The sequence below is a fragment of the Rhipicephalus microplus genome, chromosome X, assembly GCF_043290135.1.
Source record: "Rhipicephalus microplus isolate Deutch F79 chromosome X, USDA_Rmic, whole genome shotgun sequence".
Taxonomy (NCBI): domain Eukaryota; kingdom Metazoa; phylum Arthropoda; class Arachnida; order Ixodida; family Ixodidae; genus Rhipicephalus; species Rhipicephalus microplus.
Window position 1 is genome coordinate 447,473,180 of NC_134710.1, and position 72,089 is coordinate 447,545,268.

Here is a 72,089-nt window from a genome sequence, read left to right on the forward strand (position 1 = left end):
AGCAACATCTGGATTTTTAGAAGATTGCTAGTATGGATACATGCAATTATAACGTACATAAATTAGATGCAGGAGATATAGTTGTATATTGAAGGACATTTTAGTTTAACATGCAGATTGTTTTGATAAACGTATTACTTTTACACAGATTCCGAACACATTGAAGAAAAATCCAACCTATATACTAAACTTTGAACACGTTTTTGCTGTGCATACCTAACATATAGATCTAATATTTCTGTACATCTGGTAATAACATTCCTAGTTAGCATACAAAACATTAGTTTTTGATCATTTCATTTTGCATAATTTCACGAAATTTATTAGTACTCAACCAGATATCTTTGTAATGACGTTGGAGCATTAATGTGTCTTCTTGCGCTGGCTCTACCTGCAGCGTAAGATCCCTCTCTTTTGCAGGTGATGCTGAAGGCACAGAGTCTTCGTGGGACCCCAAATACGCGTGCCGTGAGCTAGAATTTGTCAAAGAGACGGAGCATGCAGCGTCTTGAAAGGTGGCCTGCTGTAACACAGTCTGAATTTCGTTTAGTCTTTGCCTTGTAGTGTAGGGAAGGTCACTGACCACACCTCCAGGATCGAGATGACGTTTATGAGGCTTCATATCACACAACTGCTTGGAAACGCAACGTTGTTCACCAGCACACTTTGCACAACACCACACGCGAATAGTAAGTCAACACACGCTACAGCTCTAAGCTGCAGCTTTGCTTGGCTGTTTCGCGCAAGGTTACGGTAGCAATGACATATTTTGACATATGCACTCCCATGCACAAAGGTGGCATTTTATTTATGCTGGCTGGTGATTTTCAATATATTACACGTATAAACAACCCAGAACAACAATATGTACTTTTAGTTCGATGAGGCATAATTTAATAAAGTGCGTCATTTGAAGGGGTGACCACGTGCTCACGTAATGCATCATTCACCTTTTGCTCAAAATTATAATCTTTATTTGTTGGTGGTGGACTTCTTCTTCTTCATATTATTATTATTATTACTATTATTATTATAATTCCCTTCAAGTGATTTTCCGGTAGAAGGTGATGTTAAACGTAAGTTTTAACGGATATCTTCGCATAACGCTACCCCATAAGCACCTGTATTCTTGAAATATCTTAGCGAAGTGTCGAGGTAGCTTCGCAAAGCAGCTGACAAGTTCGACAGAAAGGAGTTAAGGTATTTGAGCAGCCGTACTTTTATTACCCTGTGTTGTGGCTAAAGTACACTTGAAAAAACTGACGTGTTTGCGAAATGTTGCAAAAAAATATAAAACACATCAGCAGGCGTTCCGCAACGGTACGTGTTTGAGAGCTACAAAGCTGCACTACGTTGGATCACAGTTCCACGCTAGGCATCGTCATTTTTATAGCTTAAATATAAATTCTGAACAGTTCTTAGATTGATTCTTTTTTACTTTTAACGTAATTAACGCCATACTTGTACATACCTTTCTCTGTAGAATGAAGAGAAAAGCTAGAAAATAAAAAAACAGCTGAAGGGTGCTAATTCCTAAAATACTGCAGATACGAATTCCAATGACGATGATGATGACGATGATGATGAGCGTAAGCCCCGCACAAGCAAAAACATGATCATAAGGAAGTATGCAACTATCCTGACATCTACTTTTCATACAGATGAATAGGCATTGCCTTGTGAACTGGCTTTACCTACAGTTTTCTTATTTTATTCTGGGAATTACAAAAGCGCTAAATTGCGAAAGTTTGTCTCAATCAGAGGCGTACTGCAAAATCCTGGCCATGAATGTGTCATATGTGCAAAAAAAAATGCAAAGGGGATTCTTATAACCAATCAAGCGGCCGAAGCCCTGCAAATGTCCTCTGTACAATTTTCTCTTGATAATGTTTTAATTGAAATTTTCAGAGCCCAAAGAAACGATTCTGGAACAGTGATGTGTTGTCGTCAGATGACCATTAATCGTAAGTGGCACGTTCAGAGCTCCAGAGAGAGGTTAAAGAGAAAAAAATGTTTAAGAAAAGAGCCGAGAGGCTTGAAGAACAAATTGGTATTTTGCAGCAGCAGCTGCAGTCGTTGGAGCGTTGCTTTGAGGGCGAAATTTTTCGAGGTAAAAAAAAAACAGTTCCAGCCTTAACATTATCAATTATACCGTCAAAAATATGTAAAATGCACATTCGACATGAAATATATTGTGTACTTTTTAAACTAACACACTTACAGTGTAATAAATATCAGCTCTGCCCTAAGTATAACAATATAACTGGCTTATATTATTGGAGCAGAAGCCATTCAGATTTGTGGCCGTAGCATGAAAGATTACTTTTTTTTATTTTTTAAGTGCAAAGCCTAAAATTATCACTGCTTAATTATCAATTATGCGCCTTGATTGATTGATTGATATGTGGGGTTTAACGTCCCAAAACCACCATATGATTATGAGAGACGCCGTAGAGGAGGGCTCCGGAAATTTCGACCACCTGGGCTTCTTTAACGTGCACCCAAATCTGAGCACAGGGGCCTACAACATTTCCGACTCCATCGGAAATGCAGCCGCCGCAGCCGGGATTTGAACCCACAACCTGCGGGTCAGCAGCCGAGTACCTTAGCCACTAGACCACCGCGGCGGGGCTCAATCATGCGCCTTAACAATGACTTGTTTTTAGGAGGAGTTGTGCGTCACTTCCAATTCTATTTATAAACTTTCTTCTTCTAGCAGAATGAATGTGGGCAACACAAGTCCGAGAAGCAAACCATGTCAAGATTGGTGAGTTGTTTCAAGTACTTTCAAGTTTCTAGGTTCCAAAGCAGGTGCGGGAATACTGTTCAACAATTGAAAACCACTTCAATTCAGAAAACTCGACTTTTGTCAAAAAAGTTATTTACATAAAATGTGGTATGTAACAGGAAACGTTTTTGCATTTCGCATTTATTTGTGGCCGAAGCAATTTTTTTCAATATTCGGCAAGTTTAAATTAAACTACCTTACTGCAGAAGTCCTCTCACCAAGAGCAGAAGCGCCGGTGGCAGCCACTGAAATGATAACTGGCAAAAAAGGTGAGTGCATGCTCCAAGCTCTCTCATAGGAAGCTGAAAACGCACCAAATTAGTTTTCAACTAGTTATTCGTATCAATATGTGCTTTGTCACAAAGGGCAATCTGAATCGCTGTTCGTTTCGTAACATTGGAAAGTTTCACACCCTATAATTTCACAGGAGCTGTAATGTAACCGTTTGGCAAAACTATATAAATATCTTTTTTACAGGAATTAAGTGGCATTCCTTTTGTTATGTTGAGGCAGTGTGAACGCCCATTGATAGTAGAAATAAATACGGTGCTTTTGAATCTTGCAGGGAGACTGTATAAATCAGTGTGGTTACATGGATGCTTGCATGTGCACAAATATACGTTTAAGGGCACGGTCATTAAGTTAGCCACCACGGCTTGTCAAGAGTCTGCATTTCTACTTGTTGCTGTAGAGACCATGAAGACTAGTTTTAAGAACTAAACGTGGTGACACTGAAGCAGTAAAGCCATCTATAATGCTGTTGTTGATTGCTCCATCAGAAAGTAACAATGCTTTTCAGAAGTAGGTTTAAAATTACTATTTTTACTTCATTCTGTGCCAGTGTCAAATTGTAATTTTGAAGTTTCAAGCGGCATGATGACTGTCAGAATAACGTTCCATCATTTTAGTTTGCATCGATAGCCCATGACACAATTTGAACGATTGTTGAGTATTTTGCAGCTGGGCCAAGTGATTATAATCAGTAAGAGAAACTCTGCACTGTGGCGTCCCAACTCGACTCAGTGCAGTTTCAGGCATTCAAACTTTCTGTGAGTGTGAACGTTACCAACTGAAAAATTCTGCTTTTATTCAATTAGTATACCCTTTTACATTACAGACGATCCTATTGACGATGGCACAGAGGTCGACAAAAATTATTGCATAACAGGTATACTTCTCCTCGTATTTCTGAAGCGATGAGTTTTCAAACATGAAAATTTACTATTTACTTATGGTTCCTGTAGGTAGCTCTATTGGGCCAGATTGAATTTGCAAGTGCATAGAGGTTTATCAGTGCAGCAAAAATTGTATATACAAGTATGTTATCCTATGTGGCAGCTTAGCTGTAATGCAAATTGCAGTGTTTTCACACATGTTGTAGTATCCCCATTTTACATTGAATTGATCGTATTGGTATAGGTAGGGTAAGTAAGTTTACATCCTCTTAGTATAGGTATGATAAGTCAGTTTACAAAACTTCTTGACCTTCATAAAGTGAATGTAAAAGCTTAAATTTGCAGTGTTTTGCGAAAAATGTGCCATGGCGATGCAGCCTGCTTTGCCTTCCCGTTTGTGTATACAGTACACGCTATACTGTAATTTGAAAAGAGAAACTGATGACGCACAGACTTTGGCAAGCTTTTTAGAAATTCTGGCAATTTGAGTGATATAGTATTTGACCCCGTTGTCGTAGAAGTAGCATTGTGTAGGCTATAATATCATGAGTGGGGTCATCTAATTTAAAAGGCACGATTTAGAAACTTGCTACCGTTCGTTTTTTGTGATCTCATCTCACTTGTTCTACGATGATTTTAGATTTATGTTTAGCACTTGCAATTATGTCACATTTACAAATAAATGATCTTGATGCCAAGCTTCTCTCACATTACCTTTGCACACATTGAGAGACCCTATAGTGACAGTAATTGAAATCTGCTTTCTTTCTTATCTAGTGCCTGACGCATACTTTCACACCTCCCTGATGCATCAGTGAGTAACCTAGACATTAACCTTACATTACTGTTAGTGTAAGGTTGTAAAAAATTTAGCAAGTTCGTTTTTCAACCGCCCATAAACGTATTGGTAACAGTCATACTGAAGTAATAATATATGTACTACCTTAATGAAACAGCCCATGAGCCTTAGGGATGGGACGTGTACGTCAGTAGTTGCCCTTTTACTTATAATGAAAGTGATTACTTAGTAACTCAATTAGAATGACTTGATACGTACTTTGTACATTCGAGTGATTTTCCTATATAAATCTTTCTGTCTTTTTTCAGGCAATAAGAGTGCTCTGTATCAAACTTCATTTTCTACAGTTTGAAAATGTGTTCCTCTTATTCTTGGCATTACTTAGTTTCATGACTGTGTGTGTTCTTTTTTATGGTTCTTTTATTGTAGTTTAACCTCTCAAAGGGCTCATCATAACTGCCAGCCAGGCGGCAAAGGTGCTGAATAACAAAACGGCTACCTTGGTGTGCAAGAACACCGCCCGGATCATCTGGGGCATGGAGCTTCTGGCAGGAAGAAGCGTGTGTGGTGTATCTGCAACAAAGGCCAGAGCCACTGGGCACTTACCAATGCAACCCCTCACACCAACAAAGGTGAACATTTTAGCAGGTATTGGAGTTGAAGAGATACATTTATTATATAAATGCTTAGATTTGGCTTTGTTTACCTGCAAAATGGACTATGTTCTTCACTTGTTTTACAGCCACAGTCCACAATTTGAGCACAATGAAAGGAGAAGACGTCACCTACACGATCTCCATCATCACGAAGGTGCTCTGGAAAAAAAATTCAAGATGCTCACAAATCTGCAAAGCGACTTGCTGCATAGAACAAGAAGACATTGTGCATAAATTTTTCTCTTGAAAATGTGAATAAACTTCTTAACTGGCTGATTTGTCATTCTTACGCATCAGCTGTGCATGCATGGCTGCTAGTGGGCACCTTGTATGGCGCAGCTGCCAGCAATTCTTCTAGTTTGAGTGTACCTTGTACCAGTTCAGACTGGTCCTACTTGAAACTGGGACTAGTGCCAGTTTCAACTGGGAAGTTGGTTCCAGTCTCTGCGGGAACGAACTCGGAATTCTACCATAAACCAGTTCAACGGGCACCAACTGGGACCACCTGATGTGTTTTCACCCGGGCAGAAATACACTTCTGGCAATGCTTGTGCTTCCGCTTACTTCAGGCATCAGATTAGGTAATGGTTAAAATGTTTCAAAGCTAAAGTGCAGAAATTTCAAGCATCGCAACACCGCTGCTTCGAGAGCGGCCTTACCCAGCGCCCCGTCCCAGCGAGAGTTAGGACCAAGTTATATATAGAGTGGTAGCGAAGGCTTCATAGAAGCCCATACCTTCAGAAAATGGTGGCTGATCATCTGGTCATGGGGCTTAGCGTCATCTCTGTAAGAAGAAAACACTTCTGGTGGAACAGATAATAAAGCGGATGTGACGCAATGGCTGGTAAACCAGTGACGTCATTTTGTGTGCACTAGCGCGAAATTTGATCCCAAATTACTTTTCATGGGCTCCTGGTTGCTAAGGGCTCGCGCTAAAGCGATCGTCGGCAAGTCATCCACGAGTGCACTTCAAGCCAACGCCAGATAATCTAACACAGACTCATGACTAAATAGTGATGTTTAGGTGTATTACCATTCACTTTGCCTCGGTTTTAGAAGAAAACCTATACTTCGAACTTTTATTCGCCGTTCATGGCATTTTCCATCAATGTATTAGGGCAACCGACCGCGTAGCAGCGTGCACACGTGATATCTGCAGCGTGGCTTATTTGTTTCCCACATTTGCAGCTTCTTTGGTATGCACACTGCTTGTTATCTTCGGTTTTACCAGGAATAAATGACGCCTAGTCTCGCCAAACTGATGACATTTTAGTTTTATTCAATGGTCATAATAACTCTAATCTATTACACTGCCAAAAATGGTCATAGAAACAAAAATCTGTGGACACTTCCTGCGGTATGTTTATCTTTTTTGCATACTACTTCAATAAATTACCGCTACGTAAGCGAATGAAGACATGCAATTTTGATCGTGATAGATATTTTGACGATACGCTCACTAATATTGCAAATAGAAGGTACTGCATGCTCAAGAAGCAAACTGGTCTGCAGGAATAATTATGGATGAAACTCCAGCAAGCAGTGAATTCTGAGTCATTGTCATTGTTTCTTTATCTAGAAGACATGGGTCACAAGGCATATGATGGTTACTAATGCATCCCTGCACAGAACATCGTTTCTGTAGCTGCCAACGAAAGAAGTCGGCGTTAAGTGTAATTCACATCGTTCCACTGCCCATTGGACACTTCACTGTAGACTTTCACCCACAATAAAATGCACCCAACAATTTTGTGCACAACAGAGAACACAAGAAAACGCATAACACCAAAACACATGAAGGGGTGTGTCTTCGCAGACGCATTTTACGAGCAGGGCTTGCCATGTATATCCATGTAGTGTAAGGGCTGCACTGAATAATATAACGCAGACAAAGGGCGCTAGAAAGAAGATTTTCTACAATGATGAAAACCATCATAAATTCGTTCTTCCTTACACCTACATATATTGTTGGAGAAAAGAAATCTTATTTGTAAATCCTATTGATTGTTCGAATTTGAATCCAACTTGTTTTTTTTTCACTATTAGTGTTTGTTCCCTTCATACACAGCCGCCCTTAAATCTCAGCTTCCATACCTTCCCATGCTGATATCGCTAGCAATAGATTCTGGACTGCTTTTCACCTGAGCATTCGCGACCTGTTTAAATGGACCTTGTTACGCCTATTGTGCCGGCCACATCGGTGTACATGTTACCGGCACTTCTTGCTTCAGCTACGCACAATTCTAAAGTGATAGAAAGACTGTAAAGTATCGTTCAGACATCAGTCAACCTAAACAAACTACTTTTTCTCGTGTGAGGTGCCCGCACAAATAGCGGTGACGATCGATGTGTCGTGCTTTCAGCAACGCAAGCTGTCACTGAAAGCTGCCGGGCGCAGTATAGCTGGTGCTTCTCTGACTCGTGTACGTACAAACACGTGATTTTCAGTTGGTAATACGGTACCCCCTAGGGAGCTAGCACGCTCGCATACTGTTTTAGCGGACTGCATTAGAATGTCCCCAGCGGTTTTTTTTTGTTGTAGGTATTGATATAAGTGACGTTATGGCCTTGCTGACATAACTTCGCTTGCGCGAGAAGTCTGCCGAAAATTCAATCCTGTGCGCACTTATGCATCAAACAAGTCATCATAAAACCTCTGTACATGTAGACCAGTAGCAAGAGCGAGAAACGGCTATTAAAGAAAAAAAATCGGCAGTAACAGCCAGCAATTTGTGGCTGCTCCTACAGTTCGATTGATATTTTTCAGAGTTAAGATGTGAATTCCTCAAAAAACTTTGTGCTCTTGCCAATATGCGCATTTTATTTGGTGCCTGCAGTCATTCGTTAGTGTCGAATAAAGACGCAATTGTTATTTTGAAAGAAATATCAAGTCTATGTTGACTGTGCGAGTTGTAAACATGAAGCAAAACGGCGTGTTTCTGGGACAGATAGTCACTTTACAGCTTGTCCAACGTGTTATAGCGTGGCGTAGTTCATTCTTTCGTCGGCACTCACACGCATCGGACGCAAGGATCATGTGCTCCGTAGGAGCGGGGTTTGCGGCACAGACTAGCCGCTGTAACAGGATGACCAAAGATCACGACAAAAGATACCAGATTATTTTGCCACCACTGCCCAAGAGACGCATCGCGCAAAACACTGTTTACACGTGGTGATGTGCGTGGCAGACCATATCATGTAGAAGATTTCCGTGACGCGCTTAGCCCTACAGGACTGCTGCCGGAGGTGTTGGCACTGGGGGTCTACGAGATATAACATGTCAGGGCTGTTACCATGAGCAACGAAGACACTACGAAACGCTCGCTGGACATGAAGAAGCTGAAAGTCAAGGGATGACGCTGCATCACTGTAGACCCTCAGGATCAGCAGGTGCGGCTGCGCCTTCATTGGCTGCTCTATGGCGTCAACGATGAAGACCTGCGGATGGTGTTGGCAGCTTTTCGAAAGGTCATACAAGTCACTCGAGAGCATTGACGCGTTCAAAGAGTCAAAAACAAGGGGTCAACCTCACGGTCTGTGCTTCTTTAGGGGTACTGACAAAAAAACTTTAACCTCATGTTTTTATGCTGCAATGTGTTGCTGGGGGCCTGTTAGTCATAGAACGACACATCGTTTGCTGCAGCACGCGACAGTAATTATTTACAGGCCCTTATTATTGATCAGTATCAGTTTTGGTTTGAGAGAGCTCCAAAAACTGGGTGCAACTGTCGCCACCTAGCGTGTGCAGCTTTTTACCACGTCAGCACACAAAACTGTGACACACTTCCGCATGGTGCGCATCAATAATTACATCCAAATAGGAAATGAAACTGCAATGTACTCAAATACAGAAATTTCTAGGCCTGTGCCACGGCCACGCACTCGCAACCAGCCACCGAGAAATATAGACTGCAGTAACAAACGCGGCGAAAAATGGCGGATATGACGTCATCATAACTTGTTTTATTGACTGCAGCGTGGTGAGGTCAGGGAAGTAGGGGGTCCCCTTCGATTGTGTCAATGGCACGATGGAGTTAAGGGCTGACGCAAATTTCAAAATTCTTTTAAAACACTTTCCCAGCTTTATGCGCTGTTGATATTTTGCAGATTATATACGAATGTTCCTGGGAATCAAACATATATGCTATCTCGGCCGTGAAATTTTGTGTCAGTGCCACTTTAAGCTCAAGAGTGGCGTGAAGGTTGAAGATCTTCCGCATTGAATCAGGGTGGCTGGTGGACTGACACTTGTGGTTGCACCTGGTTGGCCAATGCAGTGTGCGCTGCCAAAGTGCCGGCCATGTTAGAAAAGAGTGTAACGTACCCCGATGCTCGTTTTGTCGGCAGTTCGGCCACAGCGAAGATGAATGCATGCGTACGTACGCATTGATTGATATGTGGGGTTTAACGTCCCAAAACCACTATATGATTATGAGAGACGCCGTAGTGGAGGGCTCCGGAAATTTAGACCACCTGGGGTTCTTTGACGTGCACCCAAATCTGAGCTCACGGGCCTACAACATTTCCGCCTCCATCGGAAATGCAGCCGCCGCAGCCGGGATTCGAACCCGCGCCCTGCGGGTCAGCAGCCGAGTACCTTAGCCACTAGACCACCGCGGCGGGGCGCGTACGTACGCATAGGTTATTGGATCAGCTGAAGGTGAAGACACAGCAGAGTTGGTGATGGACGCGACCGAGGCTGAAGACGCGGCGAAATGGGAAGGTGACGTGGTGAACCCAGATGCCTCAGCATGTACAGCCACACGAACTGGTGGTGATAGACCAACGGCAAAAGCTGACAAGGCACCTGGGGAGGTTACTCAAGAGCCAGCTGGCCAAACCGAAGAAGGCAACACAAGCACCCCATCGAAGGAGCTCGAGCCGGTGGAATTGTCATAACAAATTTCAGGGTCGACCGAAAGTACCAGTAGTGGGACGCCGAGCAAAATACCCCAAGAGCCTTCTGCTGGACGGAGCGAGGTGTCCAGTGATGAGCATGAAGCTGGACCAAATGCGAAGGCGACTTCGTTCCGACGCAGTGGCACAAGGCTGCGTCCCTACCTGATGTCGGACAAATACAGGTCACCACTGTCCTCCAGTGGCACGGGTCCACTTGGAGGCTCCGAGGATGTCTAGGTCCGTGCTAGACGCAGAAAGTAAGCATTATGCCCCGGGCTAACTTCTTAACTGTGTAGACATGGCTTTTGTACAGAAACTTAGAGGGGCAACGCTAAATGTTCGAGGTCTGCTGCCAAGCGGAAACAGAGCCAAGTCCACAGGCTGCTCGTGGATCATGATCTGGATGTACTAGCTGTACAAGAAGCAAAAAAAAGATGGTGATGTAGAGACCCGGGGCATGGTGTTGAGGTTTACGGCGCGTTACTACACAATTGTGTGTCGAGAAATAAACACGTCTGCAGGCTGTGTCTTGTTCATTATTAAATTACCGAGTCTGGTAGTGCAAGATACTTTCTCTTGCTCGTCTGGTAGAGTGGTTTCCTGTGATTTTTTTTGTTTAATGAATGTCAGTGGCGTATTGTGAGTGTTTATGCACCAACCATTTGCAAGGAACGCTCACTTTTTTTTTTCAAAGATAAAAGAACACTTCACTTTGGAAAGAAAATTTGTATTACTTGCTGATTTTAACTGCGTCCTCAGCGGGCCAGATCAATCATACGGGTGTGCCATGTACATTAAAAGTAGTAGGACACTAGCACACATAATTGCTGAAATATAGTAAAAAGACGTGGCTGGCTGTATGGAGGAAACGCAGAAAGCGCGTTACACAGATTTTCAGGGGAATGACCATGCACGCCTTGATTGCATTTACGTGTCGCTTGAAATAATAGCCCACTATAAGACATATGCATTCTATCCAATACACTTCAGCGATTATTGTTTAGTTAAAAGTGACATGGGAGAGAAAACTAAAGGTTGAGCTTCTTATGAGAGCTGTGAAAAACTGATTTGATATGTGGATATGTGGAGAGTAACGTCCCAAAACCACCATATGATTAGGAGAGATGCCGTACCGGAGGGCTCCGGAAATTTCGACCACCTAGGGTTCTTTAACGTGCACCCAAATCTGAGTACATGGGCCTGAAACATTACCACCTGTGCTGTAGAAGATGAATTCCACTTTGATCACTGATGAATATTTCTTAGACCAGGTAATGAACTGCATCAATGAAATAAAAATGAATGACGAAGTTAAACTTGCAGAACAATGGGAAGAGTTGACGCAGCGAATGAAAATAAAAACTATTCATCAATTTTTGCACATTGACTTACGAAAGGAAAAAGAAAGAAATCGAACTCCGAATGACCTGAAAAGGACTAATTGGCTCGGAGTGCAAACAACTGAGGGACTATAATCTTTACATATGCAATATTGAACAGAAACTTGCACTGCATGACGAGAAACGCTACCGTGGTGCACTCGTTCATGCTAGGGCTAAGGCTTTAGCTGCTGGAGAGACGCCAATCAAAAGAGCGTTAGGGGTGGAAAAAACGAACGCTCAATGAAATCACCTGGAAAAATTAACAAGGATGGTCACCAAGTAACCCATACCGGCCGCTTTATGCGTATTTCTGAAGCATTTTGAAAAATATTTTGCGTGAAGACAGGTATACCTACAAATATTTAAAGCAGAATACTTGGGATGCATGCCTCCAGTGAGGGAGGAAGCAAAAAGCGCTTTGGAATGATCTATATATGCATCTGAAGTTTAACGGGCGATTGATAAGTTGAATCCCGCAAGTCTCCGGGTCCAGATGGTTTTTGTGCCAAGTGGTACAAGTGTTTCAAAAGGGAATTGTCTGCTATACTTGCAGGCGTTTTTAACGAGACATATGAGAAAAAGAAATTACCACTATCCTTTGGTGAATTACGTACCATTCTGGTTCCGAAGACAGATCATGTTGAAAAGCTCTGGCACGACACAGCGTACAGGCCAATCACGCTGACAAACGTAGACTACAAAATATTATTGAAAATTTGGCGGCTAGACTTCAGTAAGTAATAAAAAATATCGTTGGTCCACACCAAACGTGTGGAATCAAAGGTCGTTTCATAGTAACAAATGTTCATAAAATGCGGTCTGTGCTCGAGTGTGATCACGTTAGTCAAGCTCGTGTAGTCATACTCCAGCTGGATCTGGAGACAGCGTTTGATGGCGTGGCCCACGCTTTTTTGTTCGCAGTATTGGAGCACAATAATGTTCTTAAGATACACGTTAAAGAACCCCAGGTCATTCAAATTTCAGGAGCCCTCTACTACGGCGTCTCTCAATATCATATGGTGGTTTTCGGACGTTAAACTCCACATATAGATCAAGGTTGGTGAGATAAATATAGACGGCGTAGCCATGGCATATTGAGGTAGTACAAGACTAATAATCAACAAGACATTGAATCCCCTCCCCCCAATTATAATTGAGCACTCAATGCGTCAAGGTTGCCCTGTTAGTCCAGTGTTGTTTTGCATCTACAATGAAAGATTATGTCGGTCGATATTGCAGAACAACATCATTAGTGGTTTTAGAGTACCATCCTCAGAGGTCAAACTACTCGCATACGCTGATGATGTTGCGATTTGTAGTACTTCCTAGGAAGGTATAGAAAAATCAATCAGAGTTTCTAAATCTTTCGCTGAAGTTACAGGAAGCGACATAAACCGGGTTAAATGCCTCGTCTTTTGGCATGAATGTTCGCCTTCAACTAGAGAATATTTCGTAGCTTATAAATGTACAAAAACGCCAGTCGAGTACTGATGAATATTAGACGCAGCATACAAAGGAAATTAAAGAGAACGCGAAAAGATGGAATTAAACTCATCTGTTGATGTTTGCTAGGGCTACTGCGTGCAACTGGTTTTTTGTGTCTAGGCTATGTTATGTGACGCAAATGCTGCACTGTTTCCGGGTCAATGTTCTGAATTTACATCAGGTGTTTGCAATATTTATGTGGGGGCCTAACTGGGAAAGGTGCATTTGTACGAATTTGTTTGGGCGGGTGAAGTGAAGTGTGGAGGCATTAGACTAAGACATCTGCTCATCAAACAGTTATAAATTGGTTTTTCTTTTTACGCGAGACAACAGATCCTTACCTAATAACAGTGTTTCAAACAAGACTAAGTAGACTGTTGCCTGAGTTTGTTGTGAGCACTCATAATACTACAGACGCTATGCAAGAGCACATGATGGATGTCGTGGCTGGCTTGCGGTTTTTGCGTGTATGTTTTTCGACTGACTACCTGTGGTCTGTTGGAAAGAAAAAAACTGTACAAACATTTATGTGACACTATGCTCCCCATCCCACTGTACAGAGCGCTATATACAGCACAAAAAGGGTCAGAATGTACCTAAACGAGTTAAAAATGCTGACAGCTCCGAGTGCAGAAACGTTCTTTTTTAAATTACAGACTGGAACACTTCCTGTTAGAACGTTCCTAGAGGAGCGTGGGCGTTGTATGCCCTAGGGATCTCACTGTGTGTAAGAAAGGGGAAACCATTGACCACGTTTTCCTGCACTGTTGAGAAGGAGTTCTACGTATTACAAAGGACAAATAAAGAAGAGTTTCCGTTAGACCCTCAAAAAATCAGGCGTTGGGCAATAGAGAATGATGATAAATTACCTTTCGATTTTATCATAATGACTTGCACAGTCTATGGTGCTCTAAAACGGCGGAATTTCACTGTGACCCTGACAGGATACCGGAAAGAGAGTATTTTAAAGAAATTATCTCAAGGTTTCTCAAGGTAATAAGAACAGATGAATGTGTACTTTATGGTTAGAAAGAGTAGAAGCCCTACTGACCATGAAGAAATTCTAGGAAGTGATGTGCGATAGTAATTCTTGACGGCCGTGGTTAATTTTTAGTCTTCGTTGTGTATTGTAATATCTTTATATTACAACACCGTGTGTGAAGTTTAGCCTAAAATAAAGAAAAAAATGGCATGGCGTAGTTGGCAGAGTACTCGGTTGGCAAACGCAAGGTGGTGAGTTTGAATCCTGCCGGTAGATACTATTTTTTGTTATGTGAATGCGCGCTATATAACTTCTTTCACTTATATCATCATCATCAGCCTGTCTATGTCCACTGCAGTACAAACACCTCTCCATATGGAAAAAACCGAGTTGACTAGTGGAACATATGTTCCGCCAGTAAACTCGGTCGTGTGCTGGCTGTTGCCAATTATTACCAGCAAACTTCTTAATTTCATCTTCCCACCTAACCTTCTGTCTCCCCCTTATATATTTACTTATAATTGGCGAATAGACAACCCCGTTTTCACCATGTTAAGTCATATGTTCATAGAGTAACCAGTGACTCCCAGTAACATGCCACCCCAGCGTCCGAGTATCCAGCGCATTACTGGGCCTATAATCAGTAATGGCACAGGGCGCTGGGTTTTGAAAAAAGTTATCACATCGTTCATATATATATATATATATATATATATATATATATATATATATATATATATATATATTATTGGTGGCATTTAGGCCCCCCTTTTCAACCCCGTGAAGCAATTTCGCGCACAGTTATCAGCTCCTCCCAGCAAGCTGCCACCCCAGCGTCCCTGTACACAGCGCAATACTGGGCCCATATTCAGGCATGATATTGGATGCTGGTAACCAGTGGCGCTGGGTTTTGCAATAGAGATACCTTGGCATACAACTCACTACTGATCGCTCCTCTTTCGTCATCCCTGCGCAACGTTGCAGAAATGCAAGCTTGGAGTGCGCACTTTCTGGACTTGCTTCCGTGGGCGCGACGTCAGCATCATCCAGTCTACAAAAAGGACAGCGCGAGAACATCGGCTTTAGAGAGCACAGCATTTCGCTGACGAGCACGATGTCTGAAACACTTTTGCTGCTATTGCAAGTCGGTTGCAGCTCTACGTATCGTAGTGATAATAGATCCTTGTCAGTTCTACCATGCCTCCGTAAATGCCGTGCTATTTTGAACAATAGTTGGTCTTAATATTGCTGCGGATATCTGTTCACGTTGAGGAAAACCCTGACCCAAAAACTAGTGAAAATTTGCTGGAAATTCACAACAGAACGCTTTAGATAGCAAAATAGACGACATCGGGAAGGAAATTGCTCAAGGAAATGCTAAAACAGAAATAATTGCAAAGTGTGCTATCCATGCTTGATGACATAAAAGATAGAATAGATAAACTGGAGACCATCGTTCGAGAGGAAATTGACAATTTCACCAAGTATGAAAAAGGAGGCAGACAAAATAATCTTATTGTTTGGCCTCACTGAGACCGCGAATAAGTCTGCACAAGTCTTAAAGAGATGCGTTGTAAATGACATTTTTTTAGATTTCTTGGTGTAGAATTCACTACAGTGGAGATAATTTACCGGATCGGCAAAGTAAACCCGGATAAATAAAACCAGTGACCTTGAAACCTGTCTTACACTACAGCAAGTAGGGATATATATAATGATTGATACATATGTAGGGTTCAACGTCCCGAAACCACCATATATTTATGGGAGGCGCCGTAGTGAAGGGCTCCGGAAATTCTGACCACCTGGGGAGCAAGCACGGAAGAGGCCGTAAGAATTTGTCCTACTATTCCAATGAAAACACTTAAAATGGCTAAGGAATGGGTATTTCAGCAGCTATACCTAAATAAATACGAAAGGATCAAGTGGGCCCGATAATATACTAACTGTATTCCTCAGGCAACTTGCAGACTAGATGTCACATTATCAAACTACCATCTTTCAAAAATTTTATACAACGCACTTACTGCCACAAAATTGTTACACTGCATTCGTCATTCCAGTATAAAAGATCGTAAACTGGCAACAAACTACCGTCCGAAATCACAAACTTCCGTTGCTTGCAAAGTGTTTGCACACATAATAGCAAAATACATGTTTACATTTCTGAATCAGAGTGCTTTGCTGTACTCTTACTAACATGACTTCATGATGGCGCTATCAATCTTGACCCAGGTAATAGAAACAATTCGTGATTTTGTGGCTTTTATTGATATGAAACTACAGGTTTTGTGATTTGTGTGAATTTTTCAAAAGCATTTGTAAGGTACCCCATTCCATTTTTAATCACGTCATGCAGAAATAAAATGAACAGGTAATAAAATAGATTGAAGCATATTTAACATGTACGCAGGCAGTAAAACTGGATGGTTACTTATCACAACCCTTAGCTCTACTTTCGAGAGTGGCCCAAGGCTCTGTGTTGGGACCGCTAATGTTTCTGCTGTACATCAATGATATCAGTAGTGAGGCAGAAGTGGGTGTTCATGTTAAACTTTTCTCACATGACTGATCAATCTATGTCGCATTTACCAAACTAGACGACCAAGTGCAAATTCAGAACTCTTTGCAAAATTCAGATAACTGGTGTCGGAAATAAAAAATGACATTTAATTATCCTAAATATACATATACACACATCAGCAAAACAAAAAGAATCCATTCATTTTTGTACAAAATTGGTGAACACTTGTTGGTGAATAGGACCCAGTTCAAGTACCTTGGTGTAACAATTAGAAAAAAATTAACATGCAACGAGCATATAGATAACGTTTGCACGAAAGCCTAAAAATGTAAATCGATTGAGGAAGAACCTAGAAGATGCATCGCACGACGTAAAACATGTTGCATACGCAGCCATCATTTGGACATTACTAGGATATTCATCTGGGATTGGGAGTCCCCATCAAGTTTCTCTTATGAAGCTAGAAAGAATAGAGAGACTAGTGGTGCGCTTTATTTGTTCAACGTACCGAAGGAAGGAATCAGTCACATTCATCTTACGAAGATGCAACCTAGATCCTCTCGAACGACATAGAAATAAATATAGGCTAAAAAAATTGCTCCAAATAAATTACAGTCCCTTTGAAATGGATAAGCTGAAATATTTACACAATCCAGACAAAATAAATCTCCGAACTAACCTATACTGTGTCGTAAAACTATACTGAAAAAATACAGACACGTTTCGATATTTTTTTCCAGATGCCATCGAAATAGGGAACAAACTTCCAAACAATATTTTTGTTTTAAAAGAACTTACTGACTTAAAAAATTCAGCAGTAGCACATTTACGTGATTGGTAAATTTAGTTTTTTTTTCAGTGCTAAGTGATCGATGTAAGCGACTTTAGGTTCATAGCAAATATTTTTAAATATGGCAGTGAATTTTGAACTGTTCCTAATTGTTATTTTGAATGATGAATCAGCAATTAGATTAATACCAGTTTTCTTTGTGAGTTGTCAAAATATTGTACATTCTTTATGTATATCCTCTCTGTTATGACCTTCTGTGAAAGTTAACAGTATTACCATATAAATAAATACCTTAATATTAACACCCCCTACACTTTTGTTGGCATGATTGTTGGTTATTTCTCATTATACTCATACAAAATCAGCATTGCGGCGCTAAAGTCTGGCATTATTCTTTGTATCCTTGCTCTTCGCCGTAAAGTAGCTTTGCTTTCTGTATTTCATAAATTCGATCTCACATACCCGTCGCACATTTCTCATCATTCACCCTCATTTACATTCCAGTGGACTCATCAACACCAAAGTCGTTCACCTGTACGATGCTTGGACAACAGCTCATTCATCTTCCTTCTTCATGTACACGCCATATGATTAGAACGCTCTTCCCTGGCAGCACCGTGCACAACTCCAGCTAGATACTCTACAGAGATCTTGTGAAACATATGATATGATACACTGCCCCGCCACGGTGGTCTTGTGGCTAAGGTACTCGGCTGCTGACCCGCAAGTCGCGAGATCAAATCCCGGCTGTGGCGGCTGCATTTCCGATGGAGGCGGAAATGTTGTAGGCCCATGTACTCATATTTGGGTGCACGTTAAAGAACCCCAGGTGGTCAAAATTTCCGGAGCCCTCCACTACGGCGTCTCTCATAATCTAATGGTGGTTTTGGGACGTTAAACCCCACAAATCAATCAAAATCATCATATGATACACTAATTGCCAGCTCTAATATGAAACTGCAAGACATGGACCTTCAGGGTATTAGGAATAAATAAATAACAATATACAAAAATAAATGAAATACTACAAACCAGACTTTCTTCTTTTCCTGTTTGCATGCCTCGGATTCTCGGTAGATTTTTTTTTTTTTGTCGGGAAGGAGTCATGTGCTTTTGGCCTGACTGTATTTCTGTTGCCATCTCGTGTCATCCCACAAAGCCATCAATGTTTTGATCGCAGTTACTATGTCAAAAAAGCAGGAAACAGCGGAGACAATGCAAAAACTAGTAATAGGGTAGCCAACTTAAGTCAAGAACAGTAAATGCAGCCCCGAATAACTCCAGATGGGTGAAAACAATCATGGCGACGTTTTCATTCAAACGACTAAACGGAACTTTTTAATGGTGTATGTGGGTAGAAGCACAGGCCAAAAAATCATACTTGCTGAAATTAGGGCATAGGTTACTGACTTCATGGATTGTTTCATCCAGGATGACCAAGTTCACGCATCTTATGTGACGTTTCGCAAAATGACTTGATTACCAGCTTTGTAGTGACCATAAAAACAAGTACTAGATGAACATCTTATAAGTCCCAATTGTTGCAATTGAAAAATAAAATGTAGCCAATACGAAAAAAATTTTCGTGGCATGTGAAGTTCAAGCAGCTACCCTTATCAAGCCTACACTTACACATATCTGGCCAAGAGATAACACCCGTATATCAATCCTTCGTAGAAATACACACCATTGCATAATATTTGTTATTTTATCACTGGCACTGACTCTTTGGAACTGAATGACGTCGTCCTTACGCTTTTTATTATCATCTTAATCAGCTTGACTGCGCCCACGGCTGGGCAAGAGCATCTCCCATGTTCCGCAAAAAAAAAAAAAACGATCGTGTGCTTCCTGCGGCCACGTTTCACCCACAAGCTTCTTAACCTCATCTGCCCACCTAGCTTTCTGTCTTCCTTCGCGCATTGCCCCGCTCTCGAAATTCCGTGTATTACTTTCAATGACCAGAGTTTACTTCGTCTACGTGATCTATGTTCAAGTTTTTGCTTTTGATTATGACTAGGAAGTCATCAGCAGATGTTTGTTCTCTCACCTACTCTGCTTTCTTATTTTCTTTTAAGGTAACACCAATTTCCGTTTTCGCAGCTTGTTGCGTTGGCCTCAGTTTATCCTGAACCCCGTTTGTAAGCTTGCACGTTTCTGCTGCTTATATAGGCACTGGTACGATGCAGCTGCTATATACCTTCCTCTTAAGTTATGTTTGTAAATTATCAACAATAAGCTGGGAATGCCTGCCCGATGTCTTCCATTGCATTGATATTCTTTCAGTTATACAGGCCCTATAGTTCTGCTCAGCGGCAAATACATCTTCTCAGCAAAGCTATTTTTTAACCATTTCTAGTGCCTCGCCACCCACTAGAAAGCGCTGTTCTCTCCAGCAACTTTTGCATGTTACATCAGTTTTTTGGATACTAATGTTCAGACTTACTGTAGTGCTGTTCTTGATCAATTCAGCAGTTATGAGTGGTAGTGCGTTCTCCGAATCACTCATCAATATATTGTCATCAGCGATTCGAGGTGTCTAATATACTATCAATTAACTCGTACTCTTAACCCTTTTCAGTTCACGGCTCTGAAAGTAAAAGGTTTTAGGGGTCATTCTTTCCTTTCAAGATACCACTCAACTTTACTTCAGAAATCGTATTCACTTTAGTTGCTTCCGTTCTGGCATATTGCCACAAAGATGCGGATGCGGTGTGTAATTTCATTTACCAACTTAACTTTTACCACTCGGTTTTCAACGTCTATTTTACAATTATGTTAGTGAAGTGACAAATATAATATAAAATATCTATTATCTCTACACTAAGTGGGTACAGTTAGGTTGATGAAGCTGTTTGATTTGATCGCGTAGTGGCACATTCATGGCCCTATGTCTTTTACATAGGTTCTGCTCTTTTTAGTTTATTTTTTTTAATTGTTATGCATAGTTGAAGTTTTTACCGAACTATTCAAGAGGCGAAATCTTAGTGAATCACACATAGGGTGTGAGTTATGTGCTGTACTGGTGAGAAAGGAAACAATCTTGACTTTCCCGTCATAGTTTGTACCTAAAAGTGAAAAAAAAAGATCGCAAACAGTTCGCGAAATATCTGACTGGTAACGCCATTGAATTCAGAGTGCCATGGATGTGGAGTGCTTTTGATTCTACTCTACACTTTCGAATACAGTTTAAACTCAAATTCAGCAACGTATGATCTGACAAAACGGGGTCCCATGCAGCAGTATTTCTTTCCCCGAAGCTCTGCCACGTGATCAAAAGGTTTTCATAGAATTCTACAGCCTAAGTCTACTTTGGAGCTAGAATCACGTCTTACACGCCGCAATTGAGACCAAGTACACTACAACAGCAACGGTCATAACATCTTGGGTTAGGAATAATTTAGGTTAAATAGATGTAGGTTGAAATATGCCCAAAATATTCAAGTAAACGAGGCGGTCGTCATGCCGTTAAAAAAAAGTACCCAATAATGTAGTGAACCTATCAACCTTGTTGTCCGTCACAGTTGTCAAAAACAGACAACGAAGGCAAGGCTGCCTTCTATTTTAGCTTTAATGGTGACACTGATCCTACTGACGATCGTAGCCACGCAGTGTGTTGCTTTCACCGGCTTTCATTTTCAACACATTAGGCTCGGTACAAACTCAAAAAGATGGGACAGCTAGCATAGCAGTGAAAAGAAAAAGTATTACACAATACAACAAAACAGTGTCGAACCACCACACTGGCCGGGTGGTAGTTAGAACCGACGTCTTTTGTAACATGTTGCAGCAAATTTACATTTTCTGGATGCAAATAGAGTGATGCGTGACGCACTCAACTTCTAGCACTGACCACTCCTTAGCAAGCGAAGTGGCCTCGCTCGCACTTTGACGATTCTTTAGTTCAGTCTTGTCAATAAAACTCAGTTTCCAGTAGTACCAGTTCAAAGCAATTTCGCACTATTAATTGGAAGCTACCTGGACGTTAGCAAGGATCATTTCTGTGACAACTATTTTTGACATGCTTCGAAGAATTTACGACTACAGTCGCTCTTCCAGCATAATTACGCTGCTTAGATGTGGTGAATCTGTGATAGCTTGTTCGGTTATGTTGTGAAGTGACGTCAGTTCCTAACGAACTGTTCAGCACGCGCTGATGGCGCAAGCGCCTTATGTTTGCTATCTGCCACCTTCGCCCCTTCTTCTCTTTAGTTTTCGTGCGAAGTGGTTACGAGCACCGGTGGCGGTGAAGGAAAACTACGGCCCCGCGCATGACCCGAGTTTTCATCTCATAACAGCTTTTGTTGTAAAACTCACAAAATCTTAAAAGGATCCCAGCTTTTCGTAAATTGTCACGGAAAACCGCTACACATAGGTACAGAAATTCTCTTTGTAAAATATGACTGACTAAAGGCCCCTGAAAAGGGAGGCTGTTACAATGCATAAAACTGTACGGTGCACGTCATTCCCAATCACAAAGTAATTGTTCACTACGCAGAACAGTTATGCGGATGACGCGGACAAGAACCTATTACTGCAGACAACAAATTACTTCCGAAATTCTGGCAATGTTAAATCATCCAAAACTTGCCGAATTGAGCACTTCTACTTATAGCTCGTTAGTCATTGTTAATGAAAAACAATATTGAATATAGCTGCCTTCCTTTTAATTTCACTAGTGCTCTCAAAATTTGCCGTTAATGAGGTGCAACTGGTGATTGTTGCATAATAGTGAACCTATTTCGAATAATCTGTTCTAACAGGCTAATGACGTAAATTCTGTGGATGTTCCCGATTTGATAATAAATTTGATTTTCTCGAATCTCATCTACCTCTGATTAACACGCTGATTGTTTTGTAAAATGGGCGTTCTGCGTTACTACAAGAAACTTTGCATGCGATGGTACATGATGATTGAATAATTGTTTCGTGTCAGCTGACCCTACTGTTCTTTTTGTGTAACGTTTCTTAATTAAAATGGCCCACATCTCTTTGTTGAGTATACAATACGTTCACTGCAGCCAAACTTGCGAACGGAACAGCAGCCTCCGCCAGGCCTCAGTGCCTTATTTTCTTTTCACCGTTTTGTAGAGGTGCGAAAATGGAGTTTTCTTTCTTTCTTTATTTCTTTCTTTCTTTCTTCCTTTCCTTCTTTCTGTCTTTCTTTGCTTGTTGCTTCTTTTATTGTTTAATTTTTATTGTTTTCTCTCTCTTTTCTTTTTTCTTTCTTTTTGTTCTCTTGTTCTCTTTTTCCTTTTCTTTTTTCTTTCCATGCATGTCCACTGCGCATTCATTTCTTACACACCCACAAACTGTGGTGCTGTTAGGAGTTTGGTGACATGAGCGATGCGCACCAGTACGGACGTCTGGCTGGTGACGAAACATGCGGTCGACAGAATGTATTTGTATGTGGGTCTACGTGTGGGTGGGTCGCGTTAGAGGACGAGCGCTGCGGAATGCAAAAATCGGCAGATGCGAGCTGAATTCTGAGCATTTTGTACGTGTTTCACCTTGAAGGCGGCTGCTTCATTTGAAAAAAAAACGTGTACTGTTGGACTGCTCATTTCTAATTGGATCTTTCAACATAAACCATACGAGTCTTCTTTTTTGTTTTTTTAGGGGGAGGGTGGAGAGGGTGGAATGAGTACACTTCACCATAAAATCAGTACTTGGCAGGTGGTGCATCATCTAAATTTTGGCAGATTAACGTACTTGCTGCGTCCCACCCTAATTCAAACCGAAACAATCCCATCATTCTCTCTTGTACACAGAGCCGCTATTCAGAAGGTTCCCTCCCAACTTCACGAAAGCTTGGGTGGATGGGATCGCATGATGTTTCACCACGGTGGTGTTCCAGTTTGTTAGGATATCAAGAGGGCGTTTTGAAAAGCGCCGAAAATTGTCGCAAACTTTATCACCGGCTATGCATCAGGTTCAGGTCTAATTTTTCAGTACTATTAACGTATTGTTACGTAATGAATGTATTATTATTGTTAATTAGGCTTGTTAGTTATTGCTCACAGATTAGCATCTTTTGCTGTGTTTTTTTTTGTAATTACCCCCCTCATGTCGCCATAGGAGGTCCCCCTGTCAGTTTCTCGGAAACCTTGGGGCCTCCTGCATTACTATTCTAACATTGTAACGGAACCGAAAATTGCAATAAACAAATACACATGAAATAAATGTAATCACTTCCATTAGGTATAATTCTGTGCTGCGTTATAGCACTTGAGACTTTATTTGAAAATTATCTCCATCAAGCCACTAACTAAACTGAATTATTCATAAACAGAAACAGGTGTTGTTGCCTACTTAATAAGAAAGGGTCATAACGTAATAAACGCATCAGTTGAGAGAAGCTGTCTCCTGTCTCACCAGTAAAACAATGGGTGCTAAAGTAATTGAAGGCGAAGAACGCTGTGAATGTAATGTAAGCGTATGAGGAGATCGGCTACAGGAAACGTCTTCAATAGATACAATATAGGGATTTTTTTCCAATTACGTAAAAAGATCGTAACGCAGTCAATATAAAAGGATTCGTGAAGGACAGCGTAAACAAAACTCAAAGAAGTGAACTAATTGACTACACAAGCGCTGATTGCTCGTCCGTGTTTTGTTCGCGCTGGCCATCATCACCATTTCCCAACTCGTCCAACTTCCTAGCCTCTTACTATATGGATGTGGCTCACCACAGTGAAAAAGCCCCAAATGTGCGGTAATAAGCCTTCAGACTATCACCCATGTTGTGTTACACATTTGTGTATATGCAGCCGATGATTCAAAGACTAATGCATTAGTTGTATATCTGATTCATTTATTTGAAAATGGGGTCTCTCTGTAGTCTAGCATGAAATGTGTTCATCTCCAGTGTCATCTTTGTAATGTATTGCAAGAACACTACCAATTTTATTTGCTCTTAGGAACCCAGCTCTCTGACGATCCGCCTCTCTATGATAAATGCTCTAATGTATGCGTGCTCGCCGCGTGTTTTTTAAAGCTGTTTTATTAATCATTTTCGGCACCCTTTCTCTACCCCAACGCGGGGCAGAAAATCAATGAGACTTATTTGATCTCTTCCCTCCCCCTCTCCATTTGTACTTTCTGTCTCCATCTATTGCTCTCTTTTTGTGCACCTCTGCAATTTAGGCTGTGTTATCCTGCGAAAAAAGGCGAATACTACTCCTTTCTTTTAGCTATGCCCTTCCTACTCTCTCTTTGCAGGCATCGTTCTCTTGCCAAATTGAGTTACTGCCTCCCATGCAATACAAATTAGAACCCTCATTCTCATTGTCGAAGCGACATAGAAGAGAACGGATCGGGCGCACACCGGACGACTTATTGAGCTCTCGACAATGGTATTTTGTCCCACGATCGACGAAGTTTCTTTACCAGAAGAAATTAAATGGAATGGAATGAAAAAAAAAACTTACTTTCACTCCTGCAGGACGCGCTTAGTGCTTTGTGGGCGTCTCCCACGTCTCGGTCTTGGGGCTTCCCAATTCCGGTAGCGCATACTCGACCGACTTTAATTGTGAAGAATTTCTTAGTAAACTGCAGGCACTTTCAATCTATCTATCTATCTATCTATATATATATATCTATCTATCTATATAAATATCTATCTATCTATATAAATATCTATCTATCTATATATCTATCTATCTATCTATCCATCCATCTATCTATCTATCTATCCATCCATCTATCTATCTATCTATCTATCTATCCATCTATCAATCTATCCATCTATCAATCTATCTATCTGTCTGCCTACTTCTGGATGCCCTCGTGATGATTGCCTCTTCGATTGCGGGCAGCCCACGACTAGCATGAGCATGAGCAAGGGTTTGATGAACATGCTTGTCTAGAGATGACATGAAAAATGTGAAAATCCCATCGCGTACGTCGGCAAACCCTTTCCTCTAGACATGTGTCCCACATATCCGGATACTGCGGGCCACAGTTCTTGTTATCAAATTTTATACTGCTTACATAGGCTGCTTGGAGTACAGTACACATTACAAATGCACTGCACCACGCCTCACCCCGGTAGTCTAGTGGCTAAGGTACTCGGCTGCTCACCCGCAGGTCGCGGGATCGAATCCCGACTGCGGCGGCTGCATTTTCTATGGAGGTGGGAATGTTGTAGGCCAGTGTGCTCAGATTTTGGTGCACGGTAAAGAACCCATGTTGTTCAAATTTCCGGAGCCCCCTTCTACGGCGTCTCTTATAATCATAGGGTGATTTCGGGACTTCAAGCCCCACCTATCATGAAGTAAACCGCACTGCAGTTTTGCTTAAAGAACAAATACTTTAGCATCATCTTCATCAGCCTGATTAGGCCCACTGTAGAACAAAGGCCTATCCGATGTTCCACCAGTGAACTCAGTCATGTGCTTTTTGCTGCAGTATATACGCGCAAACTTCCTAATCCCATCAACTTTCTGTCTCGCCTTCACCCACTTTCCTTCCCTTGGAATCTAGTCTGTGATCCTTATTCACCAGTGGTTATCCTGCCTACGTTCTACGTGCCCTGCCCATGACTATTTCATCTTCCTAATGGCGACTATGATGTCATAAACACCCGTTTGTTTAGTGATGCACTCTGCTCTTTTCTTGGCCCTCAGGGTTACCTCTATCATTTTCCTTTCCATTGCTCGCCGAGTCATCCTCGTTTAAGGTTGAACCCTCTTTGTAATCCTCCAGGTTTTTGCTCCGCAGGTAAGTACAGGAAAGAAGTAGCTGTTATATACCTTCCTCTTGGTTGATAGTGGCAATCTATCAGTCATGATTTGAGATTGCATGCCGAATATGCTATACCCTATTTAAATTCTTCTAGTTACTTCAATCTCGTGGTTATCACACTCTCCTGTTACCTGTCCTAAGTAGATGTACTCTTTTACAACTTCAAGTGCACTGCTACCTATCTCGAAGTGGTGTTCTCTTACGAGGCCGTTATTCGTTACTTTCTTATATGCACATTATATTAGGACCCACTTTTCTACTTTCCTTGTCTAAATTAAAAATCATTAATTGCGATTCATCGCCCGAGTTACTCACCCATTGCAATCTCATCAGTGAAGAGCAGGTTACTAAGGTACTCTGAATTCATATCCCTAACACTTTCTATTCTAGGTCTTTGAAAACATCCTCCTGAAAGCACGTGTTAAGTAGCATTGGGGAGATCTCATCCTCTTATTTTACACCCTTCTTTATTGGTACTCGGTCACTTTTTTCATTGAGCAGTATGGCGGCAGTTGATCTGCTGTAGGTTTCTTTTAAGATCTTTTTATGTGTTTCGTTAATGTCCTGATCCCGCAGTGCCAGCACGACTGCTGACGTCTCTACTGAATCAAATGTTTTCTCGTACTTTATGAAAGCTACGTATAGTGGTTGGCTGTACTGTGAGCACGTTTATATCACATGATTGATAGTATTATTGTGGTCAATTATTGAGTAGTCTGTACAAAATCTTGCTTAATTGTTTGGCGGATTTAATTATAATGTTGTTATAATACTGTATTGCCTTCCTAAATAGCTTTATTACGGTGGAGAGCAAGCTGATCGGCCTGTAGATCATCAGATCCTTCTCGTCCACTTGCTTTTGAATTAAGATGATGTTAACATTCTTCCAAGATTCTGGCACTCTCCCCGTAATGAGACACTTCGTAAACAGCGTGGCCAGTTTTTCTAACCCAATCTGTCCTCCACGTTTTAGCAGATCTGATGTTACCTGATCCTCACAAGCAGCTTTGCTTCTTTGCATTCCATCGCAGGCTTTTATGACTTCTGTAATTACTGGTAGGATGCTATCCGGCGTACTGCTAGTTCTTACATTATGATTATGGTTGCCCCATTGATTGTACAGATCTCTGTAAAAGCCCCTCAAATATTTTAATTAATCATCTATTTTGGTAGTTACTTTGCCTTCCTTGTCCCTGAGTGCTTATATGTGGTTTCTGCCTATATCGCAAGCTTTCTCTTCACCGCTTTCACGTTTCCTCCGATCTTTTTAAACCATATGCTCAATTCTCACCCTTTTTACATCGGATGTCTTACGCCTAATAATCAATTTCGAAAGTTCTGCCAGTTCTCGTTTGTTTGTTGTGTTTGAGGCTTTCATGGTTTGAAGTTTCTTAAAGTATAAAAGCCTCACATATAACAGACAAATTGGACCTAGTTCATATTCAGGAGCTAATACTACAAAAATGTGCATGGCATGGCATTGAGTTCTGTGTGCGTCACTGTCGCAAACCTATACCACAGAAGCTGTCGAAATGCGTGCTTTCACTTCATTTGCTGCAGCACCCAAAACTCTTCCGTCATATGTGGATGATTGTTTTTGTATTCGGCAGTGAAATGCTTTGCCGCAATTCTTGTTATGGCTAGTTTTATGGAGGCCACAAAACAATGTTCATAAAAGCATAATCTGGTGGCTGCCTTCCGTTTCTTGATGTCCTTGTGAAACAAAATGGTAGCCGCGTGACTTTCAGCGTTTACAAAAAGGACAGACATTCCGCTGGTTTCCCGATCTTTTATTCTGTGCACTCCTCCTGCCACAAACATTCAGTATTGCCGACACATTTGCAGCCCACCCAGCGTAATTGCTCTAAGCAAGAAGACGCAGAACATTATGAGGATATAATGCCGCTAGAGCTGGGCCCTTGCAAATACCTGCCTTCATGGGTGCAGCGACAACTGCAGTGCGCAGCTCAATCTTGCAGTAGTTCTCAAAGAAAATAGCTTAGGTGCTTTATGCCCCAAGCTTCAGTGAAACACTCGCTCAGGTTTTGCTTGCATGCGATGCTCAAGTGTCTCACGCCCCGACACGCCATGTCAGAGGTAGCCTCACAAATGTCAAAGATAAGTTGGGCCGATGTGACTTTTCCGGTGTACTGTACAAGCAAGATAGGCAAATTCAAAAGAGGGGTGGCAGCTTGGGCTAGTTGGTATGGCATGACGATAGTTATAGTGTGAGAACAAAACGACGACAATGAGATAAGAAGGACACGAAGGACACGAGCGCTAACTAGTTTATTACGAAGAGCGCGAAAATATATTGAGGAAACCGTAACGATCTAACAAAAACCATATGGCACAAAGAGCAGAACATAAGTAAGAGAAAAAAACAAAAACAATAAACAAAAGCACAGAAAAAAGGCAAGGGAAAAATCTATAAGGAAACGAAACAGAAAAGTAAAGATAATATACCTACTTGCGCGCACCGAAACTTTCGAGGAACCTTAGTTTCTTCTCGGACAGAGACACGGAGTGCTTGGTAATGCAAGGCACCTGTTCGCGTGCCATCTGCGCCGGCTCCACAATGACTCGGGTGCGCTCATCTTTGTACTTGTACAGCGTCGCTATGTCCTTGAAAAGGGGCACACAATTGCACTCAGTGCAGTGCTGAGCAGGAAAACCGTCTTTCCCGTTTATAACATTGTTAGCGTGTTCTCTCAGCTGATCGTTCAGACATCTTCCGGTCGTTCCGACATAAGAAGCACCGCATGAAAGGGGGGTCCTATAAACAACTTCCCGGGAGCATGCCGCATACTTGTTTCTATGTTGAACTCTGCATTCCGTTGATTTCTGCGTTATCAGGGGGTTCGTAGATTTGGTCAGGCTGATTAACTTGAACGGTGCCGAGAACAGGACACGAACTCCAACTCGTTTTTCGATTTTCTTGAGCCTGTGTGATATCTGGTGTGTGTATGGAATCACGCCTATCCTTTCACGCTCTGTATCCGTGTTGCTCGGATTCTGTCGCTGCCTCTTCGCTGCCTTATTAGTCCGCAGGATAGTCTCAGCAACGGAAGAGATAAAATCCTCGGGAAAATTCGAAGCCTTAAGCCGGGAAACTTGAGCTTTGAAGCTCGCAGAGATATTGTGGGTGCACGACCTATTTAAGACATTCTCAAGACAGGTTCATGCTATGCCTGGCTTAACTAACTTGCTGTGCGCAGAAGAAAAAGGAAGTAGAGCTTTCTGCGCCCGTAGTTCTTAACACCAACAGATGTGCTGTGAGCTAAAAAACATTCTTAAATCCAAAAGGCGTAACTTGTCATTCTTCGGTATTTCATGTGTCAACACAAGAGGCTTTAAACAATCTTAGAACACACCTATCGTTTGAGTCGCAATAGAGTGGAACATAGAAGAATGACACTTTCGAAGAACCAATAAATCATCCACGTATCTCAATACTTTGACGACATGCGAGCCTTCTAACTTTTTCTGCAGTTTTTGCCCATTTCGGCCTATAGAAGATCACTGAGTAGAGTTGCTATGCATGAGCCGATTGAATAACCCTTTTTCTGCAGATATATGCAATCATTTCATTGAACGAAAGTAGAGATAAGGTACAGCAAAACCAGGTCAAGAAACTTTCGCGCACTGATGCTAGTTTTTAATTGGAAGTTCAATTCCCCGAGATTTCTATGTTATCCCTAATACGTTATAATACCTCATCGTAAGGCAGAGAGTAGTATAGGTCCTTTATGTCATTGGAAAAACCGAAAAGATTAGATTGACTCGACTGTTTGAAAAATTCTATCAGAGCTTGCGAATTTTTCATCGAAATGGGTCATCAATCTTTAGACACTTTAGATGGGTTTCAATAAACAGTTGAGTTGCTTTTGCCACGTACCACTTTCTGTCACAATTACACGGAAGGTCATGCCAACGTTATGTGTTTTGGCAGAAAAAAACATGCTGAGCCCATTTTTGTCACTTTTGCTAATATGCTGTGCTAACTGGTTCAACTCTAGTTTACGACACATTTCCTTAGCCTGCGTTTTTACTCTATCTAGACGAATGTCGGTACAACATTTGAAAACAGAGCAGATAGCTGTGACTGCCTTTTTTAGGTACAAGAAATTGGGAAAAACGGCGAAACCACCCTCCTTATCTGACGGCTCGACACAAAGTTCATTGTCTCTCAGAAACTTGGTCGTCTTCCGCACCGCAAGGCTGTTGTTGATAGGCTTACCCCGTAGGAGCACGTCGACGCAAGTAGCTATATTATCTTTACTTTTCTGTTTTGTTTCCTCATAGGTTTTTCTTTGACTTTTTCTGTGCTTTTGTTGTTCGTTTTTGTTGTTTTTTTCACTCACTGATGTTCTGCTCTTTGAGCCATATGGTTTTTCGTCACATGGTTACTGTCTCCTCTATATAATTTTGTGCTCTGTGCAATAAACTCAGTTGGAACTTAGCGCTCGTGTCCTTGTCTCTGTGCCGTCGTTTTGTTCTTGCGCTATAACTATCGTCAAAAGAGGGCTCCGGGAATATTTTCACGACGTCAGAAACAAGAAAATTGCTTCTAATGCCTTCGCATACCATGTGGTGTCTACTGGAATTGATATTGCTGGGAAAACACCTGTATGATCACCAGTTCAAGAAAGTTGTTTGCACGATTGCACATGAAATTTTTGGCCACACAGACTACTTCACACACACTGAACCGAATTGTCGGGACACTACTCCATGTGAATGCGTGATGTCCGCAACACATGACAACTAGGACTTGAAAATAGTATACTGCGCCTTTTGCTGTCATTGTGAGGAAGTCTTTCGTTTAGAAAGTCGAAACGTGACTTGAAATTTTTGTGCCTTTTACATTTGTCAGTGTTTTTTGTTTTATTCGATTATTACTTATGTACACCTATGATACATGCGTCACGACAAGCTAACTCTAACTGTAGTTTAGTAAAGCGCCATTCAGTGAAGTTTGTCTGACTAGCACTATTAAAGGTTGATATCTTTGCCTGCACAAGTCCAACGCATCAGCTTACCGCTTCTGGTGTTAGTATTACTTGTGTTGCTGTTGGCATCGTTCCGACAATGTCAATACCTGGTCACACGAAACCCAGGCAACAGTTCTGTGCGAGCATTTTTCTAGACGTCTTTTGGGTCATTTTGTAACATTTCGCTGAATAAAAAAATATATCAGAGTTACCTTCCCTCTCCATGCTTCACATAACACCGATTTTCACTGCACGTGGGACCTGTCGAATTTTCTTTCCGCTGGACAAGAAAACTTTCTGAACAGCTTGGCTGTTGAAAATGTGAGATGAATTACAAAAAACTCGCGAAGTAAAAAGTTAAAAGTAATGGATTGAATTTTCATTCAATGTTGCTTTGACCACACTTACTGCTTCATTACTAAACGTATAGAACACTTATGATCGTAACGGGTGTCTGTGAATTCAAAATAAACGCCATAAGAGTACCTGGAGACGCATAAAGTCGATGAGTGTGTGCGTACTTTTCCTACTCTCCTCCAGGGAGCCGATGGCAGAACAGCCAATGGAAGTTACGCCGCTGCATCACCCCCATCTGAATCCCCACTGTCTCCACGCGGTCTCAGTGGTTGGCCCTTATCATTTTGGGGACAGTTACCGAGGCCATCTCATCATTGCGTTGTCCTTATTTTGTCCAGATCAGTATATACAAGCCAAGAATCAGCAATGGTGTGCAGACAAACGTGTAGTAAGCGGCGGTGCGGAGACGAATACACCTGTGGATGGAATTCGACGGCGGTGCGGCCCTCCTGGCGGGTCCCGTTTACTCCTCGTGCGCAACGTTTTCTTCTTGCGTGCGTGACCTCTCGGGGAAACAGAATGACATCCCCCGGAAAACGAGTGCTAGTTTTGGTTAGAAGGAACATGTGTGCTTCTAGCTGCACGGAATAAAGTGAATTTTATTTGCATGTTTGCATTTTTTGTCGCGCACAAGGCTTTACAAATAAAGAAACTTCAATCAAAAGAAAACGACCCTTCTCACTGTTTAGTCTCTTTCCTTCTTCCTTTTTTTTGTGAAATCGCAAATGGGCTAAGCTCGAAAAGTGGTTGGCATCCTTCGTACTTCTTGCTTGCCTCAGCTCACCCTTGCCACTCGCTTAGCGATATCGCCAGGATCGCGCCGGGTTATCTGTTTCGGTTGTCGTGCCACATATGAAGATGGGAGAGGTGAGACAGAGAAGCTCGGTGAGGCGTAGAAAAAAAGGGATGACACAAAAAACCAGGACGGCCAGGTCAACCAAGCATCAGAGGAACAAATCTACATCGACACGTCACACGTTTTACGTGGCTCTGCGATGTCGCCCAAACAGGGTTTTCCGTTGTGCAAAGTCTCCTGTTTGCTTAATGGAAACGGTACCCGCAAGTATTTGGTGAGGAGGCATATATTTTTCATCAGTACACTGTCCAAGCCTGAGGGAAGTAACACCGTAGCAGTGTTGCTCGAGACACGTCATCACTTATTTTCAGTGTAGTTGTTATGAAAAAATTTTGGGTATTTATCTTTTTGTTAAATGTATATTTATAGATTTGTACAAGCAAACGTAACGGCGAGGTGTAACAACCACCTTATGCCTATGACGTTTTCCGTTGTTTTTATCTTGTTGCCTTATGTTCCCTGATGTGTACAAATTTCTTTTTGTACACAACAAATGTGTCTTGAGATTCGTACTTTCATATTGTGTGCAGGTATACCTTTTCAAATAAAAACCTCCATGAATTAGCAAAAAACCAGAGTGATTGCTTATGTTGAGTTTTTGACAAATGAACCAGTTGTTATTCACCCACTTCAAAACAGACGAACTAAATTAGCGAAAGACGGTGCCTCGAAGTTTTCTTGAGGTTTGTTCCCATTAGAACTGGTATGTGGTGAACTGCTAGATTAAACTTACTAGCATGTTAGAATTTGTGAAGCCAGTGATTACGTCAAGTGAGACATTTTGCCTCTAGCAAATAACGCTAGGCCATCATATTTTGATTATATATATATATATATATATATATATATATATATATATATATATATATATATATATATATATATATATATATATATATATATATATATATATATATATTTGTCATTGTAATTGCTTGAGGATGGTGTGTACGAGGTATATCATTGTGCTTCCAATATTATTGGAAGCTTGCGAGCTAACAGAGGCAGAAGAACTTTGTGAACACGACACATTTCTTTGAATTCTGCTCTTTGTTTTGCACTGTCGCCATGCAGCCTGCGTATTCGAGCGAAGGCACATGCTTGCACGCGAAGTGTGTAAGAAGGCTATCGCAGTGACTCTCCTTCTCCCACGTGCACTGCCCTCAACCCAGTGACCTCTAAGCGACGTCATCAAAGCAATGTTTGTTTTGTTATTCCAACTTGGATACACAGCAGCCGCCAGTGGTGAAAGCGGCAGTGCCACACCGTAACGCCACTGCAACGGGAAAAGTACCGTGTTCGCTTTCTCCTCGCCTCCTGGCCGCCCACCCGCGTTTTTTTTTGTTTGCAGTCGTGCAGTCGCTTATGCGCCATAAATGGTCCGCCCCACTCGCCTTAGGTTTTCTCGAAGCCGTTGCAACCTATACCGTGCCGTGCCTCGCATATCAATCGGTCTTATGGCTTGAAAAAAAAAAACATGTGTAAACTATACTAGGCTTTTGTTTATCCTACAATAATTTGTAGCATAAGTCAAAAGATTTTCTTATAGCAATTCAATATCAATTGAGGAGGTTTAATGTCAGAAAACCCCGATATCGTTAAGAGAGAAGCCGTAGCAAACCAAGAAACTTTGATCACCTGCGGTTTTTTAACATACATCAAAATCTCAACACAAATGTCTGGACATCTTTGTATCCTTCGAATATGCGGTTGACCAAAGCATGACACGGACCAAAGACGAAATGACAAACGAACACAAGCGCCATCATTGAAGAAGAAAACATTCTTTCTAGGATAAATGAATATGCCCTCATGAAACCACGTGACAGTGGTAACAAGGGTTTGTTTTTCAACTGAAGGCGCACTGAAAACGACTTTCAATTCATTGGGTCATCAAGAATTGAGGACACCTTATTCTCGGCAAATGAACTCACTCTTTAGGGACCTGTAGGTAGAGAAATGAATCGAGAAGGCATGAAGGCTAATGAAGCTTTGCCTTGGTATTCTACTCCACATGGGAGGAGGAAAATATGGGCAGGCGTAAATATTGTTTTTTTTTCTGACAGTGACATAGGCGGCTTGGTTATGAAGTGGTCACCAGCCGAGTAGATGCGCTCACTTTGTACTACTAGTGTTACGGAATCCACCTAATAGAATAGCGACGTTTGGCAGTAAAATGCTTGAAGGCGTCACCCGACCGACGTTTGCTTTGCTACGTTGCTGTAACTTCACCAGCGACGAACCTATGCATATGCGTTTTAATGAAGACAAGATGATTTTTCTCTTATTACGGTATCAGTGCTTCTACATAGCGTGGTCTACTTGTTAGGAGCGGCAAAAACGATCTTTATCCGTCCTCATCTTTCTCAATTTGTAGAACTCAAGGTCAAGTAGTAGATATTAGGTATCACATAACATTTTCCATGCACTTATTAGCTAACATGTAGAAATATAGAAGCAGGACACACACACGCACACAGAAAACGACAAACGATATTGAGTGATGAATATGTGGGGTTTAACGTCTCAAAACCAACATAAGATTATGAGAGACGCCGTAGTGGAGGGCGCTGGAAATTTCGACGACTTTCGACTTTCGACGAAATTTCGACGTTCTTTCACGTGCACCCAAATCTGAGCACAAGGGCCTACATCATTTTCGCGTCCATCAAAAATGCAGCCGCCGCAGCCAAAATTTGATCCCGTGACCTGCAGGTCAGCCGCCGAGTATCTTAGCCACTCGACCAACCGCAGTGGGGCAAAGGGCAACGATACACAAGCGCTGGCTAGCGATTTGTTTTATGTGCACAGAACGCTGCTTGTATATCTACAAATGTTTGCAATAGCAGAACACGCATGAACATGCATTCAACCTACATACAGATGCCACAAACACATAGCAAAATCTTGTGTGGTGTCTATAGCAACAAAGAAAAAAAACCAAAAACAAAATGCTGGTATGGAACGCTCAGCAGCATTTAGTGTCCTATCTTGAATAATCTAAAGGCGAGGGATAAGCTATTGTCCCTATGTAACCCCTCTCCCCACCCCCCCACCCCCCGAAAAATAGGACCGCAAGCAGTTTTAAATAATCTGCACATTTTACTGGAATGAGAGTTTGAGATTAACAATGAAAACAGTAAGATAAAAAGTCACAGCTTTGCCGAAATTGCGAAGCAATGAACGCGAAAGCAACAAACTGGAAGGTGACGCGAATAATGGCAAGCAGTTGGAAACGTGCCCCACGTTGCTCACACACAAATGACGCAGGAAGCGTACTCACAGGTACAGATGAACGCGAACAGGTGTCTCAGCTGTTACTTTGCCGTGTCTGAAAAGCGCACCCTTTTCGGAAACGGAGACTGTGCAACGAATGCAGTGACCACTCTGCGCCCGGTAACTACAACAGAATCGTTCCAGGGAAAGCTCAAGGCGTACGATTCTCCTCACCGCGAGATATGCGAGTGCACGCGAGAGCATCCCGTCTTCGCAGGGCAAAGTTGGTGTGGGAGATGAGAACGCGCACCACCGCGTCGTGTCAATACAGCGACTGGCGCACATTGTGTTATCTCGCTGGTATTGCTGAAAACCCGACAGTACTATCCCCGAGATGGCCATCGACCGGGGTAAGTGGTAGATATAAATATCTTGCTGTTTGAACGTTCAAGAAGGTGATCCTTCACGGCTCAGTGGCGAGCGCCTCGCGCTCGCAATTTAGAGGTGGGACGTTCGATGCCACGCGCCGGAGTTTTTTAAATTATTTTTTCTTTCTAGCGCTTTTATATAAAGATAGATACGTATACATATATGGGGAATGAAGATGACGCCGACACCAGCGGCAAAATCCAACCGAGACACCCATGTAATTGCTATCGTAATAAGAAAGTAGGGCAAGCCATTAAAACGACGTGGACGCAGCAATGATGATTACGCAGTGTGCATCTTTCTTTGTGCCTGTTTTATTTTTCCGATGTAATGTGTATTCACCACAAAGTCAACTAGCCCCTCTTTCAGATTTAAGCAGCAGAGCTGTGCTTGGGCCGGTGTATCTTGAGATAAAGCAAATCATAGCTTTGATTGTAATAAGAGGGCTCCTTTTTTTAGTTCACTGATCAATGTTATAGCTTCTAATGAATGAAGTCGTGTGCTTCTCAACGCTAACTTGTTCGTTTCGACGGTGGTTCTTAATAAAAGCAGATATTTGAACCTAAACTAGGCATGCTAAAAGCACGGACGTGATTAGTAAACGCACGAACATATATATCGTATGCGCGACCTTCACGCGTGCGTTTGTCTGTGTGTATTACATACATTTCAAATAAAAAAATTCGGGGGTAAGCATTTCAGCAGCTTATTGACAATAGTTGGCAATACGAATTGCGCAAAACAGAAGCATATGTGAAAAATACACTTACAGATGTAACGCCACAAATTTCCCGGAAGCGCTCGCTTACTTAAACGAAACTATGCTTCATGTTTAGAGAAGCCAGAATATTGATAAAAAATCACACACACTAATTAATGGTGTAGTCACCGAGGAGAATCAATTCGTTCCGAGCGAATTGTTTGGAACAAACTGCAATAGTGTCCGTTACCATTTTTCCAATGCGCAAGTTTCCGATTTACGCTGTTCGTCTCGTGTCATCTGCATCTTTCAGTGACTGATAGAACGATACATTGCTAGGTTTCCACTGCGATGGCACGCATTGCGGCACACTGCAATATCTTTTGGACATCGCTTTTTTTTCTGGCTCGTGCGTGCTTTATGGCTAAAGTAAAAGAAATATATGCCACCGCATCTCAACGCGCGCAACGGTGAAACGCATCACATTTTCTTTCATGGTTGACCCTGCTAATGTCATTTTCACGCGCATCAGCTAGGTGCGAGTGCTTAGTTGGAGCCGCAAACAGCACGGAACTACTGTGGCGCTGCCAGTGGAGTGTGCAGATGTCGCATCAGCTGTCGTGCGCACTGCTCCGTAGAGTAGGGAATTCCTGCAGTAGAGAGAGGGGGGCCCAGCAGAGAACAGAGATTATGAGAAGACACGCACGAGCAGTTGGTGTGTGCACGCCACGGGAGGCAAGAGAGGGGGAGCGTAGGAGAGAGATAGGGAAGGGTTGCGCAAGCGCCATGGTGGTTTGGGGGGGGGGGGGGAGGGGGGAGTAGACACCACGGAAAGGACGAAGGAGTGATTGACCCAGTTCAGGCCATAAGGCTAGTTCGCATCTAAAAAAACATGAGGCAGTAGCTTCGCGAGCCAATGGTGTCATTCGATTAATAAATAAAAAAAAACGCCAGGCCTACGTGGAAATCGAGGCACAGTCACAGCGAAAGCTAGAAAAACGGTCTTTCAGAGCCTTTTGTAAACACTCATTCGATAACTGCTGCAAGCACACTTGCTTAATGCCCACTACGGCATCGATATTAAAAACTTTTGGGTACTAGGCTGGAATTCGCTATGCTATTTTTCGTCATTCTTCTGAGAAGCGTGGTATTCGCTAAACACTCCCAAGAAATTTCGTGGTAGTTGTTCATGCAGTGGCTGACGACAATCAGAAATTATGCCTTAAGTGGGTATGTGCCACAGTTATCAGCAGAACAAGGATAAACTTTTCTTATGAATTGGAGCATTAGACTACCCACTCGTACCGCTATTTGCATTGTGCGACAACTGGTTGTTCTTTCGTTCTTTTAAAACATTTTATAGGTTGTAATAACGTGGTTGCTTTCTCGACACCAAGTCTGCCTAAAGTAAGTTTGCCACCAAGTCCCCGGCACCGGCGTGGCTCAGTGGTAGAATACCGGGGGGTCCCGGTTCAAAGCCCACTGTTTCATTGGTACTACTCTTTTTTCTAATTTCGTGCCATGTGGTTACGGAAACCGGTGGTGGTGGTGGTGGTAGACAACTATGGTGCTACGCGAGGCGCAAGTTCTGATCTCATAACAGCTTTCGCTGTAAAAGTGTTGCAGTGTTCATTAGCTGCAAAAGGAACGGCCACAGGCTATATATAAAAGACAGTTCACTTGAGCCATGTCTGCTTAAACCTCCCAATTCTGACAACTGTGAAGCCGCAGCTCGCTATATTACTCTTGTGGTGCCAATCCAGAGTACCTATGACAGTTCTTTGCCACTTCAAATAAAGAAATAAATCATGTCGCTTAAGCTGAAGTAGAGCATTCATTTCCGACTAGCAAGGAAGCGACGCTTGGTATTGCATGGCAGAAGACATCTGGATGCGGCTCAGGGGCAGCATTGCACTGACCCTCCGCAAATCAAGCCTTCGGCGCAGAGCAAATCTTTGGCTTTGGCCCTTGCCTCTATAGAGTCGGTACTCGAGTGCGAAATTTATTTTGTGTATTCGAGAACCGAGTCCAGTTGCTTCAGTACCATTGGTACTGAAGGCGTCGTTTGATCAGTGGGGATTTGAAACTTGAGCTACTAGCCAGCATACGTGAGCATCAAGTGCCTCCAGGAGGCGATGATAAGTACTCCAGCGCCTTTGGTGTCGAAATAGCAGCGCAGTTATCTGGAACTAGTAAGATTTTCGGCACGTTACTAGGAAACGAAAGAGGGCGTTGAAGGAACCACAAGGTACCAAACAAACATGTTTGTTTTGTGCATTGTGGCTCTTTCTACGTCGTCTTTCGTTTCCTAGTAGCGCTCTCACAATTCTATTACGAGCAACCAACTGGTCCCTACACTGGCTCTACTCTAGAAAGCAACACAAATGTCAAGCAGGATATCAGTGGTAATGATAAGAACCCTTATCATAGTATATGAATTATTCTTATTCACACTACACCTTTTTTGATAACATGCCGACAAAATGATGCATAAAAATAACTAAGGCATTACTGCCAATCCAGACGGCAAAAGTGACTGGTTATCCCGCTATTAGACCGAGGCGTTCGTTGTCCAGGAGACACACTTGAACTGGGAACTAATAAAATTTCTTTGGCGTCAAGCCATCTATGGGAGGGACCGTGGTGAAGCTTTTGTCTCGTCGGAAGCCGCGGCAATAACAGCAGATATGTCCCTTCTTTCCAGCTTAAGTTCCTCAAAACACCTCTCGATGGGATTGCAGCCCGTGCAATTTCGATCAATAAGGTGGTTACCATCTATATCATCAACATATGACCAAACTACCCACTCACTTAATATACATTATGCAACTTGATCGCCCAGCACCATGAGCGTTACTATATCTTCGGTGATCTCTATGTATGCTACAGTTTATGGAAATTTTGATGCAAGAGATTGTCTTGTAGGGAATATTTGATTTGATTTCATAAATTTTCATTTACACACACACATACACTCGAGGTAGCCGCATAGACGCGGCTTTAGGAAAACCTCACCATCTTTGGTACAGAGTGGCCACATATGGTAAACACACAACTTATGTTAAACACAATAATGCATGCACCATAAAACGTGATCACCCTAGAAGGAATAAAAGTAAAAAAGAAAAAAATTCACACAGGCAAATACACCACCCAGACAAAACAGGAAACGCAAGATAGATGTGCAGTGCTCAACTCACATGTCTATGGCGACGGAGCGTTGCGCGCGGAACAGCACGAGCGACATCTGGTCGTTATTCGCTGCGTATGCCCTGCATAAACAAAATTTAAGGGTAAGGGCATGGACCGGCACCGGTTCATGGTGGCCCTCCCTGGCTAGGCCACTGACTAGGGCTAAAATGAAGGTCTAGAGGAAGACCTTTAGTTATTTACGTTCACGGTTTTTCGCAAACATGAAAAAAGATTGCAAGTTGGTGCAGCATTCGCATGACTTTCACGGCACTTTACAAATTTTCCTCTGTCACCTAGTTCACGGCTATAATTAAAGGGAAAGTCATCAACCATTTGTCAATCATGTAAACAAGTCTGTATTTTGTCAAAAGATGTATTAAATTGTTCTGCCTTCTCACGCGGAAGATGGCACAGGTGACAAACTGGTGGGCGCATCAACATGTGTTAACGTACATGTAACCTTAACAGTGAGCACTGGAGGCGGAAATGTTGTAGGCCCGTGTGCTCAGATTTGGGTGCAAATATAAATACCATGTCCGTAACCAAAGTATTGAATTTGTTAATACCGTAAAATATTTGGGACCGACCATTAATACGAAACTTAGCTGGGACGCTCACATCGACAACGTTTGCGCCAAGGCCTACAAGAAGCTATGCTTCTTAAGAAGGAAGCTGAGGTCATGTGATTGGAAAGTTAAACTTGCAGCCTATAAAACCCTAGTTCGACCAGTGCTAGAATACGCATCTCTTGCGTGGGACCCATATTTAAAGAAAGACATAGATAAAGCGGAAAGGATTCAGCGGCTAAGCGCACGGTTCATTTTTTCAGACTTTAGACGCCTCTCCTCCGTTGCTGAAATGTTAAATAAATGTGAGCGGGAACCACTGGAATGTAGGCGAAGAGTTGCAAGGTTAGTCTTCTTTTATAAACTATACAACAATGAATCTGGTTTAAATAAAGAATTGTACATTCTGCCACCTCCTCAACGCTCAGCAAGGTTAAATCATTCAAAAACTGTAAGACTATATGCTCCTAAAAATAACACATTCAAGTACTTCCTTTTTGTAAGAACCATTGAAGACTGGAATTCACTGCCTTCCGACTGCGTGCGCGCTCCGACTTCTTCTAGTTTTGACCTCTGTGTTAGAAACCTTATGTAACCCTCTCCTGCTAGGATGGTGAAAAACTGTCTGCAGTATTCCTTAAAATAAAATAAAATAAAAAAATAAAATAAATAAAATAAAGAACCCTAGGTGGTCGAAATTTCCGGAGCCCTCCACTACGGCGTCTCTCCTAATCATATGGTGGTTTTGGGACGTTAAATCCCAAATATCAATCAATCATTAACAGTGAGCACACTTGTGGCACTGGTAACATAGCTAAGCTTTGCAGCAACTGTCGATGTGAGCCAGACCTCGAAGGCACCTCAGTTGCACCGAAATCTAGACATACAAGAGAAAGAAAGGTTAAATGTGGGTTTGTGGGTTAGTGCGCCATCAGGGGTTATTTGTGTCTGAGTGTGCCATTGATAATTTGACTGTCGATGAAGAGTCAGTTTTACGAAGAAATTGAGACATGAGATGTGGAAAACTTTATGGAGTGACATGAATGCCTCATCTCTTGTTGTGTGCTTTGCTCATGTTCGTGGTGTCGTTTTGCTTCCTTGTATATATTATATTTTTTATCAAATGAACGGTTGTAAGTTCGCCGTAGGGCTGTGTAAAAATTGTATATTTGTTCGTCTTTATTTGTCTGAAAACAGCACATCGCAAGTGTCAACTTTGTGAAACATCCATTGACACAGAACTTCATGCATAGAAGTTGCAAAATATGCATCACAATACCAAATCCACATGAACTTCGTAGCGTTACAGTTCTAAACTTCGGCCTAGAATTGTACGCGGATGCATCTAAGTCGTATGTCAGCGTGTGTTATGCAGCTATCGATCGAAGCTTTTTGGCATGAGATGTTCTGCACGCCAACGCAAGCGTATTTACAGCAGATGCATGCTTTTGTCTGTTAAGCAACACATCAAACAATATAAAAGTGCATTATAGGCACTCATAAACACAGGCGAACCAAGCATTGGGAAAATCCTAATGTCATGCGGTAGATTCTGATATTTGATAGGCCTAATCTGTATTCTCTACTCAGGTCTATTTACATTTAGGTGCAATATAAACAGTGTACTGGAGGACTAGACACAGAGTAGTTAAGGGAAATGTTGCGGTGAATGCCACTGCTACATCATTGATTGCGAACGCAAACTACGAATTTATAGTTGTTGCTGCGCTGCATCTGGAGTAATCCTTGCGGGAAAATATGTAAACTCTGTGTGGACACAACCAGGACGCTGTATATTTTAAACAACTTCACGTTGTAAAGCTACTATAAAGTGGTTGGCCGTCACGCGACTAGTCACTACGAAGTCATGTCCTATTCGGTCACCCCAGAAGAGGACAGACCTAGGGTCCACACAGTTTCTTGCTTACTGGTGTACGGTACTGTACGGTAGATGTGGTGGAGGACTCATTTCACAGGATGTCTTTTTGGGATAGCACGAAACGGCAGCCGGGAGCTTTAGCATACAAGCATCGCATACAAATTTTCTTTGCAATGTTTCTGGCAGATAGGCCCTATTGAACATGAAATTTGTTTTGACCTTACGAAATGACGTCCTAATGATGCACATTCTGTACCCTAGAAAATTCTAATACGGCCATCATGGTAGGTAACTGCTTTCGGGTAGGGTGGGGTAAAACAGGACAAGGGGCAAAACGCGACATTTTGTCTTAGTCGGCCTCAGCTAATGAAATACAAATTTTCTTTGCTTCTCTTTCTTGGCGACATTTGCTGGTCATTGTCTACCTTTTTATGTGTAAAAGTTTGTCGTTCCTCAAAGTGCTTCTGTAGGAAAACTTATGCGGCTAGTGCCGGTGTGTTCGTAACCCATAGAAAGGGGGCGAAATGGTGCTTAGCAAAATTTATGTATTCGTGCATGAAGCTACACCGACGTGAGTATAAAAACTTACGCATTTATTTTGTTACTTCATACTAGTAGCTACATACCATCAAAAGTTTCGTTCATTTGGTGCGCGGTGCTAAAGTGGAATTTTTTTTTTAATTCTGGCATGAGGGAGGGGCAAAACTCGACAAAAAGACATCGAAACTCTTTAGAGAGTGTCCTATTAAGTGAACCATTTAATACTAATAAATATATATTCTCTTTCTTAGGAGATTTGGAACCTACAGAGAGCTTCATGGATGAAAAAATGCTTAAAAACACTTACCGATGGTGAGGAAAGGACACCCTCCATTCGCGCTATACATCTAGGCTGTTATGTGCTGCCAAGGATACTCACAAAAGGTGCATCAAAAATAGAAAGAAACTGCAAGTCTAGCCGTTCTCAAACACGTCTTGGAATTGTCCTTTAATAGTTTTTATACAATCTTTTCGATAATAACAGGCAATAGAAAATCCGAAATTCATCGTCTCACAAAGCCCTGTTGAAGAAATTGAAAGCCACGAAATGGCCGTGCCGTTCTGCATCAAAACGGCAATCGGAGGCAAAGAATATGCACAAAAACATGCTATGGTGTCCAATAATTGAATAATCTAATGAAGTACAAGCGTTCAACAAAAGACAGCACTACCACAAAGAAGACGGGGGGGGGGGGGGGGGGGGGGTACTTGATCTACTAGGTGTTTTCGAGCAACACAGCGCCGGGTTCCGTCTGGATTCATCGCGTGGAGTGCAAGGAGTGGGCTTATGAAGACTGTGTGTGGGCCCATGGAGTAAATTTCAGGTGCTTCACCAGAAAAATCTGAAAGGATAAAATTTTTTCACACTGTCTCGTTTCGCCCTACACTGCGTCTCGTTTTCCCCCGCAGGTTGAGGCAGAATGAGATATCTGGTACTTTTTTATTTATTTTTAAAGCACCGCTGTGACTTTTAGCAACATGGTCATATTTATGCAGCACGTAGCTTGTACTCAAAGGAAAGTTTCTGAGTTGACTTTGAACGGTAAACAGAGAAACAAATAAATCCTATTCACTGCTTAAAATTTTGGTAACATTCAATCCATCCCTACTCTAATGGTATTTGTAATGGCACATGCCTTTCGGGCTTTGTACCTAAAAAAAGTAAACAATAAAGCACAACAATTTTTCGCGTATTACTACACTATAGTTTCACAATCTTGAAAAGAGCCCTCTTATCGCAGCATGACGCTAGTAATTGAGAAAATGTGCGAAAAGAGAAAGAAAATAAGGATGAAAGTAAGGCAGGAAGGTTAACCATAACTGAGGCTGGTAGGCTACCTTGCACTGGGGAAAGGGTAAGGGAATAAAAGTTAGAGAGAGAGAGAGAAGAGAAATGTCACTCACGCTGTCGACAAAACGGCAGTTATGTGCTTAACATCACAGACGGTGAGTCACAACCGTGCCTTAATCAATTGAGCACATTTGTTGCATTAACTTGTATGCGCGGTACTATGCACCCAAAATCTTGCCGATGGTGAAGCCATGATGGTGCCACTTGCGTTCTCAAGCAGCAGGCTTTTGAATGCTTGCGAGAACAGGAGTGATGGTGTCAAGCAGTTGCAACACACATTGAGCTGTCGGGGTCTGCACCTTGCTCAGCAGCACGTGCATAGCACTTACCAGGGTGCTCACCATGCCGATAAGTTGTCGTTCGTCCGTCAAGTTATGAGGTACCAATGAAGTGTCCCTCACTGTCGAAGTCTGATGCCTCTCATCAGGCGCATGTATCTTTGGGAGTTCGGGCCAAGCGTCACCTGCATTGATGGTAGAGGCATCATTTTTCTTTGAAACGGCTGTGTTCTCACTGGGTAATAAGGATGAAGTGTCAGCTCCACTGCTAGCAGAAGTGCCTTTGTTCTTGGAGCCGACAGCACTTGGCCAGAGGGGGGGAGGTGGAGGTGGTTTTTTAAGTGTTTCGCGAAGCAACGAGGTTTTGGTGGCTTTGGTGCAGCGCCGGCGAAGGGATCATCGTCGCGTAATGGATGCAGCTGCTTCTCGGTGTGAGATGTTATCTCTGGTCCTTTTCTTCAGTATTGTTAGCTCCTTTCAAATAAAAGGGCAGTTCTTCAAAGAGTAATCATGTGGCTCATTGCAATTTGAGCACGTCAGAGTCGTGGCCTGACACGTGTCTTTGTTGTGGTTCCCAGTGCATCGGGAACAGACAGTAGAACCTAAATAATTCACAGTCTTTGTCTACCGGAACTCTACCCCAAGATTGGCTATATGCTAAAGTCATCCCCCTCTTCAAATCAGGTGAACGTTCCTCACCGCTTAATTACAGGCCCATTTCCTTAACTAGTACCATTTGCAAACTCATGGAGCATATCATACACACTCAAGTAATAAACTATCTCGAACGTCACAATATCATTTTCAATTTTCAGCATGGTTTTCGCAAGGGATTTTCATGCGACACCCAACTTGCCGGTTTTGTTCACGACCTTCATAAATTCATGGATGCTGGTAGCCAGGTCGACGCCATTTTCTTAGATTTCGCTAAAGCTTTTGACCGCGTTCCTCACCACAGATTACTACTAAAGCTAGAACAACTTAACATGCACCCTATTGTTCTTGCATGGATGAAAGCTTTTCTTTCCTCCAGGTCTCAATTCACCTTTACTATGAATTTTTATTCTTCCTCTTTACCGGTAACGTCTCGTGTACCCCAAGGCAGTGTTCTTGGTCCTCTACTCTTCCTCGTTTACATTAATGATCTACCGAATTCTTTATCTTCACACGTTCGACTTTTCGCGGACGACTGCGTATTATACCGTAACATTTCTTCTGATTCTGACCGCTTAGCTTTGCAATCTGACCTTAACAAAATTAATCATTGGTATTCAACTTGGATTATGTCGTTAAATGTTTCTAAAACAAAGTGCATGTCCTTTACTAACGCTGCTACACGTTTTCCTAGTCAATACTCGTTGAATAATATGACACTTGAGTTAACATCTACCTACAAGTACCTCGGTCTCCACTTTCAATCGAATCTATCTTGGCACCATCATATAGAAGTCACTCTTGCAGCTGCTAACCGGTCTCTCGGGTTACTGAAACGAAATCTTAAACAGGCTCCATCGCAGTTAAAAAAACTTGCTTTTACCAGTTTAATTCGTCCTAAAATAGAATATGCCAGCGCCATTTGGGATCCTCATCAAGCCTACATCGTATCAAATATTGAATCTTTGCAAAACCGAGCTGCTCGTTTCAGTTACTCAGATTATTCTACCTATTCCAGCGTAACTAACTTAAAAAACCGTGCTGAGCTAGAGGATTTGGCCATTCGTCGGAAATATGCATGCCTATCACTTTTCCACAAACTTTACAATCACCCATCATTACATGACAGTTTCTTTGAACCCGCCTGTTCCATCTTTCCCCGCCGTGATCATCCTAACAAAGTCAAACGCCCGCTATCTCGCACACTTCGTTTCGCTCAGTCATTCATCCCGCGCACTATTATTGAGTGGAACAGTTTGCCTGCACATATTGCCACCGATAATGACTCGGTAAAGTTTTCAGAGCTCCTGCGCACTACGGTGACTAACTAAATATTTTTTGCTTTTGTTGTTTTGTTTTCTTTCGTTTTTTAACTATTGTATAACGCCATGCAATTGCTGCCCGTATTCATGGTTGCGCTTTGTTGCAGTTGTCAGGTTGCACTGTATCTTGCTGTACTGCTTTTTTTCTGTTTTGTTGTTTTCTTCAAACCATGTTGTATTGCCCCCCCCCCCTATGTAATACCCTCTTCTAGAGGGCCTTTAGGGGTAACCTGAATAAATAAATAATTCATGCACTACCAGCACTGAAGTGGTTTCGGCATAAAAGGGCGAGCTGCGTGTCGGAAGTGGCCCACCTTTACGTGTGATGGAAGTTATTTGCCCTTAAATGTAATTCTTACGTATCGTGATGTCCCGGTACAATGTATACTTGTAATAATAGCATCTTCCGAAGCTAGCCTAAAAAAAGACTGGTAAGTGCGAGTCAGTGATAGCTTCGGCAATATCATATATCACCCCAGTGCTAACTTCTTTGCCCAGCGGTATATGATAACGGACTTTCATCCCATTAAGTTCCGTTACTTCCCGCAATCTTTCAAGCGCCGGCACATGATTGACGTCAATCGCTAGGACGTTCTTGCGGCCATTCACTTTTACTTCCTTTACTTCATTTGGCACCAGTGCGTCTAGCTGTACACACACGGCTTGCCGGTTAAGGCGTCTCATGTTGTCACTAGCGAGAACTGGCATGAAAAGTATGGTTAATACCTCGGTATTCCGCGAAGATTGGATTGTCGGCTCACTCAACTTGGGTGACGGGCTCAGAAGTCGTCTCTTTTCCGTGTCGTTTCTGACGAGCTTGAACTTGTCCCCTGATTCATCACTTCATACGTTGTAGGGTTCGGTATCATCGCTGTCAGTGCCACTCTCGGAGCTGTAGCGCTTTCTGGAAGCAAAACCCGCGGTCGTTCTGGTGTCCGGTGGTCTTCCATAGGGCTCTCCATCGCCCAACTGCAGGAGAACGTGTTTGACAGGCGAAATGAAAATTATTCACCAAAAACCATGGAACTCAAACATTCGGCATTCGGCCACACTGGTACTTCGTTGTCGTCCCCCCTATACTCGTGCGAAAATAAAATTCAAGGGTCGAAGTCACCTTGATATTTACCCCTCCAAACACCACAACGTAAAAAATTTTGAAGGTGTTTACATGGTTATACGTAGCTTCGAATCCATAGAAATGAAGGAATATATCATCTGTTGGTGCTATTGACTCAGCATACAAAGTTAGCATACAAAGTGTAAAAACATTTCATCGCGTCAACGCCATGAAAATAGCAAAAGTACATTGTGCAATTTCTGACGTGACGCGCATGCACATTTTGGCACAAAATGTACAAATGTAACTTCAGCCCTAATTTTTTCCACTACCGAAGTACTTATGATAGTGAAAAATATGGCATTTGTGTCATGAGTGTAGTTTATAAATCCAAACTAAGATTATCTTCCTCTTTAGTGTCCGTTAAGTCCCTTCTGCTACAATGCCATTTTTGGCGGGAAAGAGTTTTATTGAAGAAGTGGCAAACTCTTTTGCATAAAGCGACTTTCTCACAATAATTAGAAATTGACAATCTTAGTTCCAAAGATATGATGTGGTGACGTGCCCACCATGCTGTTTGGGTGTACTGGTCACTTTCAGTGAGAGCCCGCAAAGCAGTCCTGCTTTCCTCGAAGAAGCAAAGAGGCAGTGCGTGTAGCAAACAATTATCTCATTCTTGAGGGCGCTTTTGTAAATATTGAAAAACATCACTATTAGAACATTAGAAAAAAATATATCATAACCATTCTAAGAGCCTTCGTACATGGTGGACAACCCAAGTTATCAACTTTTGTGCCACCGTGCTAAGTATACAGATAAAGTACAACTTTTAATTTCTGGATTTCTTGGTATTAGCAACATGGACGACCAGATGACTGACTCTATCAAGATAATCAGCACAAAATATAAGTGGTACACTTGTTATGGGTGCTTTATTCCTGTTGGAAAACTAAAGATTATCTGCTGGAGTACGCATAAGTTCGATATTAGGAGTCACGCGCTTCAGAAAATTTCAACGGTGAGAATAAATATTTTGGGTTTCTGGGCAGTGGCTGCCCAGGAACTTCTTAAAGACGAGACCGAGGCACAAACGAACATGTGGTTACTTGTCCAAGGATCAGACGCATTGATGAGGATGATGATAGCGTCTTGCTGCGCTGGATGCTTTGTTAGCGGCCGCTGAGGGCAGGATGCGAGCGTACCATCGCTGATAGTTCTCTTTTCCTATGGTCGCCGTGCCCACAGCCGACAAACTCAGAATATGTTTCACCAGCCTACTAAAGCCCTTCATGCACAGTGGTCACCCCAGGTGACCACCGAATTCAGTGACATGGCGCTCTCTACTGAACGAGTACACTTATTCATTACTAAATTTCTAACGTTATTCACTCATACATCATGCTCTACTGCACTATCAACCTAATAGTGTCAGCACATACTTTTATATCTATAAAATGTATCGCGTCCCCCGTCTAGCACACCTTGAAGACAACGGAAGCTCGATGAAAACAAACGTAACATGTCAAATTGAAGCCCAAAGAAAGTAGCGCCATGTCTGTGAATGTGTGTAAAGCTTTGAAAATGCATCATTGAAAATCCGACACGTGAGGCGCAGGTATTTTAAGAGGAAGAAATGGTGGTGTTGGAAAGAGTAAGGGTATATAGAGGCTGTTTACTTCTAGTTGCTTGCTTTATTATTACATTACATATTATTGTAATGGTGAGTATTGGCACTCTCTAGTTAAACCTATCTCATGAGCCATTAAACACGACATATCACCAGCAGTGATAGAGGAATGATTCATTCACCATTTCGGCAACACTCTGGTCGAAACATTGAATAAACCTTTCGTATCTTATTGCTGTGGCCAACGTTCCTCTACCTAATTCTGTATACTACGTCTACGGGCCAGTCATGACACTATACACATAATCTTAAAAACTGCTCTTTTGCCCAAGGTCAAAGCAGCAACAGCGCTAGCAGCAAATTGCAATGTTATCGAAGGTAAAACTAGTCGCTGATTCCTTTAGGAAATGCTGCCACGATAGGGAGAGAAATTACCATCGTACAGTCTCCGGCTTCAAAGGCACGGTTTGCGATGAGAGAACACGTAGCAAGGCATGTGTTACCTGATGTTCTTCTTTAAAGATACGGTGCACGCGACGTAAGGCGTCCATGCCAGGTTATACGCACACATTTCCTGCCGCAGGCACACAGCACTCCTTCCCCAGCTCCCATCTCAATGCACCTTTTACTCGACGTCTGCTTGTCTGCTTCAGGAGTGTTCATCGGTAGCCCTGACACGCTTCCACTCTCGTATAAAGAATACGACGCTTGAAGTGATGTAACAGATTTGAACTTTACACGGCCCCTCACAGCCGCCGATAAAATGCTTCTGAAATGTCAATGCAAGGAATATCAAAATAATAATCCTTACCATTACCTTTGCGAGGCACATGAACGCGAAACTGCAAAGCCTGCACTCCACGACAAGGCAATTCAACCACGAGTTCATGTCGTTTAAAGCGCTGCTCTTCTGCACCTGTTCTGGCCTGAGCGTCGTTTTCTGGCTTTGACGCTCCCAACCAACTAAAGAAAAGAAGTGAAATATATCCTGCCTGGGGCGCCTCGACCAGTGCGACACTCGTCTTTTGACTAGAGCAGCTGGGCTCTGAAACTTCCGCCGCCGAAACAGAAAAAAAGAGTTGAACTAATAAATGAAAACGATAAAAGCTGTGCGAACGGGCACGGGGACATATCTCCTGGCTAGGGCGTCTGGAGCTACGCGAGGCTCTGCTTTTGCAGGAGCCTGCTGTTTTACTACAACATATCTGCCACCGAAGAAGAAAAATAAGCCAAAATTAAAACGACACAAAATCAAGAAATAAAGCGTCGTGAACTTGGCACCCCCAAAGTAGAAATTAAGGAAAAGAAACTGAAATTGTTAAAAAAACAGTCCATGAAAAATGGAGTATAATAAAAGCAATGTAACATAAATATTTCAAAGCATAAAAATAATAAAGAAATGAAATAAACATACACGAGGCTTTCACCGATTAGAGATAATGGTCATGTCAGGCTCACGCCAAGCTCGTATGCGTACCTGGGAAATTCGTTTGGTTTATTTTCTTTTATTTAATTCTTTCTTTTTTCTTTTCATGTCTGTCTGTCGTTGTTAATTCCTTGTTTTACAGCTAAAGCTGTTTTGAGATTACAACACCGGTTGTGTGCGTCTTAGCTGTCCACCGCCGCCCCCAGTGTCCATTACCACTATAGCGCAACGCGAGAAAAAATCGCAGCTTGTTGTTGCAAGATTATTTCACGCTGAAGCAAGAGAGACAGAGAGAAAGACGACGTGATTGAGGGATGTGGAGCGCGCTCTCTCTGGCCAACTCAGCTTATAGGCTTCGCGTCGTGTAAATATATCACAACCATCACCTTGTTTCTCTGTGTACTACCTCGTATCATTTAGGTGGAAGTGCTGGGCCCTTTCCCAGAGTCTACTTCCGAGAGCACATGGATAGCTGTCGGACGATTCACACAACCCGGTACGCCATCACAAGGGCTCTACCAACTAGCTGTGTGACAAATATTCCAAATTTTCTTCTGTACATTGTCATGCTCCGTCATAGTGCCCCATGCCAACTCCTCGCAGATCCTGGACGCTATTTTCTGTCCCAAGTTGTTGACGACCTGCTTCGCTCATGCGACACCAAACATAAATTTAAGGTGGCCTGCCACCCACAAACTAATAGACTTACCGAATGATTTAACCGGAATTCACATAATATAATGTCTATGTACGTCTCCTCCAGCCACCTAGAGTGGGACGTTGCGTTGTCTTTTGTTACATTTGCATACACCTCCTCACGCACCGATACCACTGGGTGTTCACCATTGGATGTTTTATTTGGCTGCAACCCAACTCTGATTTTCGACACCATCTTTCCTACAGCTGTCGATTCGCCGGCTGAATACGCCCGTGAAACTAATGCCAAAGTTCCTAAAGCACGAGAAGTCACTCGTAAGCGCCGTTTAGCATCGGAAAAGCAACAGAAGCAGCGTTATGACGTACATCATCATGACGTTTTCTTTGCCCCGGTTTCACTTGTGCTAATGTGGACTGATATGCTGTCACTGTACGTCTCCTCCGGCCACCTAGAGTGGGATGTTTTGAACAGCATGTTGGTCTCTCTTAAAGTTTGCTTTCCCGGCACTCGGGACCATACCGCGTATTGCGCGAGGTGACTGACGTCACCTACGAGATAGCCCCGCTGCAGTCTTCGCCTATATCTCCGCTCTACTGTCTACGGATATTGTTCATGTCTCCCGCCTTAAGCTCTACCACTCTGTAACACAATAGAAACCACCGAGACGGTGCTCCAGAACCCGAGGGTCACGTTACAAGACTATTTTATGCTGAAAAAGAAAGAGACACTGCGAGAAAGATGACGTGATACTTGGATGTGGGGCGCGCTCGCTCTTGCCATCTGAGCTTACGCTTGGCGTCGTGTAAATTTATTGTATCTATCACCTCGTTTCCCTACGTGCTCTCCTGTAACAATATGCACGGAGTGAACGATGATGGGCGAAGCTCCGGATGTACATCGAGAAACCATGAATCTTCCGTGAGTTTCGCCCTCCGTCTGTCTATCTGTCTGCCTGTCTGTCTGTCTGTCTGTTTATCGCCACACCTCAATCGCAGCGCATGTCTCTGCGTCATCTAACTATCGATTCCAGTACAAAAGACGTGAATTGCATCTAGGGAACACTACGCGTACTAGACGTGGCTACGACAGACCACTATGGTGAACAAGCCTACGCCTTAAGGAGATTCGGCCCTAGAATAAGTAAAAAACACCATGGACACAATGGGATTTGACCCCGGGTCCCCTGCGTACTAGTCCAGTATTCTACGCCGGAGCTTTTGCTGTGACTGTGCTACACATTGCGCACACGACTGGTGGTCTTTTTTATCTGTCATATAGTTTCTTTATATGTCTCTGAGATTGTTTCTTTCCTTATTTTTTGTGTCTGTCAATGTTTACGTCTTTTTTTCTATGTCTGTGTCAGCAGTCCTTTCTTTGTGTCATTATTTTCTTCTTTCTTTGTCATTGTTCATTTATTTCCTTCTTTCCTTTTCTTTCTGCTGTTGTTTTCTTCTTTCTATTCTTCTTTCTGGCATTGTTTTTTTGCATTACTTCTTAGTTTCTGTGAGCGGTTCTTTATTTATTTGCTGTGTCAGTGTTTCTTTTTCATTTATTTGCCACTGGATAATGCTTTAGTTTTAGCTGCCCCAGTCAATGACCATTTCACAGCAGCAATGGAATTGAAGATTGTTACGAGTCGGAAGGAAGGTCGCTGGAGGATACGAAAACGAAACAGGTTTATGGCACTATTTACACTTATTTACAGCATAGAAAGGTTAGGAGTTCACAAACCACGAGCGTGGTGGTTGAACCGTTACATAGTTCAGAGCGACGTCCTGCACTCTGCGGCGTCGTTATAAGCCCTGTCGGGCTCCTCCTTCTTGAGGGGAACAGCAATCACACACACACAACCGGCGAGGGGTACGAGCATGCACGGCGCACGTGAACATCCAATATTGAGTCGAGATCACTGCACAGAAAGGTGGCGCCAGAGGGGATCTTCCTCGTCGTGTGTGTCGCTGATCGAGGGGCCCCAAGCTTCGGACAGCAGACATCAAACGGTCCGCCAATCTGTCCGCTCAATTAGCAGGGCAATTTGTGGCAGCGGCCGCGGTTTCTTCCAAGGAAGACGCTGTCTTTGTTGTCCTCTCTGGAACGACTTACAGCTTCGTGGCGACACGACGTCTCATCCTCCGGCTAGCAGGGACAATACCTGGCGGGCATAGGCAGCCGGCCAGTCGGCTACTTGTTTGAGGATTAAAAGAGCGCCGCTCCCCCGTCATCTCTGGACGCTGGTTCCGAGAAAACTGGGTTCCAGGAATGGGAACGCTGCCCGGCTACGCTTCTCAGCGACAGCATGGCGCCTGCTGACGACGATCATAACAAGATCTTGGACTTAACCTAAGTGTTTCGGCTATCCGAAAGACGTAGGTCAAATCTTTCGGCTATCCGAAAGCAATGTGGTGGCGAGAAGCAGCTTTCGACCAACGGACATTGAAGGAATAGAAAAAAAGTTGAGAATCTCCACGGAATGGATGAAGGTGAGCTGAGGGAAGCTCGGGATGTTTTTCGGTGATACTGTGCATCCTCTGAGGAGCAGCATCAGGGTCCGCCCAGCGCCACGCGCGCTTCGCCGCCACTTCCCGCTCTGGCATTCCGGGGTACGCTTCCCGTTGAGCTCGTTTAGCAGCGGTTTCCTTGGCGCGTACTGTACCGTGCTCCGCTTCACGTTGCACACGTTTGGCGACGATGTCCTTGGGGCGCACCACCTCTGGATCTACCCGGCACCGCACTTGCTTGACGGCAGCCTCTCAAGCCACCAAGGGTCATCAGGCTCATACGGTGACAATCTAGGAGAACGAGAGACACCGCCTCCGGATCTACCACCACCGTGCGTGCTTGGTGGCAGCCTCTGAAGCCGCCAAGGGTCACCCGACACATACGGTAACACTCCAGGAGAACGAGAGATAACGGGCGCGCTGTCGCAGCCCCGCGCAGCCCGTGCAGCAGCCAATGGGAAAGCAGCACTATATCTCACACATCTCAATGGGACAGCACCATCTAAGAAACTAGACGATATATCGCGAAGACGACACGGGATGCGTAAAGCGCCATCTAGTATACTGTCACCCAACTGCGGTTTGCATGCTGGATGGATGGATGGATGGATGGATGGATGGATGGATGGATGGATGGATGGATGGATGGATGGATGGATATGGCTGTACCCATTAGATCGGGCGGTGGCTAGCGCCACCAAGCCGTAATACTTAATGAACCAAAAAATAGATTTATTTTTTCCCCTAAATAGTGAGGTTGAGGATTCCTACTTTGCAGTAAAGGGTTTAATTTTCACTCGTGCCTTGACTTTAGCCACCAATCAAATAACCTCCTTCTAGTTAATTCTACCCGTTTAAAGTCTATTTTGCCCTCGCTATCCCTAAACCCCAGTGCTTTGAAAAGAAATCACAGCATATCCACGGAGTGAATGATGATTGGTGGGGCGCAGCGTTCGTTAGTCTGTCTGTCCATTCGTTCTTGCGTCCGCCATTTGTGTGATTCTTGGTGCATCCGTCCGTTTGTTCATTCATCTCTCTGTCCATCCATCTCTTTTTGCGGCCATCCCTCTGTCTTTCCATACGTCCGTGTGCATCTCTGTCTGTCCGTCCGTGCGTGTGTCAGTAAGTTCGTCCGTACATATGTCTAGAGAAAACTCCAAGCACAGCCATCTCCCATCTTTTCATCATGTATTCATCATATACAAGTGCCCCCATCCAGCAGACATTGTAAGGACCGCTATTTCGGGTATGTGCCACTGGTGGTTACGTTCTACGAGGGACGCACAAGCCACGCCATAAGCTTAGAGCTACGCCCCTATATCTCTGCGCCATCATCCTGAACTATAGGGTGAAGCTCTTTACAGAACATTATCAAGTGTTCGGCAGTTTCTTCTTCCTCTCCACACGCACTCCATACCATGTCTACCTCTTCGTATTTGGCCCGATATGTCTTGGTTCACAATACTCCCGTCCTGGCCTCAAACAGTAGAGAACTACCCCGAGTATTATCATAGATCCTTTCCTTGACAATTTCCTGCTTAAAAGTTCGATAGATCTCTTGTGCGGACTTCTTATTCATACCAATTCTCCACATATTGGTCTCAGCGTCCTTCACCTTCTTAACCGATAATTCTTTTTGGTTTGGCCCCTGCTCTTTTCTAAGTATTTACCAGTCAATTTTCTGGTTCGCGTCTGTCATTTTGTATCGACATTCTTCATGTACAAGTAGCTGAATACCTTCTTAGCCCGACGCTCCTCCCCGATTTCTCTCAATCGCTTCTCAAATTTTATCTTGCTGCTAGCTTCCCTGCCCTCAAATGACCTCCATCTCATATCACCTTGTACTCCCTGGTTTGGTGTATTCCCGTGAGCTCCTAAGGCAAGCCTACCTATTCCACGTTGCTTAATTTCTAATCTTGCTTGAACTTCTGATCTCATGCACAAGACCGCATTGCCGAACGTAAGACCAGGAACCATGACCCCTTTCCATATTACTCTCACAACATCCTACCTATTGCAATTCCACAGTGTCCTGTTTTTCATTACCGCTGCATTACTGTAACCTTTAGTCGACACGTATAATTCGCGTTCCTTTACGTACTCGGCCCCAATGCCTATCCATACGCCGATATTTGTATTTATCTATTATCTCTAGCGTGACCTCCTGTATTCTAAGCGTACTACCTTAATTATAATAAAAATCATGAATGCTGATTTTTCCTTACTGATCTCCCTCATTACCGCAGATGTCCACCAATCTATGCAAATCTTCGTTGTTGTCGGCCATTAGCACTATATCATCTGCGTATATCAATGCTGGTAGTGCTTGTTCAATGAGTTTTCCTTGTTTGACGTAAGAGAGGTTGAAGCCCAGTCCACTTTCCTCTAATTTAGCCTCTAATCCTTGTAGGTACATCATGAATATTAAGGGTGACAGGGGACAACCCTGCCTAAGCCCCCATTTTACCTCTGCAGGCTTTGATATATGTTTTTCCCACTTTATAAATACCTTGTTACTTTTATAGAAATCCTTTAAAAGATTTGTTGCTACATCTTCCACCCCCAGTGTGTCCAGTATTCCCCATAATTCCTCTTGAACCACGCAATCGTATGCTACCTTGATATTCAAAAATGCTAGCCACAGGGACCTGTGTTCTTTTTCTGCTATTTCGATGCACTGCGTCAGGAAGAATATAATTTTGCTCACTGCCTCTCTCAATGCCTGCTTAGCATTCGGACCTAATGTCTTTTTCAGAATAATTGGAATGCCATCTGGACCTGTTGATGTACTACTAGGAACTGTTTTCTCAGCCCTTTATCCTCTTGTTGTGAAAATGGAGCCATTGCGGCACTTGATACATTCTTGTCTAATGTGGTGCATAAAACACTTCTTTATTGAAGTTTTTCTGTCACCCTTGTTCTTACATATTCAATTACTTCGTCCCCTTCTAGGCTAGCACCTTGAGCTGTAGTTATAAACCTCTGCTCTAGGCTCGTCTCATTTCTTAGGGAGTTTAGATGGTTCCAAAATTTCGCCGCTGTCTTTCTATCTTTTTTATGTACTTACGCCAGCCACTGGGCTCCCGTTCTTCTAATCTTTTCATTGATCAGAAGCATCCCTTCAACAGCTTAGAAAGATTTTCCATTTTCTTTCAACATCATCTGTTGGTTCACCCCACTGCTTAGCATGTCTGTGTTCTCTAGAGGCTTCCTGACGTTTCTCCATGGCTCTCTTAACTTCCTCATCCCACCAACTTTTGGGCTTGTGTCCTCTTTTCCGGGGTGACCTATCACGTGTCTTAGCAAGCTCTAGCTCAAACAGTCTAATTAGATTCGTGTATGTCCACACTGTTTTATTATCCTCAGTGATTACTTTCTCAATTTGTTTAGTGGCTATTTCAATTACCCTTTCTGTATAAAAATTTGCCTGTAGTTGCTCATCTTCTCTTCTTCCCATTTTAACTGCTCCTCCAAAACTTAGTTTGATACTTTTGTGATCACTACCCAGACTTCTGGAGCCACCTTCATCTATGTGCACTCCCCTGAGCTTATCATACATCCTATGTGACATCACTGCGTAATCTTTCGTCGACTGCAGCTTTCCTACCTCCCATGTTATTTGCCCTTCACACTTCTCGGTACTGTGGCAAATGATCAAATAAGCCTTTCCCACATATCCATGATAATTTTGCCTGTCGGGTCGGTATACCCATCTATATCTTCTATGTGTGCATTCATATCTCCTAGTATAACTATCTCGCACTCTCCTTCTAACTCCTGAATGTCCTTTGATATACACTATGCATTCCTTTTGGACAGTGCCATCTATTGTATGAACAAAAAACAGAAGCTATTGGGTACGCCGGAAAAACGAGGAATTGCCCTAGACCATAAGAGCTGTGCCCTTAAAACTGCGCACATGACCTAAGTCGCCCATGCCAGGTCGGACGCACACATTTCCTGCCACAGGCACACAGCGCTTCTTCCCGAGCTCCTTTCTATACACCAAAATATCAAAGCAAGCGCCTTGAATTTGTGTGTCAGTACAAACACTAGAGCTCTGAAGAATGCAAGAAGGTCATCTTTAGTGGCGAATTGACGTTCTACTCCTTCTGTAACCAGCGACTTCGTGTTTGGAGAGTTTGTCGCAACCGGCGAGGTTTACAATGCGTGTGTGTTATTTGACGTAGTGGTTCGGCACACTTCCTCAGGTTCAGCAGCGTCAGCGTAATCCGCCGCAGCGCCACCTCGATGAATCAGACTACAAATATTGTTACCATAATTCTATAAAAACCCATTCCTAAAACAAGGCTTGCTTCCTAATTCAAGCAACCTTCTTAACCTCATCCACTCAACTAATTTTATGCCGCATCCAGCTATGCTTGCCAATTTTACAATAAACTTTTGCCTACCATTAATGACGATCGGTTATCTTTCTCGTTTAATGCACGGCGGACTTCTGAACTGTGGCGGACTATTCATTAACTCGTGTTTTTCGCTTACCCACTGGGCTTTATTTCCGGCTTGACGAAATATTATGTGGTTACCGTCCTGTGCGTGCCTTGTGTGTATTAGAATTCGCCGATTTTTTTTTTTTTGCAGTTACGCGCTTGACAACATTCGCAGTACCGGGACAAGCGGTTGTGTGTCGCCAACGTCTGTGGCGCGATATTCTATGCCAGTTTAGATCCACTCAATTTCATCCCTCGAAGGCTTACGACCGATCCCTACATTGACATTCCTGAGAATAATCCCCTTCCACCATTATTGAGTCATTTATGGAACGATGTTATTATTTCCAGCACTAAGGCTGCCCAGTTCACAGTGAATACTCAGTGCAAGAAAATTTATATGCTTTCAGGACTCCACAATATAACTGACCCCTAGAAGCCCCGACCTCAATATGATCGAGAATGTTTGAGGCCTAATGAAAGAACGACTGGCTCGCAACGTTTCCACAAGCGTTGACGCAGACACTCTGTGGAGCGATGTTTAGATGAAATGAAATGCCCTCTGTTGCGTGAAAGCAAGTTATCGGGCTCTGTTCGAGAAGTATCAGTGTTACAGCCCAAAATGCCTTCACGACGTTTCCTGGTACCCCGTTAGCCGGAGAACACTTCGTCTGCTGTTAAACTTATATTGAACAGACCACGGATCGAGATGTATTTGCCTGTAATTGCGCCGCTTGCTTTCCAGACGAGCGTTGCTATGTTTCGACCTTCAACCCCTCTTTCTAGGGACTGGGAAGCCGCGGCAGAGTCACGTGATCAACGTGGAGGCGGGAGAGCGTCAACAAAGCGATGGGGGTCTACCACCGGCAGCCAGCGAGACAGGTTGCTCGGAAAAGCCGCTTGTATCTTGAAACGAACGTGAGGTCCTTTCTTCAAGGTCACGTATTAAAATAAAGACGCTTGCATAGCCTGCACATAGTCTAAAGTCTTTATAGAACCTCAACACCTCAGAGGAAACCCTGACTTGATGAAACCACGGTTCGCTTCTATGCCGAAAAGACTAACAGACGTGAAGGAAAGTTCGTTCAGTGTCTGAAAGTATTGACAAAGTTCGAAGCACTGAAAGCACTGTGGCAATGTGTTTAGAGGAACAACTGGGTTCTTCACCCCCGTATTCCCAAACGCTCCTCGTCTCGACTTTCACCTTCACTTGACAGAGTTGAATGCTGCGCCACAGCTCGGCTCAAAATGACGCTGCGCTACTTAGAATCGCTGCAGATTATTGCTGACATGCACTGACTTGCTGTGCCTAGATATAGCGCTTCTATCGGCTTTCTCAAATGAGGGTGAAGCGTTGAGGGAAGGGACGTTCTAGAATACGGGAATTAGTCTCTAGTTAGGTATATTGAAAATTAATTTCCTCACTGTCAACAAGAGATCTCATTTTTTAGTCTTTTTGTTACAGGAATACGAGACAAGTCATGCTCTCCTCTCAGAAAATAGTTATGAACTGGGCCCACCGAAAGTGCGATTCTCTTGCACTTCTTGATGAACGTGAACAAATATAAAATTTGCTTTATATAAAATGATTTTCTTCCATTCTTCCTTGCTTGCCCTTTATGCAGCTCTGTCGGAAAAAACGAAAAGAAAAGTAGAGGGTGTTCGCATTTGATGACATCGTGGACTTACTGTACCTAATAGAGTATAAACTTGAACTATGAAGCTTAGTGTAGTGTTTGCCTATGCAGCAGTGAGGCAATACACACACCAGAAGCAATTTAAGGGCATGAATTTTTAGATAAAAGCGAAGACTACGTGGCGTGGAACACAGTCCCAGCTTATTCTTTGAATGAAGCCAGTAAAAAAATAACGAAAAACCTTTCTCGGCTATAAGCAAACCCTGCTAAAGGAACTGCAAATAGGAGCGAGAGAAACTTGCCTAGTACATCCTTCTCCTCGGTATAGAGTTCTAGGCCGTGGCGCTGTTCTCGCTCTAGGCCGAGGCTCACGCGATAAGCTTCTTATTGCATCCGAGTATAATACCTACTGCTTAACATTCACAAAGCAGGTAGCGCGGGATGTTGGATAATATCAAATCATGAACTAATGCACCTCACAGAGACGAAATAACAGAAAAGGTGTATAAGTATGAGAAATTGAACCCATCCGGCGGTGTAAGTAGAGAGGCATTGCTTTTATTCCTGGAACTCGCACTAGACCATAACCATTTTGCTTTAGATGACAAGCAATTTTTTGCAGTAGGTGCGAGAAAGGCCCATTACTTTGTGAGCACCTTTATAGTATCTATTCTAGGCCCATTTTTTCAGGAGTGAACCTCGAAAGCTTCGTGCTGCAGGAGATTCATGAATGACAGATTTATGGCATATAATGACAAGAAGAAAGATCCTCTTCACTTCCTTCTCGCTATCAATGCACTCCACTCGTCGATAAAGCTTACGCATGACATTTTTATGAGTAATATTGACTTCCTAAACGTTAATGTTTCAGTTACAAAATGAGCATCTTTCCACAAACCTTCACAAGAAGTGTGACCGGCAAACGAGTATTTTCAGCAGCCGTCACGCACGGCACTGAAAAACGGGAATCCGATATTCTAAAGTCTGCCGGTATTGAAAGATATTCACAGACACACTGAAATTTGACAGAGTGCACAACAAAAGTAACTAAAGCAACCTATGTCCCACCAAATTAATCCAGACATTTTTTTACGCTGCATACTATTCCTGCCGCAGAACAGAAATGACACAAATAAGAATTGATAGACTGATATGTGGGGTTTACCGTCCCAAAACCACCGTATTACTATGAGAGATGCCGTAGTGGAGGGCTCCGGAAACTTTGACCACCTGGGGTGTTTTACCGTGCGCCCAAATCTGGGCATACGGGCCTACAACCATTCCGCCTCCATCGGAAATGCAGCCGCCGCAGCCGGGATTCGATCCCGCGACCTGCGGGTCAGCAGCCGAGTACCTTAGCCACTAGGCCACGGTGGTGGGACTTGACACAAATAAGGAATCAAAAACAGTATCCTAATATACCAGTGTAAAAGCATTACACCAACTTATTACTAGTGAATGGTTTGAGTGTACAACACACTTCCATGCTATTTTAGAACGATTAGACAAAGCGAGCGATTGACTTCCATCTTCACGCAGCTACTTCGCGTGCTGTACCACAAGCATCAAAACCTAAAAGGTCTTGTTCTCGGACTCACTGAACTTTGTCAATCATATCCAAGGTGCCGTTTCCAATAAAAACTTTGTTGCAAGCTTAAAACACCTCACTGAAAAGCAAGCGGAATTTAAATACACATTTGACGAAAACATCAACTGCGTCGCGAGTAACGATACTGCATGCTTTACACTGCGATTAGCCCCTATAGGGGGTGCTTTTTTGCCGCGCACAGCGCCCTTTTTGGTGCGGCGGGAATGCGACGTTGAGAATTGTATAGCAGACAGCAGCTCCACATTGCTTTCACAGCTGTGATGGCAAAAGTGCCCGTGGTCGGTTCGTTGGTTCCTCGAGCTGAGTTTTGAGATGTCGTAGGGAGACATCCTTCTGCAATGCCACTATCAATTAATGGGAAAACCCACACGCAGGTGGCCACGTTTTTCACGTTAGTGAGCGCTTTTCTCGTCAATACTGACGGCAAATGCATGCGGCAGGTGTGTGCAATGCAAGGTGCTTGCTTCATAACTGTGGTGGTAAGCTGTCATTTTTTTACCACTTAGATTATTATTGGTGCATGCCACTACCCGCGTACTTGCAAAATACTCAGAGCATTTAGAAATATCGGTGGTCCCATGGCCATTCATTGTGGAAATCATGGTGGGTGGCTGGCTGCATGCTCGTTTGTTGTGGCTCCGTGCCACGGTGATTTTCAGCCACCGAGTCTCACGAATTGTTTTGCTTGAAGTTGTCGCGGCTTTACCCTCGCTCATCATAATTATGGTCTTTACCTCACCGCTCGCGCAGCTAGTCTAAGAGCTTGATTGATTGATATGTGGGGTTTAACGTCCCAAAACCACTATATGATTATGAGAGACGCCGTAGTGGAGGGCTCCGGAAATTTAGACCACCTGGGGTTCTTTAACGTGCACCCAAATCTGAGCACACGGGCCTACAACATTTCCGCCTCCATCGGAAATGCAGCCGCCGCAGCCGGGATTCGAACCAGTCTAAGAGCTTGAGGCACGGGCGAGAAAGAGAACGTATTATGATATCGGCCCCAGGGGACGCTGCTACCCACTTTTGTTTTTCGCTTCACCTTTTATATGGCGATCAATTCGCCCACTGTGACGTCTCACTCATTCACTACAACCTATTGCATTGTTTATGTTGCTTACCGAAACGCACAACCATCGCTACAAAATTGGCGAAGCTTCATTTCTCACCCTGTAGTTCTGCTGCTCATCATCTAGCGTCATTTCTTCCTAATAGGCAGATTGCTTACCCAATCATAGAAATGACTCATGGAAAAAAAAACTCCAAAAAATAGGACCCAGTTTATCACTTCCTGGAGTTCTTTTTTTTTTTGCGGTGGTGGGGGCCCTCAGCACTGAGTTTCAGCCAATGGAGCGCTTTCGATGTCTATTGCGATTTCCTGAGATGACTAATGCGATTTACTACATGAGGCGAAACAAATCGCATGCTGAAATTATCAAAATCAAGCTTATTCTTCTACAACAATAATGTTTTTTTCGTGAAATAAGCTAATTGCTTGTTTCGAAAACGATCCATAGCTTAATATTTTGACATTATTACCAAATTCATTTATATAAGAACGCACCGCCAATTTCAAGGCCGGTCCCCTGTGGTGGGTTGCACTAGTTTAATATGGGTCAGCCAACCCATCAAAGTCTTAGCTTAATTTTACCGTGTTCGCACTGCACTACTGGACGGCCAGCTGTGTTTACGGTAACATGTTGCGTAACTCAGTTCGCAGCCCTACTGGTGGCCCTCTCAACCCAGGAAAGGCCTAAGTGATTTCGCATTGCATTCCCCAAACTCAGAAAAGGCATAAGTGACTTCACATTGCGTTCCTCAAAACTGCGAAGGATAGATGGTGAGTTTAAAATTATTAAGTTTCCTTGAAGCATTTCATCAGCCATGAGTTGAATCAAAGTGCCTTGCACACCTTTTTCTTTCTCACCAGCTGCATGCCAACAGGAAAATAGCGAAATATCATTGCACCTGCAGAGGTGGTGTTAGAGACCACCTCAAGCATGCAACGACAGAATGACAGATGGCAGGTGGAGCGGGCACCAAACATTTCTACGTCTGAAAACCGCAATCCCCTTATTTCACTGCCCAATAAAGCAGGAACGAGTCAAGAAACTGTAAAATATCTTTTCCGGAAGACACGGTGCTACCTTTTGGTGCAATCGACTACGTAGAAGTTTATGATTCATATAAACTACGTGCTAGCGGGCATCGGGAGGGCATTTAGTTTTGCTCGTGTTCTCAAAGGCTGCCTGCTAGGACGGGCGTGGGGCGGCGCGCTAGTCGCCGTGCACGGAATGTAGAGAAATGCGTGATGCCTGGAATACATTGGCAAAGAGAGACAACGTTTCGTATACCGGTAAGTAATCGCTGGTACCAAGTCAGTTCATTGGCAAAATTACTCTCATAGGCGTGAGTAGGGTTTTCACTCTAGAAGGGGGGGGGGGGGAGGCTCATCATTGCAGCGCAGCGCTCCTAATTACGTCAGTGTAGCGGGCAGACTGCGCTCCCCTTTTTGAGGCGCTCTAAAAGGGGGCGGTTGCCGCTTGCCTTCTCTCCGTGCGCACGCCTGCCCTTATCCTGACTAGCGTCGCGGAGTTGCTACTTCGGAATCGGATTGATTCCGGAATTATTCCACATTTGTGACCCTGTAATGGAATGGCAATCAATTAGGCACATTTTGCCCACAAGAGAATGGGAATGGAAGTACGCTATTTTTCGAAAATAGAACCCGTTTCCGTCCACGTGCTGTTTTCAAACTTGCAACATTAGGAAATCGGAGCCTCGATTTCAACAATAAGGCAAAATTTTCAAACTGGCTCGGCTTGTTAGAAGCACGGCTCATCTATGAGCAACGTGCCTACTGCAACTCTCTCCTTATATCGACTGTGTTCCTCAGAAGTCTGTTTCTGTTCTTCGCGTAGTTGCGGTTGAGTGTAACTGCGGGGGTAGCATCCCCCCCCCCCACTTTTTTTATTACACGTTGGGATTTTTCTCCCCCGGCGGCCGCGCAACTCGCCTGCTGTCTTCGCACCTTTCACTTCTTTGCGCTATGTCGCCGTCAGCGTCTCAGACGCACATTCGCAAAAAAACGCTTCTCGAAGCTGTGATGCTTACTAACACTGGCGTGATGTTTTCATTCATTGAAAGCTTTCGTATAACTGCTAGCGCGCCCTGTCACCTCATACTGCCTCCATCCGCCTTTGCAATACTGTACCTCCTGTCTAGACACATGGGCGCATTCGCCCGAAACTCTGTCGGCGAAGGTCTGTATTTCAGCGCAGCACACAGTCGTACACGCTGAACTGTATGCACTCCCGCTCCGTACAGATACAGAGAGAGCAACTTTTGAAAGCACTTGTTCCAGAAGCCACCCGAAGCAGGAAAGCCCTCCTAACCACAGCCATTGACCATGGCCACGGCGGCGCTTCCCTGAGCCCTGAAGCGACTATCCGCGCAGAAGAAAACCCATGGTTGCTCTCTTATAGGGTGGTGGAAGGCCTTGGTGGAAAGCCGCCACCACCGAGCCTGTTGGCGGCTTCAGAAGCAGTACCATAATGCACAACCACACAGGCTCTTGCGTTCAGTGGTCGACGCTTGAGCAGCTTATGTTTGTGAACCGCAAAACAGAGCTAGATGGCAAGTCTTTTGTATCTCTATATTTTTAGAACCAATCGTTCAAAAAGCCTTCATTCACAATTCTGCTTTTAAAAAGTCAACTGCGCGGCACTCATTTATCTCATAACAATCATGGCAAAATTTACAGCATTAAAACCAAATAACGCCTCTTTTAGCAACTTGTCCGGCTCGCGACATTTATCGCTGTAATTAGTAATCACGAGTACGCTTAAGCACGTTGTGACGTAGGCCTTGCGGCTAAATAACTAGTGACCAATTGCAGAACGTACTCGGCAAACAATGTCTTTGGGAGATCAAGTCAAAGAGATCTCGAGCTGAGAGCTGGTCACACCGCACTCCCACTGCTCTCGGATGGCATCATTTTGCAATTCACGTTATTTTTTTTTATCTTCTTTTGCAACTTTGCTTGGTACCTATGACTCGGCACATATCTTTGTTTGCATCACCTAACAAAGAAATCATTGTGGAGGCACGTATTTCGCTACACCCTTATTACTGTATTATCTCACTCAAATTAGCAATGTACGCCTGAGTACTTATTCTTTTAAAGTCGAAGGCCACAAGGCATTCTTTATTTCGACCTTTAGTTAGCCAAACCCATAGGTTGGCGCGGTGTAAAAATGGGAACAACCGTTCAATTTGTAAAAAAAGAAACCGGGGCATAAGCTGGCGCAGAACTGCATTATATCAGCAAAGACTGAAAGGAGAAATTATCCCTGCAAGTTTTTCACAATGATATCCTACACGAAAGTATCGAATGCTCTATGCACTGCCTGATTCCTATCTCACGAGCAGTTTAGTACCTGACACACGTGAATAACCTTTGCGACAAGGAAGATATTGCATACCTGCACACAGGCATACACTGAAAGATCTCCTCCCCCACCCATCCCTACCGAAAAAAAAAACGTTTCCAGGGTCTCCCAAAGCGTTTTGGGGCGCTAGGTGACAATGGAAACTTTGTGCAGTGTGTCCTTGCAGTGTTGTACAGCGCCTTAGAGCCATTGGGACACAAGGTACAGCGTAGCCAGGGTCACCCCGAGCTCTGAAACGCGTTGGGTCACACCGTAGCCCAGTGTCTTAAAGCACGCTGGGAGGCACTCGTCACACTGTACAATCTCTACCGCACTCTGAGAACAATAGCAGAACATTGGAAAAAACTTGGCACGATCTGCGCACACACTGTAAGACTTCGTATTGAGTCATGAGATTTTGAGCGTAAATTTTACCGAATATGATGATATTCTACTATGTTCTACACATATGTAGCTTTAGTTTTATTAAAGCAATAGATGTGAGATTCGGCTAAGGCAATCATCTGTTGAACGCACTGGTCAGGGGTGCCTCCAGGAGTTAGCGAGAAGGGGGAAGGGCGGGCACCGACGACAATTGCGTTCTTGCAGGGGGCCGGGAGGCACAGCACTTATGCTTCGCGTTTTGACTGTACTTGCTCTTAGAGGGGAAAGGGCAAAGGAGGGGGCAAAGGAGGGGGGCAGGCGGAAATTTTTGAAAAGAGGAAAAGTTCCAGCCCACATATATGCCCTCCTGGCGCAGGTGCGCTTTCCTTGAAGTGTGATCGAGTTCCGCCAATGTATTTCCTTACTGGCATCGATCGAACTGATATTTTGCAACAATGGCAGTAGTAGGTATTAGCCTTACAATCAAGACCAACATAATTTAGCAGTTAGTCATGCCGGCTGGTAGCTCAGAAACCCACACGTCCTTGGCCGCAGTTGGCCGCTGCAATGCTCAATCTCACTGTTTATAGCTTCTGATTTGTGTAGTCAAAGGTGAAAATATGACCACTAAATGGTCAGTTAATATTGAAATGACGTTTTAAAGGTTATTGAACTCTTTCTAACTGAATATCTACGATCTTCACAGCGACCGTGGCACACAAAGTACGGCCCTAGGCCTAATGGTCGTTTAGGCTAGAGTGAACTGCTGCGGCTGTCGTACGCGGAATCTAAATGAGGAGGACAGAAAACACTTCCAAATGAGTGATGAAATCTACAGTGTTCAGTGAGCAGTTCAGATGCACGCTGTTTTCTACATAGGTATGACTAACCGCAAAGTGAGTCTCTGTGACTGCCGTAACACATCTGCAATTACGCTAACATGTTTTGCGGCAAAACGTGCCAGATAAATGTGATCCAAGGCAGCCCGTAAAAAAGAGTCTAACAATCACCTGTTAGGTTGGCGCGATCATGAGGAGACGAAACTCTGCATTTCTATGCAACAAAACGAGAATATTAGATACCTGGAATTGTTTTTATTTATTCATTTATTCATTTATTTATTTATTTATTTATTTATTCGAATACACTGCAGCCCTAATGTGGGGCTATAGCAGAAGTGGATGAGTTATACAAAACTAATACAAACAGAGCAACAACAATAAAAGAACAATAAAACAACAATGAAACTGAAATACAATACAGCAATACATAAGAAAACCTTACTATGGTATTGCAAACACGATCTTTACCGATTTTCTAAATGGGCAATAGCGGCATCAATGAAATTTTCTAAAGATAGTGAACGAACACTGCCCGTTAGGGAATTCCATAGAACTATAGTACGTGGAAAAAAAAACTAAATTTGAATGTGTTAGTACGAGCCAGTAAAGGCTTGATGTTCAAGTTGTGGGAGCTGCGGGTGCAAGATTCTTCCATGAATGCGATGTAATTACCGCAAGAGGTGCCAGGAGAGGAGTTGATTACGGTATATAATAGTTTTAGAGATTCTATGCAAAAACGAGAATGTAATGGTACACTGTTCAGTGATTGTAGAGCCTGTGTTGGTGAGAAGCTGTGGCTGTAGTTATGGCATATGAAGCGGATGGCCTTACTTTGAACGCTATCGAGGATTTTTAGGTCCCCTTGTTTGTGAGGGTAACAAACGACAGATGCGTATTCTAGAATAGGGTGATTCAACGTTTTACACAGAAGTAATTTGATATCACGGGGAGATTTAGCCAAAGTACGGCGCAAATAACCTATCTTTTTTAGAGCTTTCGCGCTGATATAATCAATGTGGTTGGTCCAGGAACAATTTTTTGTCAGAATCACACCCAAATATTTATATTGTGAGACTCTTTTAAGTTGTATACCATCCAAGTAATAATCAAACAAAAAACTGTTCTGTGCATCGGTAAATGACATGACGACTGTTTTAATGCAATTGACGTTGATCTGCCATGTTTTAGACCAAGAGCTGAAAGAAATGAGCGATTGTGACAGACAGTGATGATCTTCCGCAGAATTATTGAGTTCGTATATTACGCAATCATATGCATAATGTCTTAATTTAGATGATGTGCAATGAGGTAAATCATTATTATATATGAGAAACAATAATGGGCCTAGTACAGATCCCTGAGGAACACCTGACGTGACGTCAAAAAGGGATGAATCCGCTGAGTTGAAGGAAACAAATTGTGAGCGATAATGAAGAAAACTAGCGATTCAAGAAACAAGACGGGAATAATGTAGCATGGTATGTAATTTCACTGGCAACTTAGAGTAAAGAACAGAGTCAAAAGCTTTAGAGAAGTCAATAAAAATGGCATCTATTTGATTTCCTATGTGTAGGTTAAAGGCGACGTCATGAACAAAATCAATTAATTGTGTAACCGTGCTGTAGCCTCAACGGAAACCGTGCTGAGCAGACGTTAGAAGTTCATTGGAGTCGAGGAATTCAATGATATGCTTGTGAATAATGTTCTCCAACATCTTGCATGACTGTGGTGTAAGAGATGTTGGCCTTCAATTAGATAAGAGTTGTTTATAACCACATTTATACAAAAGCAAAACTTTCGCTGTTTTCCATGAAGATGGTACTTCGCCACAGTCTAGGGATTTCTGGAAAATAACAGTGAGGTAACGGGCTGTCCATGCGGAGTATCTCACAAGAAAGGAATTCGATATACCGTCATGACCGGAACATTTGTTGGTGTAGAGATTCAAGATTAGGTTCAATACACCTTCAGTGCTTATTAGAATATCACCTATTTCATTTTTAGATGAAAAAAATATTACTACATCCTCGTCCTTCAATTGTGGTGATGTGGAGAGCGTGTGAGACTGAGGACGTGTGATGCCCTGAGCTATTGGGTTTGACTCAGGCTCACTCACTTTTTCATTTTTTTATTTTCTTCTTTTTCGCCACAATGGTGTTTGAGCCCTAATTACAATGTGTGCATGACCAAAATGTTTTTAAAAACCATTTAAAAGCCGCATTTCAGCCGATACTTGGTGCCCCAGTGTGCTGCGTTCCAGCGTGAATCGTGCAGCGTGCCAGTGCCTAGCGCCAGACTGGTGCAGTAATTATGTATGGCGCAGGGACAGTACCACTGGGTTTTGCAATAGGGATGCTTGCGAGGTGCTCTTTACGAGCGTGAGTGCGTACGAGCAGTGCGGCTCAATGTTCCATAATCAATGCCACAAAGTGCCCAAGCGATTGTGCATTGTTCCTACTAAAACTAGGAGATCTAGAGGGTTTTGTACCCTACTAGGGAAATTTGAGAAAATCTTAGTTTTTTCTATATTCACGACCACTCCATACGCGTGACAATCAGCCTAGACATCTTGAATGCTCCTTTTTTCCGCATAAATATAAGCTAGAGTGTCATTTTTTCGTTACCACATTTAAGCCTAAACATAAATAAAATATCGCATTCGTTCAAGCATGCTCACCATGCAAATACAATATGTAGTGGAAATTTCCCAGAATGGAATTAGAATAGAATGGAGGTGCCCATTCTGTAACATTGATCTACACACTTCCTACAGTGAAAACACAGTTTTCAATATACCAGGAGCACCCTCATGCTACCCGGACTGCGAAACATGCAGGAATACGGGAAAGACGAATTGTTCGAGTCGACACCATCCGCAGAAGACACCAGCATGATCCAGACGTTCGCTACGTCGAGGTGGCTAAATACCCGGTCAAAAAATCCTATTCTTTAAGTGTGGTCGAAGCAGAAGGACAAGAGCTGGCATCCGCCACTCTCCGGGTGCGGAGCTCCCAGTCTAGCGAGAAAGCAGCGATCGCCATTGTCATTACGACTCGTAAGGACGTGGTCGTAGTTTTCACAGATTACCAATCCGCTGTCCGCAATAACACGTGAGGCCGAATCTCCGCCGAAGCTCTCAAAACTCTGAGAAAAGCCGACCTCCGCTTACTTACACCTGCGTGGTATGGGTGCCGGGGCACGAGGGGCTCGAGAGAAATTAAGCGGCTCACGCCACGGCCCGTGTTCACGTCAACCAGGTCTTCATCAGCGCCTCGCTTGACCCACGGTTAGTGAGTGCTGTAGAAGAAGTGGAGACCGTAGCACCGACATACAACGCCATCCTACAACACTATCGTCTAGCTCGCCGGGTGTACCCACCACCTTACCCCAAGCTGACTAAAGAAGAGGCCACAGCGTTTCGGAGACTTCAAGCTAACACCTATACATGCGGCATCTTACTGCATAGAGTCTACCCAACGGTATATGCCTACAACTGCCCGATATGCGACGTGCCAGACACACTGGCCCACCTACTACTCGAGTGCCCGTGGCGCCACGAAGATGCCAATATCAAGCCCGCAACGACTGCATGTATCGATCCCCTAGTCGAGACGTCGGAGGCCAAGATTGCCGCACGTGACCTAGACGACCAACGAGGACTTGTCGCCAGGACCTGGGAGGTGATTGCAGCCATAGGATTCCTGGAATAAGGGACCCTCCCATCTAGGGTGACCGCGAGCTTACAAACTCGGGAACACTGTTTCGAAAAGTAAATGTTTATATCATCATCATGCGAACAGTGTGAGTCATATTTTGTCTTCAGATTTTAAACACTGATGTCCGCCAAGTTCAACAAGGCTTCCCTTACAGCGGGAAACAACGCCTAGAGAGTTTAATTTTATTACACGAGACTATACTTGGTAACGATGCTTGTTTTGAGAGGACCCCACGTGTGCCGTAGGATTGGTGTGCTGATAGGAATAAAAAAACACTAGTTCCGCTTGTAGTGGACCGCTCTCCACGTTTTGAAAACATTCAAAAGGAAACAAAGTTGACCAGAAACGTCAAAGTAGCTCATTAGGGGCTCCATTTTGCTCACCTGTGGGCCCCCATGCTTGCCCGCAAACCACGGCAACAAATTTGGGTCGGCCTGCACACGACAAGTATCGGCAAATAGAACGTTATAGCTGAGCAATGACTAAGATGGCTTCGCTAACGTAAAAATGTATTATTTGATCTTCTCTCACTGAAATTTTTGAGGCGAGGAGAACATTACCTACCTAAAAGCTCAGCTTGACCTTTTATCATAAGCCGTCACGAACGAAGGGCATCCGAAATGATAGACCAATAGCTTTGGCAGTGAAGCGGTTAAATCTTCATCTGAAACGTCTATCTCACCGAGAAAAAAGCCCACGCGCTGTTGCGTAGTAAAAGTCAAGCTAGTGCTGCGCAGCACCCCGTTGCAGCTGGGTGGAACTTCGCCTAGCGGCGCATGCCCCAAGGAGGACCATGTACAGCACAGAAAAATTGTTTTCTTTTTTAGTGCCTTTTTTAAGATTCTTCAGCTGTGCCATCATTTAATTAATACCAAACTTTTTGGATGAAGATAAAAATTGTTTACCGAAATTCTTTGTCAGTAAGCTGCTGTCGTCTTCGCGAACAAATCTACGTCAAGGCTAAAACGTTTGCCGCACATGGGGATATAATAAATTGAATGACTAACAAATACTTAATAACTATGTTTTGAAATACTGAGTTCAGCACAGATGTTTTTATGGTAAAGTCGTAGGACTTGAGAACTCAAGCTATGTTTAAAAAAACCCAAAACGCGAGTAATTCGCGATATTAGTCATCAAACTTTTAAGTCCCCAATCGCGGCGGTACCAAAACTGAGCATGCCAGGCGCACAGG

At 43.2% G+C, this 72,089-nt stretch overlaps 1 long non-coding RNA gene across 1 annotated transcript; it reads right to left on the reverse strand.

The window, feature by feature from the left end:
• Nucleotides 1–6,155: 6,155 nt before the first annotated feature.
• On the reverse strand, nucleotides 6,156–40,082 carry LOC142777499 (uncharacterized). Its single transcript, XR_012888139.1, has 3 exons — nucleotides 39,978–40,082; nucleotides 15,109–15,217; nucleotides 6,156–6,202 (listed from the first exon to the last, which is right to left on the reverse strand). It is a non-coding gene; the product is annotated as an uncharacterized LOC142777499 (long non-coding RNA).
• Between the last annotated feature and the right edge of the window lie 32,007 nt (nucleotides 40,083–72,089).